General features: G+C 37.8%; 3 pseudogenes; 1 reads left to right on the forward strand and 2 right to left on the reverse strand.

Annotated features, from left to right (window-relative positions):
- Window positions 1-22,889: 22,889 nt before the first annotated feature.
- On the reverse strand, window positions 22,890-25,015 carry LOC149175707 (LEAF RUST 10 DISEASE-RESISTANCE LOCUS RECEPTOR-LIKE PROTEIN KINASE-like 1.4 pseudogene; annotated as a pseudogene).
- Window positions 25,016-27,593: 2,578 nt separating this feature from the next.
- Window positions 27,594-28,319, forward strand: LOC149175708 (secreted RxLR effector protein 161 pseudogene; annotated as a pseudogene).
- Window positions 28,320-58,978: 30,659 nt separating this feature from the next.
- The window catches only part of LOC149175709 (rust resistance kinase Lr10 pseudogene), a 22,696-nt pseudogene continuing 9,585 nt past the window's right edge, over window positions 58,979-72,089 (reverse strand).

Below are 72,089 nucleotides of genomic sequence, written 5' to 3' on the forward strand. Positions count from 1 at the left end.
GGGGTGGTTTCGGAAAAGCCTCGAGCGCCTAGACTCGAAGGGTTATAAAATGTAACGAATATCATGTCGATTCCATCGGGGGTGGGATTCCACAAAACCGACAAGATATCGGAAGGGCTCGAGGTAGTAAGTGGTTTCAACCAAGTCCTACCTGATGCCACACATCGATTGCCACAAGTCTAGTGGAAGAGAGAGAAAACTGCTCACATCAGGCAGGTAACCATCGAGCTACTCAACCGCCCGATATGAGGGACAACCATAGGATTTGGGGGGCCCAAATCAATGGCGGAGATGCGTCTCTATGTGTGACCAGATTTGACAAGGTTATAAAGCAAGATCACATGGGATTTCAAGTCCAACATATTGGCAAAGGATTCGATTTCGCGGTCATTCATGGAGAAAATGGAAATAATGACCATTCAAACATGTCCGAGAGAGCTAACGCACTCATTCGTTACAGAATAGGTGGCCACCTTCCTGTGAAGCGTTATGAAGTGACTGTAAATGCCGAAAGAAGGGATTCAGATGAATAGAGGAAGGGAATCAGGAAGCCAAGAAGCAGAAACAAACAGTCAGAAAGCAGATTGGCTTTGAAGCCATGGACTAACAAAGAAAGTATGGAAAGCTAGTTAGCAGAGTTAGTTAGACTCAAAAAGATGAGAGAAGAGAGAAGAAGCCGAGCTGACCTGCAGAAGCAAAGGCAGCATCGAGCTAGACAGAGACAGAGAGAGTCAGAGAGTCTGTGTGCTCCAGAGAAGGCTTGAGATGTTCAAGTGAACTCCTCTGTATATGCCTGTCATGTGTGAGTCTCAGATTGGGCTCATACTATGGTGACCAATAGAGGTTGAGTTTTAGTAAGGAGATTTTGTGTACTCAAGAGACTTGGGGGATCCAAGTATAGTCCTACTCAATTGTATCTGCTCTGTGAGACTCAAATTGAGCTCACTATTGTAAAAGATCTGCTTTTGAAGACATAATAGAGAGGCCACCACTGAAGGCTAGACCAGGAGACGTAGCCCAGGAGTATTGGGTGAACCCCTTATTAAACTTGTTGTGTTTACATGTCTGCTTGTTATGTTTTCTCTAACTACTTCAGTGGCTGTGTATTTCACAATCTTATCGATTCATTAAATAAAATAACATAGGCACATCCATGCACATGAGTCTGTAATACCTTAATTTTTTGTCTTAGATCAATTACAGATCAAGTGGTATCAGAGCTCTATGTTACTAAGGTTAGACAAGCTTGTGCTAGATTCTTTTGTTGAATGATAACTAGATCAAAGCTTAAATTAGGAGAAGGAGAGTTGTTCGAAGCTAACCCAAAAATTGGAGGAGTCTATCCTAAGAGGAAAATGTCAGAAGAAAGTCCCTTGGAATCAGACTCCCAGTTCATGGATAGTTTCATGACCATGAGAGCCATGGTATAAGAAATGTATAGAGAATTTAAGAAAGGTAGAGTTGAAGAGTCATCAACCTCCAAACAAGATAAAGGAGTAGAAGAACCTCTTCTAGTTGCGCACCGAGAAGGCAAAGGAAAAAAAGAGAAGCCCTCTCCACCATCTCCCCCATCATCACCTTCATCATCCTCTTCTTCACACAAAGAAAGCCCTGATAAGAAAATGAAGAATATTTTTTTTATTAAACTAGATGTGAAGTTCGATTTGCAAGTTTATGACATAGAATTGAATGCAAAAAAGATAGATAACTGGATTAGAGAAATTGATGTATATTGCAGAGTGCAAAAAATTGATTCAGAAAGGAGAAAGACTCAGCTAGCTAGCCTACGCCTTGGAGGCATCGCCTTGGTATGGTGGGAAGGCAAGACACACGCTGATTTGAAGAAACATGGTAAAATTCTTTCTACCTGGAATGAATTTGTTTCTACAATTAAAAAACAATTCTATCCAATAGCTTACATGTAGCAAGCTATGATGTGTTGGCAAACTCTTCGCAAATTGAAAGGGAAAAGTGTACAAAGTTACACCCAAGAATTTAGGAAAAGAACTTTGATTCTAGGCATTTCTTTAGACTCACCTGAAACTTTGCTAAAGTATATAGGTGGTCTACATAGTTATTTGAGAAATACCATTCTCATGTTTAATCCCACTAGCATAGACGAGGTATCTGTTTAGGCTACACATCTAGAGGCTAGAGGCAAGAATGTGAACCCAGAAGTTGGGGGATTATCAAAACCCACTGCAAACAAGAACAAGGAGAAGAGAAAACAGAAATGGAAAGAGAGGAAGGAAAATTTTGTACAAAAGACCAAACCTTCATGAACTCATTGCAAGAAGGATGGGCATGATTACGAACACTATTTGATTCTACATCTGGAGCTGAAACCCAAGAAGTACGACGGCAAAAAGAAGAAGACTACTGCAGCTATTCAAAAGGATTTGGGGTCAGACTCATGGGATGAAACAACAGTTGTAGCCACATGTATGAAAGGTAAAAATTCTGAATCATCTACTAGCAATTCTACACAATCTACTAATAACGAAGAAAATGAGAGGAAAAGACATGAGCTTTTCCATATTAGAGTTATTTCCAAGCATTAAAAGATTGATACTTTGTTTGATAGTGGCTCACAAGTAAACTTAATTTCAGAAGAAATTATAAAGAAACTGGGATTACTAACCAAACCTCACAAAAAGCCATATCCATTAGGTTGGTTATGTGACAAAGCAAAGCTACAAGTGACTAGACAATGTAAACTTAGGTTTTCTTTTGGGTCAGCATTTGTAGATGAGGAGTTACATATTTTTCCCTTGGATATATGTGGAATTGTTTTAGGAAGTCCTTACTTGTATGATAGAAAAGCCATTTTCTATAGATCTGAAAACAAGTATCAACTCATTAAAGATGGAATTGGATATACCGTAAGAGCTCATAAGCTCAAGAATAATTACATTCGCATAAATTCAGGGCAGATGAAAAGAATTGTAAATTCATGCAAGCAATTTTTACTGATGGTTGTAAAGGAAAGGAAACCTGATAAAACCAATGTATTTGAAGGCTGTAATACTAAACAAAACGCTGATTTAGAAAAAGTTGTTTCAGAATATGATATACTAATTCAAGAACGTAAAGGTCTGCCACCCAAAAATGAAATAGTACATGATATTAATTTGTAGCAAGATGCTCCATTGCCTAACATTAGAATGTACAGGTTGTCCACTTTAGAGAATGCAGAAATCAAGAAGTAGGTACAGGAGCTGCTCGAGAAAGGGTTCATAAGACCTAGCACATCACCTTGTGGGTCTCCAATTGTCTTCGTGAGAAAGAAAGATGGCTCATGGAGAATTTGCATCGATTACCGAGCACTGAATAAGATAACAATAAAAAATCATTATCCCCTTCCTCATATAAATGATTTATTAGATCAGTTGAAAGAAATTGTTTACTTTTCCAAGTTGCACTTGCATAGTGGCTACCATTAGGTCAGAGTTGCAGAGCAATATGCATGGAAGATTGCTTTCAAAACAAAGCATGGATTGTATGAGTGGTTGTTATGCCTTTTGGCTTAACTAATTCTCTTGCTACTTTCATGAGAGTAATGAATGATGTACTCACGCCTTTTATTGATGATTTTGTCATCCCATATTTAGATGACATTCTTATATTTAGTAAAACATGGGAAGAACATTTGAAGCATGTAAAGCAGACTCTAGATGTTTTGAAAAGAGAAAATATTTGTGTTAAGCTATCAAAATGTGAATTTGGCAAAGCATATTTGAATTATTTGGGTCATATTGTAGGGGGTGGTGAATTGAAGATAGATCCCTCTAAGGTTGCAGTCACTGTAAACTGGCCTAAACCCAAATTTACTACAGAAGTTAGAAGCTTCTTAGGAGCAACACAGTATTGGAGAAAGTTTATTTCTAACTCTTCCTTGATTGTAGCTCCCTTACATGCTTTAATAGGATTGAACAAGGTGTTTCAGTGGGGAGGCAACCAGTAGAAAGCCTTCGACACCTTAAAAGAAAAGATTAGTATAGCACCGGTACTAGCACTGCCTGATCTTCAAAGACCCTTTGAAATTGAAACAGATGCCAGTGACTATGCCATGGGAGTAGTGTTGATGCAGCATGGTAAACCCATATGTTATCATTCTGAGACATTTAATTATGCAGTAGTTAATTATCCCACATATGATAAAGAATTGTATGCATTAGTACAGAGTGTGAAAAAGTGGAAACATTACCTGATGGGAAAAGAGACAGTTATACATACTAATCATCAACCACTTCAATATTTGTACTCACAAACTAAGTTGCAGCAATCAAGACACTATAGGTGGATGGGTTTTCTACAACAGTTTCATCTTGTCATCGAATATAAAAAGGGAATACACAATAAAGTTGTAGATATGTTGTCCAAACCAATCATAAATGCATCTACTATACTTAAGCATAATTCAGTATTGCATGAAAGCTTCATTGAACAATATGCTCAAGATATAGATTTTAAAGATGTATAGGCAACTTTAAGTCATGGAAAACAAGTAGAAGAATTGGATTATCATGTTAAGGACCAACTCTTGTATCATTTGGGAAATTTATGCATTCCTCAAACATAAATAGTAAAGATAATTCGAGGAGCACACACTTCTCTAATATCAGGTCACTTTGGTGTAAGTAAAATAGTTGCAAAGATTTTTTTATTGACCAAAAATGAATGAGACCGTTTCTAGATATATAAGAGGGTGTACTATGTGTGCTAAAAGCAAACCCAGCAATAGAAAACTAGGCTTGTACGCTCCATTACCAGTTCCTTCTCATCCTTGGGAAAGTATTTCCATGGACTTTGTTGGGGGACTGCCTAAATCTAGAAAAGGTCATGAATATTTATATGTTATTGTGGATAGGTTCAGCGAAATGTGTATTTTAATACCTTGTAAAAAATAGATTACAACTAAACAAATAGCAAAGTTGTTCTTTCAGTACGTATGGGTTCATTTTGGATTACCCACTTCCATTGTATCCGATTGAGATACCTGATTTGCTGGGAAATTTTGGTCGAGCCTGTGGGAATTAATGGACACCAGACTGAAGAAGAGCACAACTTTTCATCCGTAAACAGACGGCCAAATAGAGGCGGTCAATAGAACAGTGATCTAGTTGCTTAGAGGCTATTGCAGCAAGCATCCCAAGCTTTGGGATGAACATCTGCGTTATTGTTATATACCTAGGGGGGATAATATGGGGTACCAAGGGAGGTACCCAAGGTAATAATGTAATAATGGGATGGGCCATAGTAATAAATAAGGTGGTTAACCCATATCATGTAAGGGACCACAAGTAGTTAATAATAATGTAATGGGCCCATGGTATTAGTTGATGGTATGAGGGAACCATGGTAATGACCCATGGTATTGTATGTATGAGGCTTATATAGAGGCTAGAGACTCCATGTCAAGGAATATTTGATGAGCCCCAAAAATGGATAATTATTTGGGCTCATTCAACCTCCTAATTTGACTTAATCCACCATTGTCATTGGTTTATTGCATGTTTTTTATTATTTTTATGTTAATAGAGTGAATTTGGTTAGTCATTATGCCAACAAGTCTAATGGGTGCTTTGTGTAGCCTTTTTGGTCCACTTGGAGACAAAATTGAAGGTCTTAATGAGCACTTGGCAGCCAAATTCGTGGGAGAACAAGCTAGAGGATTTGTAGGAAGGTGTCCCCCTCATTTATGGGCCCTTACCTCGAATTCTCCACCATCAGCTCGGAGTTCAAAGGCCACCAAATCAATGAGCACAAGGGCAGCCAAGCAAGTCAAGTAGGACTGCTGTTAACTACAAGTCTTTGGCAGCTAAGTCCCTAAATTTTAGGAGGACTGTTGGGTCCTCAAATTGTATAAATAAGAAGGCTTAGGGCCTCATTTTGGTTAGCTAGTGGTTAGTCATTTTTGTAGCTAGTAGTTAGTCAATTTGGTTAGCTAGTTAGTCAATTTTGGGTTTTTGCTCTTTGTAAGCCAGTTTTTGGCATGATGTTAGACTCATGATTATTTAATAAAGGCAGGCAGCTTTGGATTCAATTCTGAGTTTTTAAGGGAGCTATAGCTCTCAGGTTAGGGCCCAACCTGAGAGCAATAGACCTCCTCTTCCTTGTATTGTTACTTGTTTCCTTGCAGCACTTTATTTCCTCTGTTTTGACATGCATTTAGAATTTACAGTCTGCTGATTTGATTTCTTTTATGTGATTGAGTAGGATTAGTTTACAGTTCAAGTGCTTTCAGTTGCTTAGATTAGAGTAGGAGGATTTTAATTCATTAGAGCTTCAAAAAAAAGGTTGATAGTGGACTCGTTGCAATCTCTGTTTAGAGATTGGGGGTGTGGGCTGTACCAACCACAAAAAACACAGTCTTATGCTTTCATGCAAGATGCCACACAGTCATTGCAATTGTAGATCCATCCATGCATTTTGCTCTTGAGCACTACTGCTTCGTTCCAACACCATGCACGATTTTTCTCCACACTTTACATTGATGTTCATTGGTTTAATAATACAGTTAGAATAGGTTGATGGAATTTTTGGTTTTGTGCAAGACATAGAGGATTTGTTTCTTTTACACTGCATAGCATCACTTTATCGTGTTCTTCTTCTTCTCAACCATGCCTGAAGCCACTTGCTCGACCTCTGTTCAGCTCATTAGCCTTCCAACCCTTCTACTTCTCACGTAGCTCCATCTTTTCAACTTTTCCTTGCTTCCACCCTTGTATCCACCAGCCAACGTTACCCATTCTTTCTCCATCTGTCCCTGAGCCACCACAAGCTCCCTTTTTATCCTACCTATCCACCCATACTGCTCCTTCACTCCTCCATCACCCAAAACTCCCACTGCAGCACATCCTGTAGAAGTTAGCAGACTTCATGTAGAATTCCTGAGTTTCCTGTAGGATCCCCTGCAGACATCCTGTAGAAGCCTGCAAACTCGGTTGCCGAGCACCTGAACGTTGTGGACTTCTGTGGACTAATGCTAGGGATCCCCTAGGACCTCTCCTAGCCCTCCTGACCTTTCCCAAGCTTTCTCTCCCTTCGCACCACCTCTGCACAGCCAAACCCTAATAAGAAACAAAATCATAATCACTCCAACCACTTAAGCAAAAATAAAAAAACAATGTTCTTTTCAATGGAAGTAGTTTAAGTTCATGCATTTCATATCACTAGCAGTAATGGCATCATTCTTAGACACTTGCACTCCCACCATTGCATCATAGAGATTAAGCTAGTCAGATTAGGGTTTACTAGGGTTTCCATGTTTTGGTTGGCTTTCAATTCATTTTTGCAAAGTAGATTAATTTCCTTTGAGATAGCCTTCGTCCATCATTTAGAAAGCTTCTTCTGAGAACATATAGAAGTTGGCTTGAGCCCTAGCGGACTTGTGCCAGCTGACCAAGTGACAGCTGCGACAAGAGCTAGTACTTGTGCATACAGCACCGTCGCTTCCAAGTTTGTACGAACTACCGGGTTGATAAAATTAGAGATAGGAAGCCCCAGGAGTTGTAGCATAATTGCTACAATACTGGAGCCCACCATCTCTTTTTGGCGCCGTTGCCGGGGAAGCGTCAGAGTATTAGTAATTGTTGCTTTTCTTCTATTTTCTTACTCTTGCCTTCTGCTCAGTAGTTTATTTCATTTCCATTCTGCAAAAGTAGCATAGACATTTCCTGCTTTCATAGATTAGCATTTCCTGCTTTCATAGATTAGCATTTCTTGCTTTCATAGATTAGCATTTCAATTCCGCAATTTCATTTCTGCAAGCGTAGATTAGCATTTCAATTTCGCAAGCGTAGCCTAGCATTTCATTCGTGCAATTTCATTTGAGCAAAATAGATTAGTCCTTTCCTGCTTTCATTTCAATTCCGCATTTTCATTTTAGCAAGATAGTTAGTTGCAGTTCAATCTATTTCAGTTTTGCAAGTAGAAGTAGAAAAAAGCAAAAATCAACCAAAAAGATTTCATTTCATGCCTTGTAGGAGTAGAGATAAGTTAGAAAAATGATTGCACAACACCTCCACTGCTTCACACAACCAACGTTCTCTCTTCTTCGAAGGCTGTGATTAAAGAACCCCTGGGTGGACATCAAGGCATATTTAAAGAACCTCTAGGGGAGAAGAAGAAGAAAACATTCCTCTTGAGCAAATGGCTACAAGTAGAAATGTTGGGAGCAACATCTTGTCCAAAGATGAATTTGAAAATCAGATCAAAGATTTCAAGAGTGATATGAGGCAGTTTCTTGCCATGCAACTGGATACCTTGCGGATCCAACAGAAGTAAGAGGAAGCCAAGAGGGCTTTGGTCATTTTTTGTCCTAGGTGCACTAGAAAGCATCCTAGGAATGAATGTCCATTGTACTCCATAGAAGTGTGTTTTGTCTGTGAAGAATACCATCCTACAGATCAGTGCCCTTCCTTACCCAGATTCAAAGTTGCATATCAGAGAGCCAAAGGAGCCACTGAATCACTCTATTACATGAACCAAAGTTGGCCGCATGGACCTAGATCTTACCAGGAGGAACTGCAAGGGACACCTGAGACCTATTATGACCCCTACCAAGCCACTTTCATGCCTTCTTGGGGTCCCCCTGCTCATCCTTCCTGGTTCACACCTCCTCCTTGTTCCTTCACAGATCCATATTATGCCCAACCAGTTGCTCATTCATTTCACTCTTATGCTCAGCCACAGCCTCAGTGGAATGCACCTTATCAGGAGTGGAGGCCCCAGTACAACTCTCATCCCGCTCATTGTCCTCCACCACCTGCTCATCCACAACCATCGCCTCCTCCTCCACCAAGGCAACCCCAAATGCCTACCCAACCACAATGCCATCCATCTCCATCTCAATTTCACACCTCCACTCAACTACCCATACCATTTCCAAAGCCATACAATGGAGCAGCTCAACCCCATTGCAAATCTGAGGCACAACATATGCAAACAACTCCTCTTGAGCTCAATGATCTTCACCATAGCTCAGGAAAAGCATTGCAAAAAAGAGATCATCTTGAAAGCATTGAAGGATCACATCCAGCAAAAGAAGATTCAAAAGAGGAGATCAAAGAACCATGGGTTTCACTTGATGAAGAGAAGAGATCAGAATCAGAGATCGAGAAAACTTCCTCATGGTTACCATCAAATCTTCCATGTATTCAAGAGAAAGATCGGCAAAAAGAGGAACACGAGAAAGTCATGTTAGAAGGTGACATGAAGAATTATCCAAATCAGAAAAAGGACCAAGGATATCAAAGCTATATTGAGACATGGTTCCAGACAGTCACTAAGTTGCAGCAGTACTCTCTTCCTCAGCTATGTTTTGTACTTTCAAAGTCAGATCATTTTGTCTCTGAAATTTGGATAGTTGTCAAAGCATGCATTCCAAGCCTTCACATCATTTTGTCTCTAATCTTGATGTGCACATGGCTCCATTGGAATTATTCTTATACTTGAGAACGATTTTGTTTTTCAAGTAGGGTAGGGTAGGAAAAAAAAAGAAAAAAAGAGAAAAATGAAAAAGAAAAAAATGAAAAAAGAGAAAAAATAAAGATCTAAGGTGAAAACCTCCTCGGAGGCACCTTAGATTGGCTCATTGATTGAAAACCTCCATGAGGCGGTCAATGGGTTGGAAAAAAAAAAGAGAAAAGAGAATAAGATCTCTGGGTGAAAACCTCCCTTGGAGGCGCCCAGGGCAGGCAATTAGGGTGAAAACCTCCATGAGGCGCCCTAGTTGTTTTTCAAAAAAAAAGAGAAAAAGAAAAAAGAAAAATAAAACTAATTCCATTGGCTAATTGCAGGTTACAAGAAGGACGTTTCATGACAGGAGGAGCACTCAGATCAAGGTTAAAGGAAGTTTTCTTGTGCCTTCTACAGGAAGCTCTGTATTTCTACAGGAAACATCCTGTAGAACCTTTGGACGAGCCAAATCCAATTTCAAAAGTGAATCTAATGGTGGGAATCTGTTGATTAGGCCTGCAAACACTTGTGTGTCCATCCCTTGCCTTTCTCCATCATTTTTTTCCACCTCATTGTGCTTCTCATTGTGCTTCTACAGGAACTTCCTGTAGAAATTGTGGGAAGCTAGACATGGATCTCAAAAAGTGATTTGGCGAACATTGTAGCTTCCTCAAGGGTTCAGAAGCCCTCATGCAATCTTCCAACTCCTCCTCCATCATCTCCATACCTGCATCACAACACAAGCTCAGTTTTCCCTTCCATGCAAACACATGCAAAGTGCCTTGAAGTAAAAACACATAGAACAGAATTTGTTTTTGCCATAACTTGAAAACCATGCATCCATTTGACAAACCGTTTTATGGGGAATTGTACAAGGGTGATGGCAACATGCTTGAGCAATTTCAGCCAATTCCGGTGCACGGTTTCCAAGAAATCAGCCTCCATCACCATCAGCCATTTTTGCATTTTCTCCATAACCGTGCATCCGTTTCAAAACCTGTTTCATGCGGATATGCATATGAGTGATGGTAACCTACCCAAGCAGTTTCAGCCGATTCTGATGCACAGTTTCCGAGAAATCGATCTCTGAAATCTTCGGCCATTTTCCATTTTTCTCGAAATCCGTGCATCCATTGATCACGATTTTGCTATGGGAGATGCATCATGATGATAGAAACATGCTCAGTAAGTTTCAGATCAATCCGCTTTACCCTTTGGGAGAAATGGCGAAAACAAGTTCTGGTTTTGTGACCATGCAGCAGCAGCAGCTTGAAGGTGCAGATTTGAACGTGGAAACAATTGCCTGGAGCTTAGATCTGGCCAGAGGACACCTGCACAAGGAAAAGCAATCAAAATCATCAGCCAAGCCTCATGCAATCAAAGGATCCAAGCATGCAGCAGCAAAAAGCTTCACGGCAGCCATTCAACTTCGAGGTATGTGACTGATCTCATTCTTCTATTGCATAGATTTAATTTGGAAACTGCATGAATTGATGGAATGGTGGAATTAAGCCACGAATTATCAAGGTTAAGCTAATTGTTCAGCCGGCAGTCACGTAGTACACATGGACAGTTCACTCACGTGGAAATTTAAAAAACAGGAAGTGTTGACCGGTTAAACTTCAGTTCAATTCACGGCAGTGATTACAGGGGGAAAACACATAGTTCATGAACAACACTTCCGGTTGCGTGTGGCCACGTACACTTGGCCACTTCACTCTCTCACGCAAATCATGCAGCAATTAAAGGCGGCTCAGCTAAAACTTATGAATTGTTGTTCATCTGCACTTTCCACATTCTCAACTGAAGTGTGCACAATCGGTTAACCTATCGTTCTCCACTAAGTTTTTCTACCTGTTTTCAAAATTATCCCGCATATCATATTGTTTAGAGGCGCAGAGACATCCTACAGGCATTTCTACAGGAAGTCTTCTACATGAAACGCATAAAACAACCATGCAGAAAGAAAATGTGGGATTTTCGGCGAATTTCAAGCTCCAAATGAGGTAGGATCAAGGAAACTTCATTGTGCATGATTTGTTGGTACAAAATGGTGAATGGAACATGGCATCAAATTGAAAAAATGATAGTAACATTCTACCTGTGTATTCAACTAAACATGAAAGATTGCCTGCATGTTTCACTGTATTTTACCAAGTTCTTTCTCTGCACTCTGAAATCTCCTCGTCATCTTTAAAAGAAAAGAAGATATATGCTATAGTAGAGGCCGCCCTCTATGCACGAAAACTTGAATTCACATATGTATCTATGTGTTGAGAAGAGAATTTGTGCCCTTATGCTCAGTTATGCAAAAACAATATTGTACTCTCAATAAACCGACAGTTGAATTCTGGGTGACAGAAACAAGAGACTTATTGCTATCTGGTATTCTGAGGAACACAAGAGAAACTCCTCCCTGGGTTCAGAAAACACCAAATTCAGTTGTCTTCTATTTTAGTGATTGATTATTGTTTTCCTGAGCATTTTCTTTTCTAATTAAAACATAAAAAAGCACTCCCACCATTCCATGAGGATTCATAATGGGAGGACACATTGAAGAAGGTGAACAAAAAAGCCAATGATGAGGGAGCACAAATCATTCAAGCAGAGGGCAAAACAAAGGCAGAACAAAGAAAAAAGGCTACAGTAGAGAAGGCAGAAGCTAAACAGAGCATGAGGAAGCAAGCTAACAGAGGCAGAAAAGATCAAAGAAGAGGGAAAAAGGAGGAAGAGACACACCATGAGATATCAATGACAGTAGACCGAAACATTTTCTACAAGAAGCTAGAAACCAGCCACTACAGGAATTTCTACAGGAAGTCCAGAAAAAAGACAGCAGAAGGAAAAGTCGGCCAGAATCCTAGCTAGGGAGGCAGCAGCTGTGCTGTCCGCCCTAAGTACCTCTCCCAAGCTGAAGGAGAAGTGAAAGAGGGAGCTTCCACTACATTTTAAGGCGAGAAAAGGCATGCAGATAAGAACTGGCAGACCCCAAACCACAGTCAAAGAATCAAACTGTCATTGAGGACACAAAAGCTAAACAAAAGGAGGAGTCTCCTTCAAGGATGTCCATCACCTACGAATGAGAAAGCCAAAAACCTTCACTGGAAGAGAGAGAATTCAGATAATGGACTTAAAAACAGTTCTACAGGAAGACAGAGGACTGTTTCTACAGGAAGCCAGCGAACTGTTTCTACAGGAAGTTTGAAAAGAGGGAAGCCAAGGGAGAAAATAGCCGAGATGTTAGCCAAAGAAGCCACCAGGGCCATCAAAGATGAGGAGAGAGATTGGTTGCTCAGAGGATGAGCAACACTTTCAGTAGGGGGGTGATGATGAGCCCCAAAAATGGACAATTATTTGGGCTCATCCAACCTCCTAAGTTGACTTAATCCACCATTCTCATTGGTTTATTGCATGTTTTTGATTATTTTTATGTTAATAGAGTGAATTTGGTTAGTCATTATGCCAACAAGTCTAATGGGTGCTTTGTGTAGCCTTTTTGGTCAACTTGGAGACAAAATTGAAGGTCTTAATGAGCACTTGGCAGCCAAATTCGTGGGAGAACAAGCTAGAGGATTTGTAGGAAGGTGTCCCCCTCATTTATGGGCCCTTACTTCGAATTCTCCACCATCAGCTTGGAGTTCAAAGGCCACAAAATCAATGAGCACAAGGGCATCCAAGCAAGTCAAGTTGGATTGCTGTTAACTACAAGTCTTGGGCAGCCAAGTCCCTAAATTTTAGAAGGACTGTTGGGTCCTCAAATTGTATAAATAAGAGGGCTTAAGACCTCATTTCAGTTAGTCAATTTGGTTAGCCAGTTAGTCATTTTGTTTTAGCCATTAATTAGCTAGTTGGTAGTTCTATTTTTATGCAATAGATTAGCTTTGCTTTCAGCTCATTCTCAAGCTCTCCTTGTGGACAGTTTTGATGTAACTCTTCATTCTTGTTTAATGAAGATGAATCCAGCTTTGCACCAACTCTAAATCTCTCTTGGGAGGATGTAGCTCTTGGGGTTGGGCCCATCTCAAGCGCCCAGTACCTCCCTTGTTTATCTTTATGTGTTTTACTGCGTTCTTGAAATAAAATCTGCTATCTAGATTTAGATCTTTCTTTGTTATTTAGATTTCTTTTGATGGTTAAAGTAGCTTTTTATGGTTGGAATAGAGTGGTAGGATTTAGTTATGCATTCAGATCTTTTGGATTGTTCTTGCTCACGTGTTGTACATGGTTTCCTTGCAAATAAAGCTGCTGTCCATTCTTGCTACTGTTAGCTAGATCATATTAGGGTAGCATAACTAGATCTTTGTTTTCTTGCATGTCTTTGTTGGTTCAGTTGGAAACACTATGCAGGGCACCTTCATCACCTCCTCGTTCATCTGAGCCTCATCCAGATCAGCTCCTCCATCACCAAGTCTGTTTCCTCATCTCCCATCTGCTCTTTTGCCACGTAACCCTACCTTCTTGCTTTTCCATTGCCTAAACCTTCTTTGATGCAAGCTAGACCTCCACACCCTCTCATCAACTCTATCCATCAGTCCTTGGGTCATTTCAGGCCCCTACCCTACCTCCCTATCCATTCATGCACCTTACCTCACTCACCCATGCTCCGAAATTGCATTTCAGAACATCCTGTAGAAATCTCTGAACATCCTGTAGAACCCCTGCAGACTTCCTGTAGAAGTTCATAAACACGGTTGCATGGCATCCTGACTTTGTGAAACTCTCTGAAAGGATGATAGGGATCCCTTAGACCCTCTCTGTACCTTCCTGACCTCTTCCATGCATTTCATCCCTTGATCCATCCCTGCACAGTGGAAAACTAGTTAGAAGCACATGCATGGTAATTTCAACAACTTAAGCAAAAATACAAAAAGATGTTTTCTTCAGATAGTGATAACTTAGACACATGCATTTTACCTTCCTAGAAGTAATGGCATCTCTTCTCGTAGTTTGCATTCTCATTTTTGCATCAGTAGGACTAGTTGGTAGAATTAGGGTTTGCTAGGGTTTGCTAGGGTTTGTATTTCTTTTTGGCTTTCAGTTTCTTTTTGCAATTAGATTAGCTTCCTTCGAGTTAGCTTTCATCCATCAATTAAAAAGCTTCTTCTAAGAGCTCATAGAAGTTGGCTTGAGCCCCTAGCGGACTTGTGCCAGCTGACCAAGTGACAGCTGCGGCAAGAGCTAGTACTTGTGCATACAGCACCGTCGCTTCCAAGTTTGTTACGAACTACCGGGTTGATAAAATTAAAGAAGGGAGTTCTAGGAGTTGTAGCATTATTGCTACAATACTGGAGCCCACCAATATTGTCGAGGATTATTGTATGAACAAGCATATGGCTTGTGGAGTATTCTCCTTCCTTAAGGAGTGAATGTATGGTGTTGCCCTACCTTAAGGGTTTGATCAATAAAGAATCATTTCATATTATTTCTGGGTTTATTTGCATTTTCTTATATTTTCATATAAGATCTATAATATTTTTGGGTTAGATCTATAACAAGTGGTATTAGAGCACTTTCTTGGGCAAAAGTGGAGAATTTTTTTTTTTTTTTTGCAGAATTTCGGGGGCGGCGAGTTTGCAGATCAGATCTGTACGTTTTGGTGCAAGATCTACAAAATATAATTGCAAATATAGATTCTATGTGAAAAAATACCCAATTTCAAAAAACCAAATCGGCTGAGTCGGAGTTCGGATGAAGGAGATATCACTGATCCAGTGGTCTTGCAGAAAATTTTTTGGGGCAGCGAATATGTGGCGCAGATCTGGATGTCCTGGAACAATATCTACAAAATCTATTTGTAGATCTGGATTCTTTGTGAAAAAATACCCAATTTAAAAAAAAAATTAGTCGAATCGGAGTCCAGATGAGGGAGATATCGCTGATTTAAAATGAGCTCTTTTTGCAGAAATTGTGGTGACGGCGGGAGAGTAGCAGCGCAGATCTGAAATTCCAGTGTCTGGATCAGGATTTCTATCACATGGGCAGATGCAGAATGGTTGTTCCATTTCCGAAAACAGGTCATAATACGAATTCTGAGCAATATTGACGGAATTGTGACCATTTCAAATTCTCGCCAATTTTTTTGTGATGGCAGCCCTAGGTCAGAATTTCAGGGACTTGTATAAATTTGATGGCTCGCATCCAGCCAAATGACTAGCACAAATGGAGAAATATTTTAGATTGAATGACATCATGGATTATGAGACTCAGTTGAGTGTGGGAATAATGTACTTGGACAATGAAAGACGACAATGGTGGCAATGGCATCAACGTTGCTATCGAAGGCCCTTAACTTGGGACACATTCACAAAAGATCTCATGGACCACTTTGACCGTAAAGCTAATCTTGTGGATAAGCTCACACAGACAGACACACAACCTAGAAAAGATTTTATTTTAAAGAAGGAAACCAATGAACCTAAAGGGTTATTTTCTGCTGGTATCTTCTTATTGCAGGTTCATGGATTGCTTCAGAAAGAGAAGATCATTGTTTCTATAAATCCTAGTTGCAAGCATAATTTCATCAATGTTAATTTGGCAAAAAAATTGCACGTTCTAGCAAAACAAATTGAAAATACACAGGTTGATGATGAGGATGTTCAAATTTATAAGGATTTGAAGCTTTCTATGGATAAGTATGTGTTGCATGGTGATTTTATACTTCAGAGATGGATAAGATGGATGGTGTTTTGGGATATCATTGGATGGAATCTGCGGGTACTATCAATATTAATGTGCATAAGAAATCCCTGAAGCTCTGGTATAAAAAGAAGAAAATTACATTACAGGATATTTCCATCAATAAATAGGTAGAGTCCACAAACGTTGAAGAAAAAGATGTTCCAGGGTCTGACATATTAGATGATGAGCCAGTGATGATAGACAATCAAACACAAACAGAGGCTGAAGTAGAAAAGGTTACAGGTACATCAGATGAGGGCTCAGTGGTTGAAATCATATTGGAAAAGAAGACACCACAACAGGCACCATAGCAGGGTGAATTGAAGTAAAGGACACCGTGGGTTAAAACTTCAACATATCATCACCCACATCACCCCGCAAGAAAACAACCAACAAGATGGCAACCAATTAGCCACATGGACAACAACCCCCGCAAGACAAATAGAGAGGATCGGAGATCCACCTACTACACATCAACACAGAAGAACTACCACAGTCAACTTCCATCTCAAGCGAGCGAGGCACCAGCGAGACCGAGGGTTCACCTCTCTCTTAGATGGTTAGATGCACGTGCATGGTACCAGTGGACTACTATTTTGAGTAGATCTTATTATTTTTGTTCTTCCCATGTTTCGAGGACAAAACATGCTAAGGGGGGTGGAATGTTATATACCTAGGGGGGATAATATGGGGTACCAAGGGAGGTACCCAAGGTAATAATGTAATAATGAGATGGGCCATAGTAATAAATAAGGTGGTTAACCCATATCATGTAAGGGACCACAAGTAGTTAATAATAATGTAATGGGCCCATGGTATTAGTTTGATGGTATGACGGAACCATGGTAATGACCCATGGTATTGTATGTATGAGGCCTATATAGAGGCTAGAGACTCCATGTTAAGGAATATAGTGAAGGATTATTGTATGAACAAGCATATGGTTTGTGGAGTGTTCTCCTTCCTTAAGGAGTGAATGTATGGTGTTGCCCTACCTTAAGGGTTGATCAATAAAGAATCATTTCATATTATTTCTGGGTTTATTTGCATTGTCGTATATTTTCATATCATATCTATAATATTTTTGGGTTAGATCTATAATAAGTGGTATCAGAGCACTTTCTTGGGCAAAAGTGGAGAAAAGGGGGGATAATATGGGGTACCAAGGGAGGTACCCCATATTATCCCCCCTAGGTATATAACAGTTATGTGCAACATGCTTACAACCGAGCTAAACATTCTTCTACATAGAGATCTCATTTTGAGACATGTTTTGGTTTCATACCAAGGTCTCCCTTGGATTTTGTCTTTGGTAAAGACATAGCTGTTGATGGACATAGTGATGTGGACAAGGAAACCAAGTTCATTGAACAAATCCAAGAGACTCACCAGGCAATATAGGAACAGCTAGAAAAGAGTCAAGTCAAGTACAAGGCAAGGCATGATAAGCATCGAACTGAGCATAGTTTCCAAGTTGGTGATCAAGTCTGGCTATATATCAGCAAAGACAGAATGCAAAGCGAAGGTAAGAAGTTGAAGCCAATAAGGTATGGATCTTTCAAGATACTTGAGAAAATCAGTGAGAATGCTTTTTTCCTTGATTTTCTAACTTACATGCACATATGTTCAGTAGTTAACGCATAAAGCTTGAGATTGTTTGAACCTTCATTAATCGAAGATCCTGAAGAGCAGAGTTAATTGCCTTCTATTGATGATTTGTTGCCTGAATATCTCAATGAATTGCAGGAAGATACAGTTCTGGATAGAAAGGTGAGAACTAAACACCGAGGGGATGTTGAGTACCTTAGGATTGGGCTTAAAGGCTCAAAACCAAGCAATGCAAGATGGATAGAAATTGGGCAAGCAAGGAATCTATACCCTCACTTGATTGATGCTTAAAAACCAACTTTTGGTGGTCCAAAAGCTTTTTCAGTGGGAAGGCCGTGATCCAAATTGGATCCTAGAACACACTCTAAGTTTTCATGAACTCTTAAAATTATGCCAAGTTTCAAAGTCTTATGAAGGTCAAGCTTATCAAAGATATCCTCGTAACAGTTGCAATTTGTGATCAGCGTGGAGCAACGAGGACCCTCGGTCAAGCACACAGACCGTTGGCCCATGGTAACGCACGCTGTCACGAATTAGCAAAACGGGAGGCCTTTTCAAGAAACGGGGGTGGTTTTTGATATGCGATTAGCGACCACATATCGCCGGGCAAACCCCTCAAAGAAGGAAAAGCCCCGAGTGCCCAGACCCGAAAGGTTATAAAATGTAACGGATATCGTGTTGATTCTATCAGGGGTGGGATTCCACAAAACCAGTAGGATATCGAAAGGGCTCGAGGCAGTAAGTGGTTTCAACCAAGTCCTGCCCAATGACACACATCGATTGCCACGCATCCAGCGAAAGAGAGAGAAAACGACTCACATCAGGTGGGTAACCATCAAGCTACTCAACTTCCTAATATGAGCGACAACCATAGGATTTGGGAGGCCCAAATCAACGGCAGAGACACATCCTGATGGGTGACCAGATTTGACGAGGTTATAGAGCAATATCACATGGGATTTGAAGTCCGACATATCGGCAAAGGATTAGGTTTCGCGGACGTTTTTGGAGCAAATGGAAATAATGACCATTCAAACATGTCCGAGAGAGTTGACATACTCATCCATTATAAAATAGGAGGCCACCTCCCTGTGAAGCATTATGCAGTGATTGTAAATGCCGAAAGCAGGGATTCGGATGGACAGAGGCTCCGGAAGCCGAGAAGCAGAAACAAATAGTCAGAATGAAGATTGGATTTAAAGCCACGGACTGACAAAGAAAGCAAGGGAAGCGAGTTAGCAGAGTTGGTTAGATGCAAAAAGCTGAGAGCAGAGAGAAGAAGCCACGCTGACCTGTAGAAGCAAAGGAAGCATCGAGCCAGATAGAGACAGAGAGAGTCAGAGAGTCTGTGTGCTCCATAGAAGGCTTGAGAGGTTCAAGCGAACTCCTCTATATATTTCTGTCGTGTGTGAGTGTCAGATTGGGCTCATACTATGGTGACCAATAGAGGTCGAGTTTCAGTAAGGAGAGTTTGTGCACTCTCGAGACTTGGGGGATCCAAGTACAACCCTAATGAATTGTATATGCTGTGTGAGACTCAGATTTAGCTCACTATTGTAAAAAATCTGCTTTTGAAAACATAATAGAGAGGCCACCACTAAAGGCTGGACTGGGAGACGTAGCCCCGGAGTATTGGGTGAACTCCTTATTAAACTTGTTTTGTTTACATGTCTGCTTGTTATGTTTTCTCTAACTGCTTCAGTGCCTATGTATTTCGCAATCTTATCAATCCGTTACATAAAATAACATAGGCACATCCATGCACATGAGTCTGTAATGCGTTAACTGTTTGTGTTAGATCAATTACAGATCATAGAATGTGATAACAGTGGTGGGGATAAGGGTTTAGTTATGAGGTGAGTGATCGAGAAAAGCAAAGAACTAGGGTTTTATAGTGAAAGTTAGGGTTTTATATAGAGAATGTAAACTTATGAAAATCTTTACATATGCAAACTAAATTTCAAGGAGAGGAATAATACTTACTTTTCAAGTGTGGAATTGGAGGAGATTCAACATAAATTTGAAGTTTGGGAGTGTTTTTTGGTTGGCTGGCCTAAGCGCAATGCCACTACCCAGGAGCACAACGCCACCCTCTAAGCGCAGCGCTCGTTATATTTTGAACTGATCAAACAACCCCTAATCGCAGCGCTTGGCTCTAAGTGCAGCGCCCTTCTCCCTAAGCGCAGCGCCGAGCTAAAAAATCTAGAAGTGCAACATTGTTCCCTCTAAGCGCAGTGCCCGACTTCCTTGCTCACAAAAGCTTGCTCATTTGATGTTTTTCTCTCCTTTGGCTTTTTCAAACATGGCATAATGATTTTGAAATTAGGATGGGATGGTTTTATATGAACTCCGTTTGATTTTTGTCTTATGAAAAACCCACCTTTCTAATGCCTATTTGTCCTTTTTAATACTCTATTTTTAATGCTTGTTTTCTTTTGCTCTTGCAGGTGGATTGGTGCTCAAAATGTCTTGATTTTTACAGTGGAAGGTGCTGGGAAACATCACAAGATGTTTTTAAGCAGCTGAGAACCAATTTTACGTATGAAAAGATAAAATTACATCATAAATGAAGATAAAAAACAAAATACTCTGTTTTCACCTCAAAACAAGTTTTTAGGTGAGAACCACGTTAGGCTTTCAAAATGATAAATTATGTCTTTACCAATCATTATGGGCCTCCTCGTGTCCTTTCTGATCATTATTAGCATTCAACCATCAAATTTGACTATGATGAAAACCCTAAAACTTAATGAGACCAAACCCTAAGACCTAATGAAGTGAATTTCAAAGTGAACATGAGCCATGACTGAAATATATGAAAGAGGATTAGCAAATACAGATCATGAGGGAAAAATTTGAAGAAAACCTTACCATCAGTGAATCCATGACCTAATGGAATGCAAACTCATCGGTATGGGACTCCTACTATGAAATGCAAAAGAGCATATTTTGATCACTGATGGCAGTGTGAAGGCACTGACACTAACAGGGTGAAATGAATCCCTGTATGAGTTATGTGATGTTGTGTTGCTTATGCTTAAGTTTACATGTAAAAAATAACTCATAAACTGAAGAGACCTTTTGGAAAACCCGTTTTTTGTTAAGACCCATTCTTCCTTGCAAAGCGTCAGAGAACGATCCCTTCTTTTAGGAAGAGGAAATTGACCTCCTCCTCCATTTTCATATCATTAATTAAAGATACCTCAAATCCAAATTGTTTCGTCCCTAACCTTAGGTAAATCCAATTGGCCTTGTCATAAGCCTTTGATAAATCAAGTTTTAACACCATAGCCTTTAAATGCCTTAATTTTATGATGTGAATGTCGCTTTGAGAAACCGAAATAACTTCATGAATGTATGGACTAGCTAGGAAAACAAATTGTCTTGAACAAAAGTTTGTCACCCTATTTTCTAAAACCTTTTCCACTATCTTATACATACTACTACACAAATATATCAGACAAATATCCTCAAATGAGGATGGGTTATTTGATTTTCGAATAAGAGCATTGTGAACATTCATCCACGAACCCTTCTATCTTCTACCGCTAGAAGCAAATTAATTTCAAATAATTCTAGAAAATACATAGAAAAATCCATAGTTAAATTGTCTCAAATTGAAATTTTATCCTTCTAAAAACTATAGAGAGTGGCTTTTAATTCCTCTAGATACCTCTTCAATCAATGACATTAGATCCTTTTTGAAGATGGAAGTAGTGAAATATTGTGTTAGTTTGATAACCTTTGTAATTGAAATCCTCTTCTCACATTAAAAAGATTATGAAAATGTTCCACCCCTATTGTAGCCAATTCTTCAAATTTAATTAAATCCCCCCATCTAACTTCAAAATCTTACATAGTATTAATATTTCTCCTTCCCTTCGCAAATTGATAAAAATAATCAGAGTTCTCATCACACTTTTCCAACTAAGGAATCCTAGCCTTTAGCCTCCAAGTAGCCATTTTGTCTCATAAATCACTCGTTTTTTTTTCCAAATTTGGAATTTCTAATTTAGTTTATTTGAACAAAAATCCCACCCCATGTGATTCATAAATTCTCGCTGGACATTCTTTCACATCTACCAAATTATGCTCATCTCTTTTGTTTTTGCATAATCTCAACTATTAATTTTCTTTTTAATTCTTTTCAAATTATCTTAACACTATAAAGTAGCTAATCTAACTCCAGCACCATCTTGTCATGTGGTCTCCAAAGTCTCTTAACCAAATCAATAAACTCCTCCTCCTTTATTGATATTGCATTAACACTATTCCTTATAGGAACCACCTTCATAGTACGTAGAAAATGATCTAATTCATCTGCAAAACCACCTCATTATGGAAATCTCATAGAGTCTTATGGCATTCCCTCCAATATTAAAAATTGATCTAAACTCTTTTCCACGCTATCCTCGCTCACCCACATATTTTTTCGTGTTAGTTTTAGCTTAATAATCATATTGAAGTGTTTAATCCCACTCATAATCATCAACAAAAAGCGTACATAGAGGCCAATATTTCTTGGAGAGCCAAAATTCATATTTCTCAATTAAGGACTAATTCTCATCAACTCCATTATGCAATAGGGCACTAGAAAAGGGCAAAAGAAGTGTGGGAGGAAGAAGTATGTATTTTTTGTTCTTCTAGAAAAGTGGAAACATAAAAACATTTCATATTAGAATGTGAGGCCTTCAAAGACAACAGGGAAAATTACGCAGATATTCTAGTAGCTAGCTCTCGGGATAATCTATTCAACAAGGGTTTTGTCGAAAAGCTGGGAGCATTTATTGTGAAAAAAATTATTTGAAAAAGTTTACATAAAAGATAAAACATTAAAAAAAAACATCAATTTTAGTTTTATTTGAAAAAATTTACGATAAAACATTTAACAAAAGAATTTTAGTTTCATTTGAAAAAGTTATTCTATTTCATTTTTCATTGTTTTAATGAGAATCTTTGAAAGAAAATCTAGATGTAAAATGTGTTCTTCCTTTTTCAATTTTATATACCAAAAATAAAAAATACATTATGAAATACAAAACCAGTGATAATTAAGTGCGATTATTAAATCTGGGAGTTATATCCGTATGCTTGAATTTTAAGCAAAGAGAATGTTGCAGATTATACTCTATTGAGAAAATTTATGCACCGATGTTGCGAGTGGAGCTTATCTTCAGCCACGTGTCTTGCACAGAGATGGGAAGCAATGGCGTTATGTTTGGCTCTTTCATGTTAGAAAAGGACTCAAACTGATGTTGTGCATTTGTACCACAAGAACGCCTGATTTCCTCAAGCTGACCAACAACTTCCTCCATATCCAACCGGTCATCCCTCTCTGACGCGAGGCATCTGAACGCCAGCTCTGCAATTGCGCTTACCATAATTATCACCTCTTGATTTACTTCAATTTCTAGCTGTGGATCGATTAGTTCATCCAAATCTCCTTCTTGAATCTTCGTTATAGCCAAGTTAGCAAGGTTGATTTCTCCTCTCTTCCGATTTATGTCCATTGCTAGTTTGGCAGAGATAATCTCCAGCAAAACAACCCCGAAGCTGTAGACATCAGATTTCTCCGTCAGTTGATAGCACTGATAGTACTCTGGGTCAACATACCCGGGTGTGCCTTGTGGGATCATAGTGACATGTGAGACATCTACATGCACAACCCTGCAAAGCCCAAAATCGCACAATTTGATATCCGAACTCTCGTCCAGGAGAATATTAGAGGTTTTTACATCTCTGTGTAATATAGGCGGATCAAGGGCATGAAGGAAAGCCAAAGCCTCGACAGTTTGAATAGCAATCTTCAAACGAGTAATCCATTGCAATACTTTGGGATTTTTGCGATTGCCATGAAGATGATTGGCCAGGGTGCCATTTGAGAGAAATTCATATACAAGCAGTGTTGACAATTGGGAGCAATTATTTCCAAGTTGGTTCTCTGTAATTCAAGTTCCTAATTTGTTTCTATCACTGACTGTACAGATAGACGAGAATCACTCCTAAAAATTGGTTGTACAGATAGACTAGAATCACTCCTGAGATTGTATCAGTTTTCCTTATTCTAGTCCTAAACTATAGGATCTAAATTGTATATTTATGCCAAACAAGTATGAGTAAAAAATAATAGAAGCCTTTCATACAAACTCCTTGTTTTTGACTTGGTATCAGAGCAAGGTTCTTCACCTCTGTGCCTTAATTCTCATATACCCCTTGCATCATGACTAAGGATCAACCTGAATCATCTTTTGTACTAGTCATTCATGTTCAATCAGACAACCCCAGTTTCACCACCAATATCATCCTTACCGAAGTTAATTATGATGTCTGGTCCCAAATCATGGAAACGCAGATCACAGGGTGTGAGAAGCTTGAATACCTCACGGGTAAAACAATTATTCCCCAGGTTACTGATGCTGCCTATGCAAAGTGGTATGCTGAAAATCAAAAGGTCAAAGGATGGTTGCTGACTTCTATGTCACTGGAGATTATGAAGCGCTAGCTTAGGCTGTCTACTACACGTAAAATCTGGATTGCTCTTGCTAAAGCTTTCTATGATGGATCAGATGAATCGCAACTCTTTGCACTGAATCAATGGGCATTCTCCACCAAACAGGTTGGTCGTTCTCTTTCCACCTATTATGGTGATCTAGTAGAAATCTTCCAAGAACTAGATCATCGTGATAGGATTGTCATGAAGGATCCCGAAGATGTTGTCGCATATAAAAACTCAGTTGAAAGACTGCGGGTGCATATCTTCTTGAATGGACTAGATGCAGACTTTAAACAAATTTGAGGTGAGATTCTCAAAAAGGATCCTGCACTCGATCTTGAAGCAACTTATCCATATATTCGTCGTGATGCCATTCGCTGAGTTATACTTCAAGGTGAACCTAAACACTTTGAATCTGCTGCTATGGTGGCTCGTTGAGGCAATCCTTATCAATCGCAAACACATTCGAAACTAGATCGCATTTCTGGTTCGCCAAATCACACAACTGACCAAATTCGGTCATCTGGATCACAAAATCGTAGCTATGAAATGGGGGCTGAAAAATCAGAACGTGTATTTACTCACTATGGAGAAATCAGGCATACAAACTCACGTTGCGCACCTCGCAAGCGAAATTCAAAGTCAAATCATCATGCTTCTGTTGTTGTGGCTGAGCCCTCCACCAACACCAATGCTACTAAGGAAGCCTCTTCTTTCATTGCTACTTCTGGGAATGTTGGTAAGTCTCTTCATACCTCTGTCCCTGTTCGTCATAGTGAATGGATAATTGATTCAGGTGCCACAAATCACATGACCTTTGACGGTAAACATATTCAGTCCATGAAATCCTCAGACCACCATATAGTGTCCATAGCCAATGGTACTCCCTCTCCCGTGGTTGGAGAAGTTTCAGTTTCTCTTACCCAAAATTTGAATATGGAGTCTATTCTAGTTGTTCCTTCCCTTAATCATAACTTATTGTCTGTTGCTCAAATAACCCTCACTTTGCACTGTATTGTGATATTTTGGCCTAACCTTTGTGTTTTTAAGGGCATTCAGACTCGAAAGACAATTGGTTATGGTACTAGGAGAGGAAAGCTCTACTATCCTGATCTACTGCCGGCAAGCTCCAATCATTTGGCTCAAGTTTTCTCAGCTAATAAGTTTGACACACATCAGAATTCAGAAGTCTGGTTATGGCACAGGCATTTAGGCCATGTATCTTTTGGATATTTACAGAAGTTGTTTCCAAAGCTCTTTTCTCAATTAAATGTTTCGGATTTTAAGTGTGACATTTGTGAACTCGCTAAAAGTCACCGTGTCCCATTTCCCATTAGTATGCATAAAAGTCCTGCACCTTCTATGGTTATTCACTTTGATGTCTGGGGACCTGCAAAAACTTCTTCTTTGAGTCGAGAACATTGGTTTGTTTCTTTTATTGATGATCATACTCACATGACTTGGGTTTATTTAATAAAATCAAAGAATGAAGTTAGTTCCCTGTTTCAGCGATTTCACAAAATAATAGCCACCCAATATAAATCAAATGTTCAGGTTCTTCGTACTCATAATGGTGGAGAGTTTGTTAATCAAGACTTGAAACAATACCTGAATTTACATGGCATTGTTCATCAAATGACTTGCCCTTACTCCCCTCAACAAAATGGGGTAGCATAACGGAAAAATCGTCACCTTCTTGAAGTTGTTTGTGCTTCGTTGTTTGGGGCTCATATGCCTATAAGTTATTGGGGAGAAGCCATTATGGCCGCAACTTATCTCATTGACTGTGTACCCTCTAGTTCACTACAATTTCAGACCCCCTTTGATGTTCTCCATAATACTATGAGTGCCCCTACCATACCAAATCCGTCCCCTAAATTTTTTGGGTGTGTAGCCTTTGTGCACCTTCACAAACCCTTGAGAAATAAGCTAGAACCCCGTGCCCTTTGCTGCATCTTTGTTGGCTATGCCTTGCATCAAAAAGGTTATCGATGTTATCACCCCCCTTCTCATAAAATTTATGTTACACTTGATGTGGTCTTTCATGAAGATGATATGTATTATTCTGCCTCTGCGTCTCCACTTTAGGGGGAGAATAGAGATGAAATGGAGACTTTGCATCGTTCTTTGGACCTTGATCTTATAAGTGGAGATAATTTGGACACTAGGGGTGAATGTGACCATTTGGAAACTAGTGATGAATGTCCAAGTGATGGTGACGCTGTAACTCACAGAGGTGATTGTCCAGATGGGCAGCAAGTTTTGGAGAATGAGGTTCCGGATCAAATGGAAGTGGAAGTGTCGTCTGTGTCTTCCTCCTCTCACGATGTACCACCAAACCAATTGTCTTCTCCAGCCGATTCCATGCCCGAGTCTCAGGTAAACTCTGAATCTGAACCTCAATTAAAAAAGTTACCAGATCGAGTCACAAGAGGGAAACCCAAAGTTAACTATGAACTTGTTCTCAACTCCAAATCTAAGTATCCCATAAGCAATTATGTATCCTAGCATAGACTGTCAAATGAGAGTAAGGCATTTGTGAATCAATTATCTATTGTAGCTATTCCTAATAGTGTGCAGGAAGCTTTGAAAGATCCTAGATGGAGGGAGGCGATGAATGAAGAAATGAAGTCTCTTCAAAAGAATTCAACGTGGGAAGTTGTTGACTTGCCTGAAGGGAAGATACCTGTTGGATGTAGGTGGGTATTATCCATTAAATAGAACTGTTCAGAGAAAGACTTGTCGCCAAGGGATATACTCAAACATATGGAATTGATTATATGGAGACATTAACACCAGTGGCCAAAATTAATACAGTCTGTATTTTACTATCTCTTGCAATGAATTTTGACTAGCATTTGCATCAATTTGATGTAAAGAATGCATTTCTGCATGGAGATATCCAAGAAGAAGTATATATGGAGTTGCCCCCTGGCTGTAAGCTGCAGACTAAAGGCAATAAACAGGTTTGTAGATTAAAAAAATCTCTATATGGCTTGAAGCAGTCTCCTAGAGCGTGGTTTGGAAGGTTCACTAGCTTTATGAGGTCTATTGGTTACAAGCAAAGTAACTCAGATCACACTCTCTTCTTGAAACATAATGGAGAACGAATCACAGCCCTCATTGTGTACGTTGATGATATGATAGTAGCAGAGATGATCCTGAAGAAAGGAAAGCACTACAAGAGCAGCTTGCCCGTGAGTTTGAAATGAATGATCTTGGGGAATTGAAGTATTTCCTTGGAATTGAAGTGTCAAGATCAAAGAAAGGTATTTTTTTGTCACAACGGAAATATGCCTTAGACTTATTAAAGGAAACTGTCATGACAGGATGTAGTCCAGCTAGTACCACTATGGAAGAAAATCTGAAGCTAGGTGTGCACCCAAACCAAGTTCCTGCTAACAAGGAGTGCTATCAAAGATTGGTTGGAAGATTAATGTATCTTGCACATACTCGACTGGATTTAGCCTATGCACTAAGTGTTGTTAGTGAATTCATGCACTCCCCAAGTCGAAAACATATGAATGCTGTCATCCAGATATTACGCTATTTGAAGTCATCTCCAGGAAAGGGAATTTTATTCACAAAAGGTGATAGCTTGGATGTTAAAGGTTATACAGATGTTGATTGGGCTGGGTCAATTGAGGATAGACGTTCTACATCGGGCTACTTCACTTTTGTAGGAGGAAATCTGGTTACTTGGCGAAGTAAAAAACAAGAGGTAGTTAATAGTGCTGAGGCCACATACAGAGGAATAGCTAAGGCAATATGTGAATTGTTGTGGATCAGAAATCTGTTGCAGGATTTACATATGAAGCAAGTCGGTCCTATGAAGTTATACTGTGATAACAAGGCAACATGTGATATTGCTCATAATTCAATTCAACATGATCGAACTAAGCATGTTGAGGTTAATAGGCATTTTATCAAAGAGAAACTAGAAGCAAAGTTGATTGAAGTTCCACATGTTCGATCTCAAGACCAACTTGCTGATGTGCTGACCAAAGCAGTGTCAAACCAATCATTTAATGGCTGTCTCAACAAACTTGGCATGAGTGACATCTACTTACCAACTTGAGGGGGAGTGTTGACAATTGGGAGCAATTATCTCGAAGTTGGTTTCTAATTTGTCTCTGCCATTTGCTGTACAGATAAACGAGAATCACTCCTGAAAACTGGCTTTACAGATAGACCAGAATCACTTCTGAGATTGGATCAGTTTTCCTTATTCTCGTCCTAAACTATATGATCTAAATTGTATACAGCAGCTATTTATGCCAAACAAGTATGAGTAAAAAATAATAGAAGCCTTTCATACAAACTCCTTGTTTTTCACATACAAGCGGCAGTTCTGGACTGTCTAGAGGAGTGCAGCCATAAAGACGAACGACATGTGGATGGTTCAACGTCGAAAATATTTCATCTCGTGGATGAACTGCTCCAGTCTCCTAAAGTTATCCTGATAAAGTCTCTTTACGGCCACAAGTCCTCCGCCCCTAAGTTACCCATATAGACTGCCCCGAACCCTCCAACGCCAAGTTCGTTCTCCTTGCGGAAGCAATTTGTAGTCTGACGAAGTTCTTCGTAAGAGAATATTGGTAAATTGTCCATTTCGAGCTCACTCTAATCACTAGGAAGAACGCCGTCAGGAGGAGGTTTTCTGTTCAGATAATACGCCAAGAACAGTCCCGCTGCTGTAAGAGCAGCTCCTCCAATGAAGCAACCTGCGGTCGAATGAAGAGATTTATCTGTCAATGCAATTATCGGCGAACCCCTAGGGGAATAACAGAAACCAATTCACGGTAGCGATAAAAAGGAGAAACATAGGAGGAAGAAATAATAAATTTACCTAGTATTACAATGGTTCTCTTTCGAGGACCTGCAACGCAACCGTAACGTTTATCAGGAATAAAGGGAAGTATTCATATCTACATCTAATAAGATTGCTTTCACTTCAGAATATACACCTATTGATATTAATGTTAAAATATTTAAAATGACGTGAATGAAGATGAGGCATATAGTGTTACCTAACAACCCGATTTCTTCGGTCGCAAACATTAAATTCATAACACCTTAATTAAACTAGCGGTTCCAAGAGGTTTTGCAGGAATTTAAGATAAAGTATACCATGGCGGGGGCATTTGTCAGTACGGGGTCCATCGTTGCAATAGCAAAGGAACGGAGGAGTCTCAGTTGAAACCGAAGTGCTGTAACCGCATATTTCATGACTTACTTCACATGAGCTACGCCTCTTATCATCTTTGGGAACTGAAGCTGCTTGTATTAATGCCCCATAAACTGGTGGTTGTTCCACAGAACACCTCGAAGTCAAATTGCCCTTCTCGTACGAGTAATAGACGGTAGCATTACATTTCGGGAGCTGTAGTTGATCCTGTTCCTTACATTTGTAGACGTATAGAGTCAGGTTCTCTGGAGCCTTTAATGTGAAGACTGTGTCCGCAAATTCTGACGACTGTATAGGATTATTAATGCTATGATTCTTCAAAAATTGACAATCCTGACCTCTGGTAATAAGTAATGTAGCGGGAGGGATCAGCGCTAGTATCAAAATTATTATAAGGATACAATATTCTTGGTATAGACATGAAAATAATGTGATGGCTTATTTGTTGAGTCATGTGGGTATATGTTAAGGGAACAAGACCCGGATCACCTCAATTAAGTGAAGTACTTAGTAGTGGATTAGGGAGTGAGTTATGGGTTTGAACTCTAAAAGTATTAGAAGTGTGATTATTCAACTAATCATACTTGATTTGATGCATCTTAGTTGAGAGTCTAGGTGGTTGAGAGTTTGGGACTTTGGTTTATGGCTATGGTAACCATGGAGTTCTATCATGAACTTATTTTGATGAGATTCAATGAGTCATCAGTTAGGACTCTATAACTGACTAATTAGTCGGTGAACCCTGTGACTGGAATATATAACTGACTGAGGCCAAGTCATTCAATTACCTGTGCTAAATTGGACGCTTCCTATTTATATAAGCTCCTAAGCAGTTTTGGGAGCATGGTGGCTCCAGTTTAGGGCTCAAATAGGTGGAGTCATCATTCCATTGACTCTTGAAAGATAAGTAGATATTTTGTTGCATACTCTATTCTTGCATACTAAAGATATATGATTATGTGTTAAAATATGTAATAATACAATATTATGGATAGATCACTGATTTAATGGGTAGAAAAATCATTTTTGGCTAGTAAGTAAATATACCAGCAAATGTGCCAATTAATCTCCATGGTAAATTGGTCATAGGCTGTAGCAAGACTACAATACATTTTGTAATAGGTGTTACAACCATTTATACAAGATTATAACAAGTGTTATTGCAATATGGTAATGGGTATGTCATAGGTTAAGACAAACCTTTGACATGTCATGACAGATTTTCTGTGCAAGTCGTTACAAGACCATGCAGGTGCATGAAACAATTATTGATAGGTTGAGGAAAGCTTATACCATAGGTCATAATAGGTTAAGTACAACTTCGGACACAAATTTGATTAAAGGTTTACTAGAAGTTCAAGCTATGATTAATCAATGCCATAAAGAAAATAGTCAACTTAGTATAGGTTAAGAGAGGAAAATGCTTGAACTTGAATAGAAATGCAAAGAATTAGAGCAAGGAAAAGCTCGAAATTCTTTTAACAGACTACAAATGTTTTGGAAATCAAAAGATAGGAAAACCTCTACAACAATTATGTCAATTGAGCAGACATTAGAGAAATTTTGGAGTCTAAAATGGGTCTCCTAGGAATATTTTAAAATTTTAGTGGAACTAATAAAATAAGATTATATTATATCATTAAATTTTAGAGGGAAAAAAGAAGAAGAAAAAAACTACTTTTTTCAACTTGTATTTTCAACTAATCTCACTACGATTTTACACAAATTTTGAGTGCGAGCACTCGTTGGATGTAGAATTTAGTTGCTCATCGAAGGATTACTCATGCTGCATATTTTTAATGGACCTTGCTATACGAAAAATGAGAAATACATGCAAAAAAGTGATTGCAATCATGTTTTTCATTTATTTCTGATTTTTCATGTAGTAGTGTCCATCAAAAGCATGGAACATAGGCACCCTTTAGATGAGGAATTAAATTATGCATTAAACGAGTGCTCACAAAAATGAAAAATACATGAAAAGACGTTATTGAAGTCACTTTTCTCATGTATTTCTCATTTTTTACATAGTAGGGTCCAAGAGTATGGAATATGGTTACTCTTTGGATGAGGAATTAAATTATGCATCTCCTGCTTGAAATGTGGGTAAAACTATAGGGATATAAGTTGAAAAAAATAGTTTCCTTTTTTAATATTTTTACTTTTTTACTCCAAAAAATGCCAATAATCCCCCATGGTTGGCATCATCGTCTTGAACCCTATTGGTTGTTATAAAGTTTTTTTTTTTTTATTGTACATTTTTTTTCAGGCCTATTTTTTCTTCAAAAATTCTCTAATTTTAACTGTTAATTGCAAGTAGGAATCGTATACAAGAAAAGTAGTAAGTAAGATTGTAGGGAAATTATTTGCAAGAGTACAACTAGAAATTGTATATTGGGATGGTATACAATGTTGTACCGTAAGAGCAATGCTTTTTAGTTGAGGCACAATAATGCCAAAATGGTGTAATTTTTAATACCATTGCCACATTATAGGAATATTGTAGAATTATGTTCAATATTTAGCAGAATGTTTGCACACATATGACTAATGTCCTTCTTTTTGAAATCCCATATGAGATATGACCATGTTAACGTTTAAACCCCATTTATTTTTCTAAGTTGAACACTAGCTCCAAATATTAAGTTTCTTATAAATTTCAATTAATGAAAAAATATTATTATAAATATTTTATTGCTAATTTTTTTCTTCTATATTTTAAAATTAAAATAATTATTATTAAAATTATAAAATATTTCTAATTTATATAATAAAATAATTATTTTATTAATCCAAAATCAGTATGCTTATTTCAAATTTATAATATAAAATAAGCAATTTATAATATAAAATAAAGAATGAGTAACCAAGGAAATCTCTAATAAAATACAAAAACTTTATTAAATTATTTATAAATATTTCGACACATCACAACTAATTGTAAATTTATAACATAAACTAAACAATTAATAACTTTTGTTTTTTTTGTTAGTAAAAAAAGTTCTATTAATTCTGTAAAATATTACATTTGATACTTAGAAAAACCTTTGCTCTCCAAGTCTCAATCCAACCAGATTTGTTGGCAAGGATAAGAATGCAAAATTTAACGAAAATCTGCCATGCTTTAGATAAAGACCATAAACTAACCAGCTAGATAGCCGAGAAAACACATGAAATGAAGAGACAACCAACCAACTTCACAAAACTGGAGGTACATTTGGTGCATTACTAACACTAGGACCAGGATGATCAAAATCTTGATGGGCATGAAACTCAACATGGGTGAGACGTGCATCCAAATCATCTAAATTGTCATTGGTTCACCTCTGGCCTCCTAGTAGGGAAGTTAGACCATCAAGAATGTCCCACTGATTTTGTTGCATATCATTAAGAAATTCAATCACTTCATTCCTGTTGTCATGGTGTTTTCCATGCATATCCTCAAGCGTGGTCAAGGTAAGATGAATTTGCATGTCAAGGAGTCAAAAGAAAATGGATAAACAACACGGCCTGGGGATTGGACTGAGACATCAAATATTCACCTAGCTCTACTCAAGTGATCCCCATGGCTTCATCCACCCTTGCCTGATCGTCTCTTCCCCTTGGTGGGCCATGAGGCTCCATCACCCTCCAAGCCTCACCTCTCTACCGTGGCATAACAACCTGAACACTAGGGCTACCACACTGATTATACTTGATGAATTTTTACCTAGGCTCTACCTCTTGAAGCCCCAGTTGAAGGATGGCACCGTCAGTCACACCAAAATACACCATCGCCACCTTAAGCTAGGTAAAATTCCCCCGCTAAACAAGTGCTCCAGGGTCACACCCAAGCGGAGACAACCTATTCTAGAGTGGACCCTTGTACTTCTGCGAACCCCAAAGAAAATCTAGCCACCAGAAACCCAGAGCCAAAATTGTCTTGGCTTGTTACGCACATGCCAAACAGAATTCACTAGAAAACAAATATATAAATCACAATTAAAACATATCACCATAGAAAGGGCCAAAAGGAACCAAGTACAAGTAGGGGAACCAATAAGAAACCTTACCAGTAACCTTAAAAGCATTTCCATAACTGTCAAATTTCCGCTCACCATAGGCCAAAAGAGTGCTTCAACTCCACTCAATTTTGAGAGCCAACCACCAAGAGAGGCTTCGGGTGCCTTATCACCAAGGTCCCAAATGAATCGACAAATTCCCCTATTAGAGGAACATTGAGAACCCTAGCACCAATAACAACTACCCATTGTAAGTTTTTTGAGAGAGTGATCATGCACAAGTTGGTAACCTGTGCATACTCCATGATGTTTGCCACACTTGCGAGTTGTCCATATCACCTCCCTTGTACTCACTCTCTATCATTCACACAAGTATATTCCACACCAGCCTACGCTTTGTGATTCAAGGTCCTCCACCCCATCGGGGTAATGAATAACTTATTCTAGTATATAAAGGAAATTTCTAATAAAATACATGATTTTTTAAATCTATTTATAAAATTTCTTAAAAAATCATGCAATATAATTACAACTTATTTTATTTCATACATTTTTCAAATAAAAAATATTGTTATTATAATAATTATTATTCTAATCATCTAATCATTATATATATATATATATATATATATATATATATATATATATATATATATATATATATCTACATATATATATATATATATATATATATATATATATATATATATATATATATATATATAGATATATATAATTTAATTATTATATTATTGATATTATTTTAATTATATATTTATAATTTTTGTGGTAGATTATTTTTTTATAAATTTTAATTTCATAAAATAAAACAACTAATATATTGTTGGAGTAATTAACTCATATTTGTTTTTTTTAGAAATTTGTTAAATTTATTAGAATTTTTTGGATTCTATTTAAATGTGTGTTTGAGATATTTTCTCAACAAAATAATTGAGTGATTGAGTTATTCAATCTATCTAAAGTCAAGCTTAATGTATAAATATGTGGAATAATGTTATGCGTGAACAATGTACTCTTTCCTATTTTCTAAAAGATACTCCATAAAAAAACAGGTACATTTGAAAGTCACCAAAGTTTTGTTTCTTTAATGATAGACGAGCTCCAAATTAATATACAATGGAAATATGACCTTCAGTTTTGAGCTTAAACAAGTCATACAATACAGTTTGGCTCAACCCCAACCCTATGACGGATTTATTCCTCCCCCCATTGGCGGAATATAGACGTAAATTCCTTTGCTACACATCTGTGCAACTAACAGTTTATGTGGCCATGACATAGGAAGTTAGTTCATATATTGTTGAAAATTATGTTTCTGATCATTGCCCAATTACTCTGTTTTGAAAAAATTCTGATGCAAGGTTTGGTTTTCCTTTTAAGTTTAACAGAATTTGGCTTGAAGACCCAAGTTTCGATTCATTAATCCAAACATTCTGGAAGGACAATAGTCTCACATTGGAAGGAACCTTCAGCACTGAAAACTTCATAAATAGACTCAGGGTGCTCAAATCAGAAGTTAAACAGTGGGAAAGGAAGAAAAAGAAGGATTTGAGAAAGGAGTTGAATATCATAGAAGAAGAGTTGAAGGTCCTTCATAACCAAATGAATGTAAACTCTCCTCCTTCTACTGTAAGGGAGAAAATCCATGTCTCAGAACTTGGGAAAAGGAGAATCCTACAGATAAGAGGAACAACCTATAGATTGAAAAGCAGAGCCCTGTGGATTAAGGAAGGAGATAGGAATACCATATTTTTCCATCGATTTGCAAATCATAGAAGAAAACTAAATACAATTTGGCAAATAAAGGATGTTGGGGGAAACAGATTTAATAAATATTGGGATATCTCATCTCTAGTGGTTTCATATTTTAAGAAAGCATATAATAGAGTAGAAGTGGGGGATGTGGATGCTCAATTATGGGCAGTTGAAGAGTATCCCATAATGTTTAATGATGGGGATAATTTTGAATTGTATAAGGAGGTTAAAGAGGATGAATTATCTTGGGCCATTAAATCAATGAAAGGTGACAAAACCCCGGGCCCAGATGGCTGGATTGCTGAATTCTTTGTTCATTTTTTAGACATCTTCCAGGAACACCTACTCCAGATGGTAGAGGAATGTAGGTCTAAAGGATTAATAAAATCCATGTTAAACTCCACTTATATCGCTCTGTTGTGGCCAGCAACAACCCCCCCTTTTGTCATTTAAGTGTTGTCCGAAATACTAAATGAATGGGGACCCTTAGTTAAAACTTTAGGAAAAGCTAGAGTTTCCTTTCTTCGAAATAAGGTTACCATCATAAGCTTAGGAAGATCTTTTGAATACTTTAAAACCTAAGTTTATGATAAGAAAAATCTTTAAAAAGTCGCATCATAAAATGACAGAAAAACTCCTCCATTTGGGTATAATCCTGGTATGTGCAAGATTCTCGTACTAAGCGATATATCGCATCGCAATAAAGTAATGCCAATGGGAAAGCCTTCAAGATTTTCCGATTTGCGATAACCCCGATCGCAAGATCGCATATCGCAGGAATGGGCTAACAAAAATATGGCAAGCATAAAACTTCTGCGATCTGCGATGTGTGCGATATTGCGATAATGCGAGAGCGCGATGGTGCGATAATGCGATGTCGCGATCTGCGACGATTGCGAACCAAATCGCAAAATCACCCCATCACGAAACTTTCGGGCATGTTATTCAAGAAAAGCCACTTACCATAATTTGACTTAAGATCATGCGCTTTTAATCATAATAAAGGAATTAGTTGTCATCTATTAAATGTAGACGGGTGCTTTTGCAAAGAATTACTTCACGTGAGGTGGCATATTTGATATATATGCTGCATTTAAGACTCTCCCATCACCTTTCTTGATCAATCATTTCCATTTGTGAGCTGCAGGAACGAAGAACGAAAGGTGATACAAAGCCATACGCAGGAAGAAATGGGAAAGAAAAGTAAGGCTCAGGGCTCTGAGGTGAAGGAGATGGCACCTTTATATACAGACACAGCTTGTAATAGAGACGCGGGGATATCGACGTGGGAAAGCATGTACAGACTGCTTGAAGAAGAAAACCCCAAAATAATGAAGGTTACCGCTGTCGCAGATTCACAGGGCTCTTCTGAACCATCCTTAGAAGAACTAGCGTGCTCATTCCTTCATCGGATAGCAGCAAGGCCTAAAATTCTCCCATATACTGATATGATCAAGTGGATACTTGACAATGCAGAAATGAACGACAGACAGTTCAAGATTCAAGGACAGGGGCTCATCGGGTCATTCGCTGCCCAAGACTTAAAGCTCATGTATCATCTTCCTGAACCGCAGGCGACTTATAATGCACAATTCATTAAAAAATTTGTGGCAGAGAACCCAAACCTATCAGAGACCACTAAAGATTGGTCCAGAAAAGATGAACTGCTCAAAAAGGATAAAAATGGTATGTACAGCACTGGTTCCCTCACCTCTTCGTATTGTTTTACTGTGGCCATGCTTTGTAGATTATTTTGGATGCCAAATATCAATAAGTTTTTGTCTGAATGGTTACCATTGATTGATGCTGCCACAAATGCCGTTATTATAGATTGGGCCAAGATCTTTTCTGATGACCTGTTCACAGCTATTATCAAATACTGGTCTAAGAGATCCATGTCTCAAAGGATCTATCCTCCTTTTTACCTATCCACATATGTTATGGATTCTATTTGTTATGTGTCTAAATTTCCCTCTATGGGTTGGAAATGGACAAATCACGACCCATTACCCATCCATGTTTATCATAAGATATTATGGGATTCTCAGTTCATTCCGCATTTCTACCAAATTTGTCATGGGCTTATCTTACCCATGTATAGAATGATGTATGATAAAGAACCCCCGAGGTGCTCACCTGAGGCACAAATAGATATCATCCCCATCGCAAGATGGTTCGGGGAAGAATGGTTCACCTATATTAGAGTATTTGGAAGCACCGGCCCTCCTCATGTCCTACCTTTATATATTCCTGACAAACTGCTGGCTCGAGAAATTGCATATCAAACCTGTTCAGAAGGCGGCCTAACCAAAGACCTAAAAGACAAAAAGAAGGCCATATCGCCCTAGTTTCCTGTAGCTTGTGGGGCCTTTTCATTGTTCGATGTGGGACACACGTTCACCGAAGTGGAGAATATGACGTGTCTACAATTATTTAAATTCCCGACAAGGCCATTTGACCCAAATAAAGTTACCCAAGATTTCACAACGAATGTTAAGATAAAAATATTCGTTGGAAAGAAGGGTTTATTTGACGATTTATTTCAGAATAAAAGCTCACTCCAGGAAATTTTGCGGGAAGCTCAATTGCAATTGTCTCCAGATGACCTCCAAAAATTCATGGTATACAGGGAAAGAAGGCTAGCCACTGTTCCTCTAGAAAAGCTGCAACTACCTGCCAGAGAACCTACTCCAAGCATTAGCCTTAGTGAGAATTCAAGCGCTGCTGGATCTAAATCTAAGAGTGGACAAGAGATGCCTGAGCATTCTAAGAAATCCATAAACGACCAAGATAAAGGTGAAGAGTCAGTTAAGGACACCGCTCAGTCAATGGAATTTCCACAGCAGCAAGTTATCGCCTCCCCGTCAAGAGATGTTCCCCCTCTCATCGTTGAAGCACCACCCGTCACAACAGAATTAGACAAAGAATGGGAAACCTTCAACGAACTGATCAATCTTGAAGGACAGGCCCCAAAAACACCTGTGAGCAATACACAGGTAACACAAGAAGTGTGCTCAACCATAGTCAGCAATGTCACAGAAACAGAGCATATTCCTATCGCTCCATCTTCTGAGCTTCTACTGAATGTAGAAGAAATTCCCCCACTGGACATATTTTACAGTCCCCAACATAAAGCAGTTGTAAGAAGGCAAAGAAAAAAGAGAAAGTTAGAAAACACACTTTCTCAGGATGCTGAGCACTTAGACGTCCTGTGGAAAGATCCTGTCAATAATCCAACTAAAAATCTCACCAAACTGTCTCAGATCGCAGGGGCGTATGCCTCTACGACAATTGACAAAGCGTCAGAAGTACAGCAATTGCTGAAAGAGCAAGAAAATCAGATACAGGTACTGCAACTACAATTGCAACAAGCCAATGCCAATAATGAGGTACGCAAACAGCTTGAAAAGTTGCAGGAAGACTTCCAGCAAATGAAAATAAGTTATCAAAGAAGTTTGGATGAAAAGGGAAAACAATTGCAGGATGTATAGGAGATGCACAGAGACGACCCCAAAATTACAGAGTTCATTTCAGAGTCTATTGCCTTGAACCAACAACTACTGCAGCAACAGGAGGAGTTGGGACAGAAGATATCACAGTGGAGTTACTATTGCGCACTGAGTGATAAAATCACCAATCAAGTGGTAGACTTGCGAAGTGACTATGATCAGATTGACAAACGAGTGACAGAGTACTTGGCTTGGCAGGAAGAAGACGAGGGAAAAAGAGCAGGCGCACCCAAGATAAATGAAAATCATAAAGACTTACTCTTCAACAAATGGGACGATCAAATCAGGGAAGCTGAACAAGCAGCAGAAACAGCGGCTACGACAGCGAGCATTTTTGTCGACTGTATAAATGAAAATTTTCACAGAGAAAACTTGATCGAAGAGACCACCCCAGGGTATTTGCCAAATAAACTGCGACTAGAAGCAGAATGGAAGCAAAAGGCACAGGAAAAGGAAAAGGCGGTCCAAGAACTAGACAGGTTAAATTGGGAGTGTTACTGGGCATACTTAGTGAAGCCGCATAGTCAGCAGATGACTGTGAAATGTATCATAAATGTGGCCGAGAAAGTAGTGCTAACTTTCATAGATTTTGTTTTCTCAGCCCAGCTCAAAGCAGAAGTCAGCCAGCCGACTCTCCTCAAACCCATGATGAATGTGCAGCTTTAAGGATTAGATTCGGAAGTAATTTTATTTAGAATGTTGTTTTTTCTTTAAAATTAGATTAGAAAAAGTACGGTCATTTGAAAACCGCATCCTAAATTTTGTAAATTAACTATTATTAGAATTAGGAAGTAGTATTTTAACCCTTCTCATGCATTTGGAGAAGGGTCCAGAAATTTGTCAAAAACTTGTCCTCAGAACATGCACTTCTGCACCCTCAGAGGAGGTTTTGATGAATGGATGGATCGAGGTTTATTAATGTTTGCATTTGATGTCTGCTACTGATGTTGCACTTTTGTACTCTTAGTAGATGTTAGAACAAGTAGAGATAAATCATTTTTGCTTGAAGCTTATGAGTAGGACTAGTCATAAATGGTACTTTTATCTCTTGGCCATTTCTGCTTATATTCTTAAAGTGATATACAGTTTTTAGTTGTTTATATGTTATTGCATGAATGTGTGAGTTACCATTTGGCACTTTTGTACGGTGGAGTCATTTATTTATGTTTGATATATGAATAACTTATTATGCGATATGCTGTTCACAACTGTTTTGCCTAACTTTTTATGCAAAGTGGTTCATCTTAATTGATTTCCATTCTTATGATAGCTGAATGATCTTTATTACCAGTTATTGTTTGAAATCCCTTTAGATCGCATAATAGAAGAAATACACCCCGGGTTAGCATAGATTAGATGTGCTGTTTTCATTAGATTACAATAGCATAGAATTAGATTAAAGTAGCTTAGATCAGAACTCTTAGATCAGCATAATCCAACTCTGCACACACACACCCTTAGATTGGGAAACTGGTCCCATTATCCCCAGTCGGACCCGCTATACCAAATGGATAAGGAGCTGCCAACCAAGGTCTGGACCGGGTGGGTATCCCCCTTGTTATCAACCCGATTTTTTGGGCTTCAACATATTTGGCGCTAGTAGGAGGGCCTGAACATAGTGTCTATTGGAATGGTTTGAAATCGTAATCATTTGAATTAGGATGGCTGCTCACAAACTTCCCATTTGGAGTTGCATCCATGTTCATGCCTATTCCAACACTCCACCTGAAGTGGTAAGACTCTTGTCTCAGGTAAAATTCAATGGTAAGAATAATTCTTCTGCTTTTAATCATGCTCTTCAATTTATTCAAAGAGTTTCAAGTTCGAACGTTCAAAGAATTGATGAAGGCATTTTATGCAGAATTTTTACTCTTACATTCACGGCGGAAGCTAGAAAATGGTGTAGAACCCTCCCAGTTGCCTCAATTCACAGCTGGGACCAATTTGTCAAAGCTTTCATCTGTAAATTTGATTGCTATGATTATGATCAGGTATATGATGAGATTGAATATCTACGAAAAGAAGATGAATCTGTTAGGGATTTTAATATGCGATTTCATCTTGATTGTCTGAAATATGATCTTGAAAATGAACTCATGAATGAAGAATCTTCGGATTATTCTGAACATTCCCTACCTCCTATGTCTGATCCATCAGAAATTAGTTCGAGTCTTGTTTTATTTTCTTCTAATAGGAATGAAAATTCCAATTTAAATGTGCGAATCACTCATGATGAAGAAAATTCCCAAAGCTTAGGAAACCTGCCTACTCTAACGCAACAAGATAAAAGCGAAGATGTTGAAAGAAAGCCTGCCTTGGAACCAGAAGACAACTTGGGGACAAGGTTCGATAATATCATCGCAAGTCAAACGCCCAGGTTAGAACAGCAAATTAATTCTCTTTCGGAAAATACAAACACGCAAAGGTATGATCTAAAGCCCGATGTCTACGGTGAATGTGATGAACAAGAATTTTTTCACGATGATATTTTCAAATGCATTGTTTCGGAATCGCATTTTTCTCTTTACCCTGATGTATTTAGTGATGATAATTTTTCCCCCTCAGTATTAATGATATCTCAAAAAGTACAGAGGATTATTCAAATAAATCACCATTAGGTTTTCAAAATAAAGAGGCAGCTATAGAACATCCTTTGGTCATTAATAAACAAGAACGACTTGACCTTCCTTTTCTGAAAATATTGGATGAAAAAGAAAAATCTAGAGAGACCAGTAAAATCATTTATGATAGCTACTATGATGATGATGCTGATGTTGATTTATCTCAAGTAACTCAACAGAGCTCAGATAATGAGAGATATTCTAATTCAAGAATCATATCAGTCGATCCTCATTCCAGAGCGACAGATCATTTGCATGATTTTACTATTCAAAACAATGTCCCGATCTATGATTCGTATCATGAGCAAACCCCTATGCCTGTTCCCAATCATAACTTGTTTTCTGATTCACAAGACATAATTCAAAGTTACTCAGATCCCATAATTCTGGCCAGTTCTTGTGAAGAAGAAGATATTTCATGTCAGTCCCAGTTGTGCTGTAACATTAGTTGTACAGATAATCATTGCATTCTTTTTCGCTTGCACTCATTTTGTACAAAATCGGATTGTGTTTTAAATTTTCAGACTTTCGATAGATTACTATGGTATATTGAGCACCTTATCAAAGAACATTCGAAAGATGTATTACCATTTTGGAAAACTAAATTGTGTCAAGGAAATACAGAACTTTTTCAATTCCACGATCAATCAATATCAGCCTTTCATAAGAAACTTCTGTGTCATCCAAAACATCATCAACAAAAAAAATATTTTTGAAAACTTGCCAGCAATTCGCGTTAATTGATAAATCTCTTTCCAAAAATTTCCATCTATTCTTCATTAATTTATTTAGTGATTTATATGTGGAAACTTTCCTTTTACAAGAAATTGCTAAAAGCTTGACTTTTACGCATAGTAGATTACAGGCCATCAAAACTAAAAAATCATATTCGCAATCTGGCTTGTCATCTTTCCTATTACATGATCACCAATCCATAATAGAAATTCATCTAGATTTTTATGATCCAATAGGTATCCAATTGGACAAAAGATTTCATAAGAAAGAAATTTCAGGCGGAATTCCAACTGAAGTTACACTTTCTAATCCTACATCCAATATTCACAGTCCAAGAAAAGTTTTATTCTTAACACTAATGTTTAAAAGGTACATACGTGTAGGAATAAAAATGAAAAGATGGTTCCACTGGAAATATCATTTTACCTAGTTAATTTTTCTGTTTATAGTTAGAATAGGAGTAGGGGTAGTTTAGCTAGGTTGTTAAGTGGATAATTTAGTTTTTAAATATTGATAGGCAAAATAAGAGAAGAACTTATCCCTATCATGTACATAATCCAAGGGAATAGTTACCTCTCATTTCTTTAAATTTTCCCCTCCCTAATAAAATTTCCATGTGGTTAACAACATTTGACATTTACTAAAGACACCATTTCTCTATCAGATTTTGAACTTCTGCTGGTATAAATAGAAAATCTTTTGGAAACTTAATCTTTATTATTAATAGATACAGTTAAAAACTTTAAACCAGATATGATACTAGTTTCAACTTCCAAAAATTTGATGAAAGCAATCTTAGTGAAGAAATTGTTTTATATCAGTACAATGAAAGGTATCAATAACGAAATAAGGATTCCCTGTAGATCAGCCATGTCCAAAAAACTCTATTATTGTCGTCCAGGGCTTTCTTAAGGAAAAAAATGACTTCCTCCCTGCTAAAGGAAATTGCAGCATCTAGAGAAACGACCCAAGGATACACTATATCTTGAAGAATAAGAGGTCTCATCACGAGCCGGCTTATCATGATCACAGATATTATAACTTTGCTGACTTTGCCAAACACTGTCCATCAAAATAGGGCAATGACTCAAGATTGTTGAAATCAAAAGACAAGGGGTCTCATCACGAGCCAGCTTGTTCAGCGAAAGTGTAAATCAAGTGAATGACTGTGTCATAATTTGGCTACCAAACCAAGACATTGTTCTTTAAGAATAAAAAAGGAAAAAGTGTCAATATGGGTTTTTCTTTGAAAAGTTGTAGATCACCTTAAGCAGGATAAAGGATCATTACTGGGTAATAGGTAACCCTGTCGAGGCTATGAACGCCTGCTGGCAGCAGAGGCTCTACCTGCGACAAATGAGCATATTAAAAAAAAAAAAAAAAAACTGGTACACAGGGAAGACCTTATTTTTATTTTTACAAGACCAAGTAATGGCTGATGTAAATGCAAGGACCAGCTGAGGAAGCAAATAATTAAAGTAGAAAGAGGTTGGAACGAAATGTCGTTGACAGTTTAGGGTATAATGCACTTTATCTTTTTATAATAAAGTTTAATTTTCCAAAAAAAATTTTTTTTTTTGGAAATTTGAAAAGTTCAATAGAAAATCAGAGATAACTGGTTCTCCCAAGTGAATCGCCAATTGTTGTGGCCAGCAACAAACCCCCCCCCCCCCCCCTTTTTCATTTAAGTGTTGTCCAAAATACTAAATGAATGGGGACCCTTAGTTAAAACTTTAGGAAAAGCTAGAGTTTCCTTTCTTCGAAATAAGGTTACCATCGTAAGCTTAGGAAGATATTTTGAATACTTTAAAACCTAAGTTTATGATAAGAAAAATCTTTAAAAAGTCGCATCATAAAATGACAGAAAAACTCCTCCATTTGGGTATAATCCTGGTATGTGCAAGATTCTCGTACTAAGCGATATATCGCATCGCAATAAAGTAATGCCAATGGGAAAGCCTTCAAGATTTTCCGATTTGCGATAACCCCGATCGCAAGATCGCATATTGCAGGAATGGGCTAACAAAAATATGGCAAGCATAAAACTTCTATGATCTGCGATGTGTGCGATATTGCGATAACGCGATGGTGCGATAATGCGAGAGCGCGATGGTGCGATAATGCAATGTCGCGATAATGCGATGTCGCGATCTGCGACGATTGCGAACCAAATCGCAAAATCACCCCATCATGAAACTTTCGGGTGCGTTATTCAAGAAAAGCCACTTACCATAATCTGACTTAAGATCATGCGCTTTTAATGATAATAAAGGAATTAGTTGTCATCTATTAAATGTAGACGCGTGCTTTTGCAAAGAATTACTTCACGTAAGGTGGCATATTTGATATATCTGCTACATTTAAGACTCTCCCATCACCTTTCTTGATCAATCATTTCCATTTGTGAGTTGAAGGAACGAAGAACGAAAGCCAATACAAAGCCATACGCAGGAAGAAATGGGAAAGAAAAGTAAGGCTCAGGGCTCTGAGGTGAAGGAGATGGCACCTTTATATACAGACACAGCTTGTAACAGAGACGCGGGGATATCGACGTGGGAAAGCATGTACAGACTGCTTGAAGAAGAAAACCCCAGAATAATGAAGGTTACTGCTGTCGCAGATTCACAGGGCTCTTCCGAAACATCCGTAGAAGAACTGGCGTGCTCATTCCTTCATCGAATAGCAGCAAGGCCCAAAATTCTCCCATATACGGATATGATCAAGTGGATACTTGACAATGCAGAAATGAATGACAGACAATTCAAGATTCAAGGACATGGGCTCATCGGGTCATTCGCTGCACAAGACTTAAATCTCATGTATCATCTTCTTGAACCGCACGCGACTTACAATGCACAATTCATTAAAAAATTTGTGGCAGAGAACCCGAACCTATCAGAGACCACTAAAGATTGGTCCAGAAAAGATGAACCGCTCAAAAAGGATAAAAATGGTATGTACAGCACTGGTTCCCTCACCTCTCCGTATTGTTTTGCTGCAGCCATGCTTTGTAGATTATTTTGGATGCCAGATATCAATAAGTTTTTGTCTGAATGGTTACCATTGATTGATGCTGCCACAAATGCCGTTATTATAGATTGGGCCAAGATCTTTTCTGATAACCTGTTCACAACTATTATCAAATACCGGTCTAAGAGATCCATGTCTCAAAGGATCTATCCTCCTTTTTACCTATCCACATATGTTATGGATTCTATTTTTTATGTGTCTAAATTTCCCTCTATGGGTTGGAAATGGAAAACTCACGACCCATTACCCATCCATGTTTATCATAAGATATTATGGGATTCTCAGTTCATTCCGCATTTCTACCAAATTTGTCATGGGCTTATCTTACCCATGTATAGAATGATGTATGATAAAGAACCCCCGAGGTGCTCACCTAAGGCACAGATAGATATCATCCCCATCGCAAGATGGTTCAAGGAAGAATGGTTCACCTATATTAGAGTATTTGGAAGCACCGTCCCTCCTCATGTCCTACCTTTATATATTCCTGACAAACTGCTGGCTCGAGAAATTGCATATCAAACCTGTTCAGAAGGCGGCCTAACCAAAGACCTAAAAGACAAAAAGAAGGCCATATGGCCCCAGTTTCCTGTAGCTTGTGGGGCCTTTTCATTGTTCGATGTGGGTCACGCGTTCACCGAAGTGGAGAATATGACGTGTCTACAATTATTTAAATTCCCGGCAAGGCCATTTGACCCAAATAAAGTTGCCCAAGATTTCACAACGAACGTCAAGATAAAAATATTCGTTGGAAAGAAGGATTTATTTGACGATTTATTTCAGAATAAAATCTCACTCCAGGAAATTTTGCGGGAAGCTCAATCGCAATTGTCTCCAGATGACCTCCAAAAATTCATGGTATACAGGGAAAGAAGACTAGCCACTATTCCTCTAGAAAAGCTGCAACTACCTGCCAGAGAACCTACTCCAAGCATTAGCCTTAGTGAGAATTCAACAGCTACTGGATCTAAATCTAAGAGTGGACAACAGATGCCTGAGCATTCTAAGAAATTAGTAAACGACCAAGATAAAGGCGAAGAGTCAGTTGAGGACATGGCTCAGTCAATGGAATTTCCACAGCAGCAAGTTATCACCTCCCCGCCAAGAGATGTTCCCCCTCTCATCGTTGAAGCACCACTCGTCACAACAGAATTAGACAAAGAATGGGAAAACTTCAACGAACTGATCAATCTTGAAGGACAGGCCCCAAAAACACCTGTGAGAAATACACAGGTAACACAAGAAGTGTGCTCAACCATAGTCAACAATGTCACAGAAACGAAGCATATTCCTATCACTCCATCTTCTGAGCTTCTACTGAATGTAGAAGAAATTCCCCCACTGGACATATTTTACAGTCCCCAACATAAAGCAGTTGTAAGAAGGCAAAGAAGAGAAAGTTAGAAAACACACTTTCTCAGGATGCTGAGTACTTAGACATCCTGTGGAAAGATCCTGTTAATAATCCAACTAAAAATCTCACCAAACTGTCTCAGATCGCAGGGGCGTATACCTCTGCGACAATTGACAAAGCGTCAAGTGTACAACAATTGCTGAAAGAGCAAGAAAATCAGATACAGGTACTGCAACTACAATTGCAACAAGCCAATGCCAATAATGAGGTACGCAAACAGCTTGAAAAGTTGCAGGAAGACTTCCAGCAAATGCAAATAAGTTATCAAAGAAGTTTGGATGAAAAGGGAAAACAATTGCAGGATGTACAGGAGATGCACAGAGACGACCCCAAAATTACAAAGTTCATTTCAGAGTCTATTGCCTTGAACCAACAACTACTGCAGCAACAGGAGGAGTTGGGACAGAAGATATCACAGTGGAGTTATTATTGCGAACTGAGTGATAAAATCACCAATCAAGTGGTAGACTTGCGAAGTGACTATGATCAGATTGACAAACGAGTGACGGAGTACTTGGCTTGGCAGGAAGAAGACGAGGGAAAAAGAGCAGGCGCACCCAAGATAAATGAAAATCATAAAGACTTGCTCTTCAACAAATGGGACGATCAAATCAGGGAAGCGGAACAAGCAGCAGAAACAGCGGCTACGACAACGAGCATTCGTGTCGAATGTGTAAATGAAAATTTGCACAAAGCAAACTTGATCGAAGAGACCACCCTAGGGTATATGCCAAATAAACTGCGACTAGAAGCAGAATGGAAGCAGAAGGCACAGGAAAAGGAAAAGGCGGTCCAAGCACTAGACAGGTTAAATTGGGAGTGTTACTGGGAATACTTAGTGAAGCCGCATAGTCGGCAGATGACTGTGAAATGTATCATAAATGCGGCCGAGAAAGTAGTGCCAGCTCTCATAGATTCTGTTTTCTCAGCCCAGCTCAAAGCAAAAGTCAGCCAGCCGACTCTCCTCAAACCCATGATGAATGCATGTAGCTTTAAGGATCAGATTCAGAAGTAATTTTATTTAGAATGTTGTTTTTTCTTTAAAATTAGATTAGAAAAAGGACAGTCATTTGAAAACCGCATCCTAATTTTTGTAACTTAACTATTATTAGAATTAGGAAGTAGTATTTTAACCCTTCTCATGCATTTGGAGAAGAGTCCAGAAATTTGTCAAAAACTTGTCCTCAGAACCTGCACTTCTGCACCCTCAGAGGAAGTTTTGATGAATGGATGGATCGAGGTTTATTAATGTTTGCATTTGATGTCTGCTACTGATGTTGCACTTTTGTACTCTTAGTAGATGTTAGAACAAGTAGAGATAAATAATTTTTGCTTGAAGCTTATGAGTAGGACTAGTCATAAATGGTACTTTTATCTCTTGGCCATTTCTTCTTATATTCTTAAAGTGATATACAGTTTTTAGTTGTTTATATGTTATTGCATGAATGTGTGAGTTACCATTTGGCACTTTTGTACGATGGAGTTATTTATTTATGTTTGATATATGAATAACTTATTATGCGATATGCTATTCACAACTGCTTTGCCTAACTTTTTATGGAAAGTGGTTCATCTTAATTGATTTCCATTCTTATGATAGCTGAATGATCTTTATTACCAGTTATTGTTTGAAATCCCTTTAGATCACATAATAGAATAAATACACCCCAGGTTAGCATAGATTAGATGTGTTGTTTTCATTAGATTACAATAGCATAGAATTAGATTAAAGTAGCTTAGATCAGAACTCTTAGATCAGCATAATCCAACTCTGCACACACACACCCTTAGATTGGGAAACTGGTCCCATTATCCCCAGTCGGACCCGCTATACCAAATGGATAAGGAGCTGCCAACCAAGATCACTAGACCCAAAATCTTGGGTGGTTGGGGTATTCTTAAGTTAAAGTTTTTTGGATGGGCTCTAATTTTGAAATCACTATGGAGGGGTATTAATAGTCGAAATATCTGGGGAGAGTTGTTTCATTCCAAATATTTAAAGAATAAGGATTTTTCTTTTTGGGCCAGATAAGGAGAAATCGGGAAAAAAGGCGGATCACAAATCTAGAACAGCTTATGAAAGGTCAAGAATATTCTCTTACAAAATTTAAAGTGGGTTTTTGGAACTGGTAACAATATTATTATAGGAGAAGATTGTATTGTTGGAGCAGGTGAGGAGTCCCCATGGACAATGGATCTGATTAAGCACCTGAATAGAAGAGGGTTTTTTGTTTTAAATCAACTAATCTGGGAATGGAAAGGGAATGTTCCAATATGGTGTGAATTTTCCCAGTTGAACTTGGTTGAACAGTACAAACATGATTGGTTACAGCTGATAAAAACATTAAAGGAGGTAGGCATAAGTTATGACAGAAAGGGAGATATTTTGACATGGGTGGGAAAGAAGAAGATTTCAGGAGAAGTTGAGCTGGTAGACTATTACCTCAAAATTTGCATGAAGGAATTTTCTAATGGTGAATATTGTTGGTTTTTCAGATTTTGGAAAGTAAATATACCAATAAAAATAGTTACCCTTCTCTGGCTAGTTGGGCAAAACAAAAACCTTACATGGGCAAACCTACTAAAGAAGAACCACCATGGCCCCGAGATATGTTATCTATGCAGGAATAATTATGAAGACAATGAGCACCTTTTTTTACATTTTCATAGATCTGTCAACATTTGGAAACATTTCACAAACAAGAGGCAAGTTCCATTCACCCAATTTAGTACAATAGAGGAGTGTTTAAAATGGTGGAGTTCTTAGAATAAAAGCAGGAGGATGCTTGCTTTGGTTACTTTTTGGGAAATCTAGAAAGATCAGAACCATATGATTTTTGGTAAAAACAGAGGGAGGGGAAACTCAATCGATGAATCCATAGAACAGTGGGTAGTTTTAGATCAAAATGAGAATTCCAGTAAAAGTAAAAAGAAGAAGACAGAGAAGGGGAGAGTTCTAAATACAAACTACCCTGTGGGGTTCTTTGATGGAGCAGCTCAAGGAGGTAGATGTGGGAGTGGATTTTATTTAAAATTGATTGAAGAGCAGGAATTCTTGAGTCACTGGTATCGGGGGGAAGGAACAAATATGAAAGAAGAAGTTGTTGCTTTATGGGGTCTATTATTGTTTATCACTTTCTTAGATATCCCTCGACTACAACTTTTTGGGGATTCCAAATGCATAATAGACCATTTTAATGGAAGGAACAACATTCAACAAACTTCACTAAAAGGGTGGCTGAGTTGTATAAAATGTATATGGAGTTGCTTTCAGAATTCATCCATTGGGCACATCAACAGGGCACATAACAAAACAACAGATGAATTATCGAAAAAGGGACTACAGGACACAAAAGAAGGCATGCACATCATGATAAAAATAGGAGCAGAGGAAACTGAAGTGGAAACTCTAAAAGTGTCAGGATAGACCACTGAAGCGGGATAAAAAATGAAGAACCTTATAGTATATATGTTTATATTATATGTTTGTCTCTTTTTCCTTAAATTTTTGTATAATTTTGTAACTATTTATGTATAGAAGTCATACAAAAAGCAGTCCATAAGGTATGATATTTTCATAAATGAGTAGGAGCTGATCCACTTTTCAGATTCTCTGTAAAAGGCAAAATTGGATGAAGTACCATAATGTTGTATCCTTTAGATTACTGCACAAATGAATGAGAGTATAACTGTCAAGCTGTGTATATTCCAGGTTTATGAGGACAATCTGTCCTACATAAGAATGTATTGTTTTATTCCATAATAATAAAACAGATGGTTTCATAATAATAAAACTGATGGTTTTTTCTTGCTGAAAAAAAAAAAAATAAATAAATAAAAAAATAAAAAAATAAAAATTAGCTCCTATTTGTTTTGTGATGGAATGACAAAGATCTATAAGAATTTTTAGATTCTATTTAAATGTGTGGTTGAGATATTATTTCAGTAGAATAATTGAGTAGTTAAGATATTCAATATATCTTAAGTAAAGCTTAACGTACAAATATGTAAAATAAGTCAAGCTTAATGTATAAATATGTAGAATAACGTTATGTGTGAACAATGTACTCTTTCATATTTTCTAAAAGATACTCCATAAATAAATCAGGTATTCATTCTATCTTAAGTAAAGCTTAATGCATAAACATGTAGAATAAGTGAAGCTTAATGTATAAATACCTAGAATAACGTTATGTGTGAACAATGTACTCTTTCCTATTTTCTAAAAGATACTCAATAAAAAAAATTAGGTACATTTGAAAGCCACCAAAGTTTTGTAAAGGCTCCAAATTAATATATAATGGAAATATGACCTTTGGTTTTGAGCTTAAACAACTCGTACAATACAATTTGGCTGAACCCCAACCTTACAACAGATTTATTCCTGCCCCCATTAGGAGAATATACACGTAAATTCCTTTGCTACACATCTGTGCAACTAACAGTTTATGTGGCCATGACATTCAAATTCCAGCCATATAGGTTTTCAATGAAGAACAAAGAAACAAATTATAAAAACGATTATTCTATTCAGGCAATTGTAAACAAAAAATTATGAAAACGATTATTGTATTAAGGCGATTGTAGACAATATTACATTATGCACGTTCTGATGTGTATATACTCACTGCATCTTTTTAGGAAGCGACCATACTCACTGCATGTTTTCAGGATGCGAGCATACTCACCGCATGTTCTCAGGAAACAAATCAAACCTCGGGGGCTATCACTGCACTTAGTCAGGGTATTCAACTTTCCCTATAGTTGTCACCGAATCATTCTCACAAACTATGGCATGGAGTGAGAGGATCGATTTCGCAACAATGCGAAGACTTTGAAATAGGTTGCTCTACAGGCTTTCAGGAAGCAAACATACTCACTGCATGTTCTTAGGAAACAAATCATGGCTTGGGCACTGTCACTGCACATTGTTGGAGGTCATTAGCTTTCTTCATGGTTCTCCGGGCATTGATTTCGCAACAGTGCGAAGACTGGTGTTGAAATGCTAATTCCAACTGCAGCGCTTGCCAGAATCCACCATCAAACAGCGACTGCGATCAGTTTATTTCTTTTCTCGCGATGCGATCTAATCAAAAATTTCAAATCGCATCCTTGCCTACTGTTTCTGTCAAGTTCTCTTGATTTCTTCTGATTGCGATGTTACGATGCAATCTAATCGCAAATCGCACCCATATGTTAACGCTCCGCCCTGTGTTTTATGCCAATTGAAATTCCGCGATGCGATCTGATCGCTATCGCAGATCGCACCTTCTTCAAACTGATGTCAGTTGTCCAATTGAAACCAAAGTTGATGTACAAGCTTGTAGGAAATTACGTGACGTGAAGTGAAAGTTTTGTTTGACCGCTAGTTTGCCAGTGATGTAATTAATGGAATTTACAGTAGTTTGTAGAATGTAGGTAAATGTTTTAATTTTAATGTTTTTATTTTTATTTTACGAGAGTATGGCAACAAGAAAAAGTAATGTCATTTTCGTTTTAGTTATGTTGTTCATTGAATATGTAATGAATGAGAAGAAAGCACTGTGCATATGAAATATTACACAGCAGTGTAAATGTGATTTTTTTTCTTCTTAGTAATGCACAACAGTGCAGAGAAGGTTTTTGTTGTTGAAATGAAATATGCAACAGCGTGAATGAAACGAGAAGATTTTTTTTTATAGCAGTAAATGTATTGAAAATTTTATACACAGCAGTGTAATTTTGTGCAAGCTGAGAGAGAGAAATTTTCTAGAGAGAGAGAGTAATTTTTTTTTGTGGAACTAAAGCGTTCCTGGTGTAATCCCTCTGTTAGAGGAAGAATCTTTTATAACAGCAGTATTTTAATGAATACAAAGTTTTTTTTGTGTATGGAAAACTCTATTCTTCTGCAAGCAGTTTTAGTTTCTGTTGTGATAAAACAGAGCATTGTTCTGTTCTGTTAAAGTTATTTTGTTTTGGAATTAAACAGAAAATTCCGAACATGGTATTAGAGCTTGTTCAGGCTCTTTGAAGGTGTCAAAGAAGCTGAAGGAAGGATTTCTTGCTGCAGAAGCTTCTCCAGCAGAGTGAAGACTCAGTCAAAAATCCAAGGTATTTCTCAAGCTAGTTTTCTGTGTCGCTGTTGAAGACAGTGAGTTATTTTAATACACAGTCAAGTATTTTGAAGCATAAGTTAAGAGTGCAAGAATGGTTGGAGCTAGCACTGGCATGGGTATCTTTAATACTCAGCTCCCACAATTTAATGGGAGAAACTATGACTATTGGGCAATAACCATGAAAGGTTTGCTTGCCTCCCAAGACTTATGGGAATTTTTTGAGGATGGTTTTGAAGAACCAACAGATGAAAATGCGTTTAATAGGTTAACTCAAGCAGAGAAAGATCTGTTGAAGAGCAATAAGAAGAAGGATTCTAAAGCCCTCTACTTTTTATATCAAGTAGTGCATGAGAGTGTGTTTCCAAGGATAGAAGCAGCTAAGAGATCCAAAGAAGCGTGGAAAACTCTCAAGACAGCCTATCAAGGCATGGAGAAAGTGAAGACATCAAAACTACATTTGCTGAGGAGAGATTTTGAGAATCTTTTCATGAAGGAGTCATATAATATTGACTCATTCTTCACACATGTGATTGGTCTGGTCACACAGATAAGGTCTCATGGAGAGATTCTTGAAGAAAGGAGGATTGTGGAGAAACTATTGAGGATCTTACCCTCAAGGTTTGATGTGATTGTCACCACCATAGAAGAGACAAAGGATCTCACAAACTTTTCAGTTGATGAACTACATGCATCACTGATAACACATGAGCAGAGATTGAGTGGGAATGAAAACTCATCTCTAGAGCATGCCTTCAAGACCCAGATGCTCTTTGGAAGAGGAAGAGGTCAAAGCAAAGGCAACAAGAGAGGAAGAGGCAGAAGCCAAAACAGAGGTGGAAGAAACAATCCAGCAAATGCTCAAGGAAGAGGCAGAAATCCAAATCAGAACCAAGGCTAAGGCAACAGCCAACAAAGTGGACAACATCATGCTCAAGGACAAAGGTATGATAAATCCAATGTCCAATGTCATTATTGTAAAAAATATAGGCATTATGCAAATGAATGTAGGAAGAAGCAGCATGATATTAACAATAGAACTAGTGCAAATCTCACTAGAGAAAATATTATCCAAAATAATTTGTTTTTAGCTTGTAATATGGCTGAAGAAAAGAGTGAAGATGTATGGTTTCTAGACTCCGGTTGCAGTAACCATATGACAGGAAACATAGCCCTGTTTTTCTATGTTAGATCAGAATGTGAAGTCACAAGTCACACTAGGGACTGATAATAAAGTTTCTGTTATGGGAAAAGGAGAGGTAAATGTATTAACAAAGAAAGGTGAGAATAAAACCATAGCATATGTTTATTATGTTCCTGGAATGAAATGTAACGTCTTAAGTATTGGACAACTTGTTCAAAAGGGGTACAATGTTTTCTTTGTGGATGATGCATGCACCATCATGGATAAAAAACCCAGCAAACAATGCATTGTTGAAGTGAAGATGACAAGAAACAGGATGTTCCCTCTCAGGATGAAGGCAGATTTAAAAAATAAAGAAGAAATTGCAGCAGTGACTCAAGAGGCTTTCCAAAGAGAACCAAAAGATGAAAATTGGTTGTGGCACTTGAGATTTGGACATCTCAACTTTGGAGGTCTTAACTTGTTGAATAGAAAATTAATGGTAAGAGGATTACCATTGATAGAGAAACCAGACATCCTTTGTGAAGGTTGTATCTTGGGGAAACAACACAGAGAAAGTTTTCCATCAAGGAAAAGCATAAGGGCAAAAGCACCCTTAGAGATTGTCCACTCAGATTTATGTGGACCGATGCAAACTCCATCACTTGCAGGAAACCACTATATACTAACATTCATTGATGATTTTACTAGAAAAACTTGGGTTTATTTCCTTAAGAACAAAAGCGAAGTGTTTGAAAGATTTATCAATTTCAAGGCACTTGTAGAAAACCAAAGCAGGCTGCATATCAAAGTTCTAAGAACTGATAGAGGAGGTGAGTATATCTCCAAATAATTTCTACGTTTTTGTAGAGGAAATGGAATTCACAAGCAATTTACCACTAGGTACAGTCCGTAGCAAAATGGAGTTGCCGAAAGGAATAATAGGACAATCATGGATATGGCGAGGAGTATGTTAAAGGCAAAGCATTTGCCAAATTATTATTGGGCTGAAGCTGTACACTATGCAACGTAAATTTTGAATAGATGCCCTACAAAAGCAGTCATGAACAGAGTGCTGGAAGAAGCATGGAGTGGGACAAAGAAAGGAGTCACCCACATGAAAGTTTTTGGATGTGTGGCCTATGCACAAATTCCAGATCAGCTAAGGAAGAAGTTGGACAACAAAGGGGATAAATTTATTTTCATTGGATACAGTGAGGAATCCAAAGCTTATAGGTTTTATAACCCATCCACCAAGAAGCTTATTGTGAGTAGGGATGTTCAGTTCATTGAGGAGGAAGCTTGGGATGGAAGCATAGAGAAAACAGTGAATGTTAAAAACTCTATGTCACATGATGAAGATGATGAGGAAATCGCTAAAATACATTCCCAAACAGTTGTACCAACACAAGGACAGCAACGGACACCCTTGAGGAGAAATTAAAGTGCTTCTACAAGCACACCATAAGGAGGAAATTCAAGTGCTTCTTCAAGCACTTGCACACCAAATGAAAGTGGTAAGAAGTTCAGAAATTTAAGTGATATTTATGAGAAAGAGGCAGCAAATGAAGGTATGAATTCTTTGTTTGCATTATATTGTCATGTTGATGACGATGTTCATTTCGAAGAAGCAATTAAGGATAAGAAATGGATAGAAGCTATGGATGAGGAGATCAATACCATAGAAAGAAATAAGACATGGGATTTAGTTGAACTACCAAAAGGAAAGGAAGTCATTGGAGTTAAATGCATCTACAAGACCAAGAGTAATACTGAAGGCAAAATAGAAAGTCACAAGGCAAGACTGGTTGTCAAAGGATACAAGCAGCAGTATGGGAGAGACTATGAGGAAACTTTTGCACCGGTTGCTAGAATGGAAACCATGAGAGCAGTGCTGTCCATAGCAGCACAAAACAAGTGGAAAGTCTACCAAATGGACATGAAGTCAACATTCCTAAATGGAGTGTTAATGGAAGAGGTTTACATTGAACAACCTCCAGGCTATGAAAAGAAAGGCCAAGAGCACAAAGTATGCAGATTGAAGAAAGCTCTTTATGGGCTGAAGCAAGCACCAAGAGCGTGGTACAGTAGGATAGATTCCTATCTACTGGAAAATGGGTTTGCAAAGTGCGAGGGAGAACCCACCCTCTACATCAAAGGAAATGATGGTAAAATGCTAATCATTGTGTTATATGTTGACGATGTTATTTTCACAAGTAATGATGATTACCTTATTGAAAATTTCAAAACAGTCATGAAAGAAGAATTTGAAATGACTGACATGGGTTTGCTGAGATACTTCTTAGGAATAGAAGTAGAAAAAAATAAAAATGGGATTTTTATCTCACAGGCGAAATATGTTAATAAATTGTTGGAAAGATTTAATATGCAGGAGAGCAAAGTAGCAATCACTCCCACAGTGATGGGATTAAAACTCAGCAAAGAGGATAGCAGCAAGGATTTTGATCCTAGTTTGTACAAGAGCATAGTTGGCAGCCTAATGTATTTGACTGCAACTAGGTCGAACATAATGTATGTTGTTAGTTTAATTTCTAGATTCATGGAGAGGCCAAAAGAAGCACATTGGCAGGCAGCAAAAAGGATTCTGAGGTATGTCAAATGTACTAAAAGGTTTGGCGTTTTATATACTGTCTCAGAATGTTCATATTTAATTGGATACATTGATAGTGATTGGGCTGAAAGTGTAGATGATGGGAAAATCACATCCGGTTATGTTTTTCACATGGGTTTAGGAGCCATTTCACGGGCTTCTAAAAAATAGCTTATTGTAGCATTGTTTACAGTGGAAGCAAAATATGTGGCAGCTACAGTAGCAGCATTTCAAGCAATTTGGATGAGAAGAATGTTAAGGAGTTTATGCGAAGAGCAAACAAAAGGAACTGTGATTTTTTGTGACAATAGCTCAACTATTGCATTATCCAAGAATTTTGTGTTTCATAAGAGAACGAAACACATTGACACAAAGTTTCACTACATCAGGGAATTGGCGAACAATGGAGAAATCGTTTTAAAACACTGTAGAACTCAGGAGCAAGTTGCAGACATTCTGACCAAACCATTTGGCCAGAAAAGTTTTGAGTTTTTGAGGAAATGTCTGGGTATGACTGATAACCCAGCAGTTGAAATTAAAGGGGAGTGTTGAAATGCTAGTTCCAACTAGAGCGCTTGCAGGAATCCACCATCAAACAGCGACTGCGATCAGTTTATTTATTTTCACACGATGCGATCTAATCGCAAATCGCAAATCGCATCCCTGCCTATTGTTTCTATCAGGTTCTCTTGATTTCTTCCAATTGCGATGTTGCGATGCGATCTAATCGCAAATTGCAAATCGCACCCATATGTTAACGCTCTGCCCTGTGTTTTATGCCGATTGAAATTCCGCGTTGCGATCTGATCGCTATCACAGATCGCACCATCTTCAAACTGATGTCAGCCGTCCGATTGAAACCAAATTTGATGTACAGGCTTGCAGGAAATTACGTGACGTGAAGTAAAAGTTTTGTTTGACTGCCAGTTTGCCAGTGAAGTAATTAATGGAATTTACAACAGTTGGTAGAATGTAGGTAAATGTTTTAGTTTTAATGTTTTTTATTTTACGAGAGTATGGCAACAAGAAAAAGTAATGTCATTTTGGTTTTAGTTATGTTGTTCATTGAATATGTAATGAATGAGAAGAAAGCAGTGTGCATATGAAATATTACACAACAGTGTAAATGTAATTTTTTTCTTCTTAGTAATGCACAACAGTGCAGAGAAGGTTTTTGTTGTTGAAATGAAATATGCAGCAGTGTGAATGAAACAAGAAGATTTTTTATCACAGCAGTAAATGTATTGAAAATTTTACACGCAACAATGTAATTTGTGCAAGCTGAGACAGAGAAATTTTCTAGAGAGAGAGAGTAATTTTTTTTGTGGAATTGAAGCGTTCCTGGTGTAATCCCTCTGTTAGAGGAAGAATATTTTGTAACAACAGTATTTTAATGAATACAAAGTCTTTTTTATGTGTGGAAAACTCTGTTCTTCAGCAAACAGTTTTAGTTTCCTCTGTGATAAAATAGAGCATTGTTCTGTTCTGTTAAAGTTATTTTGTTTTGGAATTAAACAGAAAATTCCCAACAATTGATTTGCAAAAGACGATCAAATATGGAAAGCTACGATATAAATTCAACTGAAGAAGAATTTACACTGGAATAGAGCATAGGATTTTTAGGCGTAGCCAAGGAATTGAAGGGTAACGGACGATTGAGAACGTCCTTTCCATTTCCTTCTAACATTTGGACAACCCTCGTCATACAAGGACGATCTCTGGAGTTGTACTGAATGCACCAAAATCCAACTTTTGCAAGTCTTCTTGCCTTCTCCTCATCTGCAACTTCTATTTCCCCACCTCTCAATCCCATCCCCAACTCGCCGCTCTCAATCAGCTTGAAGGCCCACTCGGGGAAGTATAATTGACTGGACCGGTTTACCTGGACATCGATATTCTTTCTGCCGCCAACAATCTCTAGCAACAACATTCCGAAACTATAGACATCTGATTTATCAGTAACAAGACCCATATCTCTCGACCACACCTCTGGCGCAACATATTGGGGCATCCCTCTCGGCACCGTGATCGAAATATGATCTTCTCCCTTCCCACACAGTTTTAGGGGTGAAGTCGACATCGAGCAATACATTTTGAGGTTTGATTTCAAAGTGTATGATGCGTTTTTTACAATCGTGATGTAAATAAGCAATTCCATGAGCCACACCCAAAGCAATTGAATACAATTGCTCCCACCTTAAAATTTCCCCATTCTCTCTTTTGGAAAATATAAACTTCTCTAGAGATCCATTGACCATGTATTCATAGACCAGCGCACTTGTACGGCTTTCGAAGCAGTATCCAACAGCCGAACCAAATTGATGTGATGGACCCATCCAATTGTGGTGACTTCATTCATGAATTCTATTTGGTTGTGCCTATTACTATCAAGAAGCTTGACCGCCATTAAAGCGTCATTCCAAAGCTTTCCCTTGTACACCACCCAATAACCTCCTTCTCCCAACTTTTATGCAAAATTGTTCATGATCTTCTTAAGGTCTAAGAGTGAATATCTGGTTGGAATTGGCGCTTCATAAGCATAATCCTGTAGGAATTTCTCTACCTTTGTAGAAGAGCTATCAGGAGGTTGTCTTCTCTTCTTGGCATAAGACGTTAAGAACAACGATAATATTGCTGTCAGCCCAACTCCTCCGAAGATTCAACCTGCAGTGGAATGTAGAGATTGGTATGAATGTGACGTTTTTCCATTAACCCCAATGAGTGTTGAAATATAATTTCAACTGCTGTGCGACTGTTGTACAGCGACGGCAAAACCACCATGGATTTCCCTGCACCACCATTTATCGCTGAGTGGTATTTTCCGAGGGGGCTCCGATCACATTTGCTGATCGACACATGGCCGCAACACTATTTCAAAACCACCCATTCCCAGGGCGGTAAATTTCGATTAAAAGGGCCTCCCGGGGAATTAATGACAGCCGTTCAATCAATGAGGAGCAGATCAATGGTTGAATCTCAGTGTGCACTTTATTGCGTGACGTGAAGTTTTCTTGTTGACCGCCAGTTTTTGCCAGCAAAGAAATAAATGAAATTTAATGTGAATGGTATTCGATTGGTAAAGTTTTTAATTTTAATAGTTTTTTATTCACGGATACGTTGACTATGTAATGTTTTTTTAAGTTGTTCTGGAGTATTGTATGTAGTTGCATATGTAATGAAAAGCTCGCGACAGCGAATGAAAAAAAGGGGATTTTTTTTACAGCAGGTTGAGCACATGGAAAACGCAATAGCGTAAAGGGAATGTAAGTTAATTTTTGTTGGTTGAATGTAATGCAATGAAAAGAGAATACTAAGCAACGTGAGAATGAATGAAGAAAATCTTTTTACACATAGTAGTGTGTTGATTTATAGCAGAGACAGAGTATTTCTTTTAGTAATGCATAGCAGTGCAAAGTAAGGGAACAGAGCAGTGTATTCTCCAGTGATTGTTGTAATCCCTCTGTTGGAGGAAGAAATTTGTATCAGATAGTTTATTAATGAATACAAGCTTTTATGTGTGTTGCTGAAACCTCTGTCCTCTAGAAACAATTTTATTTTGGCTTCCCTGTGTTAAGATTCTGGTGAAAACAGAGCATTTTCTTCGTTCAGTCTTTCGTTTGAAATTACCAGAAATTTTCAACATGGTATCAGAGCTTTTCTAGGCTCTTTGAAGGTGTCAAAGAAGCTGAAGGAAAGTTCCTTTTGTTGCAGCAGCTTCTCCAACAGAGTGAAGACTCAGTCAAAATTCAAGGTATTTCTCAAGCTTGTTTTTGTGTTATTGTTGAAAACAGTTAGTTATTTTTAAATACATAGTAAAGTATTTTGAAGAAGTGCAAGAATGGATGGCTCCAGCACCAGCACTAGCATGGGTATTTTTAATACTCAGCTCCCATAATTTAATGGGAAAAGCTATGACTATTGGGCAATAACTTTGAGAGCCCTGTTTGCTTCTCAAGATTTATGGGAATTAGTTGAAGATGGTTTTGAAGAACCAACAGATGAAAATGAGTTTAATAGGTTAACCCAGGCAGGGAAAGATCTATTGAAGAGCAATAAGAAGAAGGATTCCAAGGCCATCATATTTTTGTATCAAGCAGTGCATGAGAGTGTGTTTCCAAGGATAGCAGTAGCCAAGACATCCAAAGAAGCATGGAAAACTCTCAAGGCAGCCTATCAAGGCATGGAGAAAGTGAAGACATCAAAACTACAGTTGCTGAGAAGAGATTTTGAGAACCTGTGCATGAAGGAGTCAGATAATATTGAATCATTCTTCACACATGTGATTGGTCTGGTTACACAGATAAGGTCTCATGGAGAAACTCTTGAAGAAAGGAGGATTATGGAGAAACTATTGAGAGTCCTACCCTCAAAGTTTGATGTGATTTTCACCACCATAGAAGAGACAAAGGATCTCACAAATTTCTGAGTTGATGAACTACATGCATCACCGATAACACATGAGTAGAAATTGAGTAGGAATGAAAACTCATCTCTAGAGCATGCCTTCAAGACCCAGATGTCCTTTGGAAGAGGAAGAAGTCAAGGCAAAGGAAACAAGAGAGGAAGAGGCAGAAGCCAAAACAGAGGTGGAAGAAACAGTCTAGCAAATGCTCAAGGAAGAGGCAGCAATCCAAATCAGAATCAAGGCCAAGGCAGCAGCCAACAAAGTGGGCAATATCATGCTCAAGGAAAAAGGTATGAAAAATCCAATGTCCAATGTTATTATTGTAAAAAATATGGGCATTATGCAAATGAATGTAGGAAGAAGCAGCATGATATGAGTAGTAGATCTAGTGAAAAATTCACTAGAGAAAATATCAGCCAAAACAAATTGTTTTTAGCCTGTAATATTGCTGAAGGAAAGACTGAAGATGTATGGCTTCTAGACTCCGGTTGCAGCAACCATATGATAGGAAAAATAGCCCTGTTTTCTATGTTAGATCAGAATGTGAAGTCACAAGTCACACTAGGGACTGATAATAAAGTTTCTGTTATGGGAAAAGGAGAGGTAAAAGTTTTAACAAAGAAAGGAGAAAGGAAAACCATAGCAGATGTTTATTATGTTCCTGGAATGAAATGTAACCTCTTAAGTATTGGACAACTTTTTCAAAAGGGTTACAATGTTTTCTTTGTGAATGATGTATGCACCATCATGGATAGAGCACCCAGCAAACAATGTATTGCTGAACTGAAGATGACGAGGAATAGGATGTTCTCTCTCAGAATGAAGGCAGATTTAAAAAATAAAGAAGTAATTGCAGCAGTGACTCAAGAGGCTTTGCAAAGCGAACCAATAGATGAAAATTGGTTGTGGCACTTGAGATTTGGACATTTCAACTTTGGAGGTCTTAATTTGTTGAGTAGAAAAGGAATGGTAAGAGGATTACCATTGATAGAGAAACCAGACAGCCTTTGTGAAGGTTGCATCTTGGGGAAACAACACAGAGAAAGTTTTCCATCACAGAAAGACATAAGGGCAAAAACACCCTTAGAGATTGTCCACTCAGATTTATGTGGACCGATGCAAACTCCATCACTTGCAGGCAGCCACTACATATTAACATTCATTGATGATTTTACAAGAAAAACTTGGGTTTATTTCCTGAAGAACAAAAGTGAAGTGTTTGAAAGATTTTGCAATTTCAAAGCACTTGTAGAAAAACAAATCGGGCTGCATATCAAAGTTTTGAGGACTCATAGAGGAGGTGAATATATCGCCAAGGAATTTCTACGTTTTTGTAAAGAAAATGGAATTCATAAGACATTTACCGCTAGGTACACCCCGCAGCAAAATGGAGTTGTTGAAAGGAAGAATAGGACAATCATGGATATGGCGAGGGGTATGTTAAAGGCAAAGCATTTACCAAATTATTATTGGGCTGAAGCTGTACATTGTGCAGCGTACATTTTGAATAGATGCCCTACAAAAGCAGTCATGAACAAAGTTCTGGAAGAAGCATGGAGTGGGAGAAAGCAAGGAGTCACCCACATGAAAGTTTTTGGATGTGTGGACTATGCACACATTCCAGATCAGCTAGGGAAGAAGTTGGACAACAAAGGGGAGAAATGAATTTTCATTGGATACAGTGAGGAATCCAAAGCTTACAGGTTGTCTAACCCATCCACCAAGAATTTTTTTGTGAGCAAAGATGTTCAGTTCATTGAGGAGGAAGCTTGGGATGGAAGCATAGAGAAAACATTCAATGTTAAAAATTGTTTGTCTCATGATGAAAATGATGAGGAGATGGCTGAAATACATCCCCAAACAGTAGCACCAACACAAGGACAGCAAGGGACACCCTTGAGGAGAAATGAAAGTGCTTCTCCAAGCACACCACAAGGAGGAAATTCAAGTGCTTCTTCAAGCACTTGTACGCCAAATGAAAGAGGTAAAAAGTTCAGAAATTTAAGTGATATTTATGAGCAAGAGGCAGCAAATGAAGGTATGAATTCTTTGTTTGCTTTATATTGTCATGTTGATGACCCTGTTGATTTCGAAGAAGCAATTAAGGATAGGAAATGGATAGAAGCTATGGATGAGGAGATCAATTCCATAGAAAGAAACAAGACATGGGATTTAGTTGAACTACCAAAAGGAAAAGAAGTCATTGGAGTTAAATGGGTTTACAAGACCAAGAATAATGTTGAAGGCAAAATAGAAAGACACAAAGCAAGACTGGTTGTCAAAGGATACAAGCAGCAATATGGGAGAGACTATGAGGAAACTTTCGCACCGGTTGCCAGAATGGAAACTGTGAGAGTAGTGCTATCCATATCGGTACAAAACAAGTGGAAAGTTTATCAAATGGATGTGAAGTCAGCATTCCTAAATGGAGTGTTAAAGGAAGATGTCTACATTGAACAACCTCCAGGCTATAAAAATAAAGGCCAAGAACACAAAGTGTGCAGATTGAAGAAAGCTCTTTATGGGCTGAAGCAAGCACCATGAGAATGGTACAGTAGGATAGGTTCTTATCTACTGGAAAATGGATTTGAGAAGTGTGAAGGATAACCCACCCTCTACATCGAAGAAAAGGATGGTAAATTACTAATTGTTGTGTTGTATGTTGATGATGTTATTTTCACAGGCAATGATGTTCATCTTATTGAAAATTTCAAAACAGTCATGAAAGAAGAATTTGAAATGACTGACATGGGTTTGCTGAGATACTTCCTAGGAATAGAAGTAGAACAAAATGAAAATGGGATTTTTATCTCACAGGCGAAATATGTTAAGTATGTGGTGGAAAGATTTAACATGCAGGACAGCAAGGCAGCAATTACTCCCACAGTGATGGGATTAAAACTCAACAAAGAGGACAACAACAAGGATTTTGATCCTAGTTCGTACAAAAGCATAGTTGGCAGCCTCATGTATTTGACTGAAACTAGGCCGGATATAATCCATGCTGTTAGTTTAATTTCCAGATTCATGGAATGGCCAAAAGAAGCACATTGACATGCAACAAAAAGGATTTTGAGGTATGTTAAAGATACTAAAAGGTTTGGCATTTTATATACTACTTCAGAATGTTCAGATTTAATTGGATACACTGATAGTGATTGGGCTGGAAGTGTAGATGATCAGAAAAGTACATATGGTTATGTTTTTCACATGGGTTCAGCAGCCATTTCATGGGCTTCTAAAAAAACAGCCTATTGTAGCGTTGTCTACAACAGAAGCAGAATATGTGGCAGCTACAGCAGCAACATGTCAAGCAGTTTGGACAAGAAGGATGTTGAGGAACTTATGCCAAGAGCAAGTAAAAGCAACGGTGATTTTTTGTGACAATAGCTCAGCTATTACATTATCCAAGAATGCAGTGTTTCATAAGAGAACGAAACACATTTACACAAAGTTTCATTACATCAGGGAATTGGTAAACAATGGAGAAATTGTTTTAGAGCATTGCAGGACTCAGGACTAGGTTGCAGACATTCTGACCAAGCCACTGGGACATAAAAGTTTTGAATTTTTAAGGAAATGTCTGAGTATGACTGATAACCCTGCAGTTGAAATTAAAGGGGAGTGTTGAAATATAATTTCAACTGTCATGGGACTGTTGTACAGCGACGGCAAAACCACAATGGATTTCCCCGCACCACCATTTCACGCTGAGTGGTATTTTTTGAGGGGGCTCCGATCACATTTGCTGATTGACACATGACCGCAACAATATTTCAAAACCACCCATTCCCCGGCGGGTAAGGTTCGATTAAAAGGGCCTCCCGGGGAATTAATGACAATCGTTTGATCAATGAGGAGCAGATCAACGGTTGAAGCTCAGCCTGCACTTTATTGCATGACATGAAGTTTTCTTGTTGACCGCCAGTTTTTGTCAGCAATGAAATAAATGAAAGTTAATGCGAATGGTATTCGATTGGTAAAGTTTTTAATTTTAATAGTTTTTTATTCACGGATATGTTGACTATGTAATGTTTTTTTTAAGTTGTTCTGGAGTATTGTATGTAGTTGCATATGTAATGAAAAGCTCGCGGTAGCGAATGAAAAAAAGGGGATTTTTTTTACAGCAGGTTGAGCACATGGAAAACGCAGCAGCGTAAAGGGAATGTAAGTTAATTTTTGTTGGTTGAATGTAATGCAATGAAAAGAGAATACTTAGCAGTGTGAGAGCGAATGAAGAAAATCTTTTTACACACAGTAGTGTGTTGATTTTTATAGCAAAGACAGAGTATTTCTTTTAGTAATGCACAACAGTGCAAAGTAAGGGAACAGAGCAGTGTATTCTCTAGTGATTGTTGTAATCCCTCTGTTGGAGGAGGAAATTTGTATAAGGTAGTTTATTAATGAATACAAGTTTTTATGTGTGTTGCTGAAACCTCTCTCCTCTGGAAACAATTTTATTTTGGCTTCCCTGTGTTAAGATTCTTATGAAAACAGAACATTTTCTCCGTTCAGTTTTTCGTTTGAAATTACTAGAAATTTCCAACAATGAGAATAGTGGAAACAAGGTACAAGTTCACAGTGGTTTTCAATCGAAAGAAATAATAGTTACCTATTACAATGGCCGGTTTGGTTTTCCTACCTGCAATGCGGCCATGACAAATACTATGAGCAAAAGCAATGATCCATAGTTTTTGCAAAATGAATGAATATTTTACAATATTGTGAAACACATCGACATATATCCGTGTTCCAAAGCGATGAATGGATTGAGCATTTAACACAGCATTGAAAAGCTCTGGTTGCGAGTTGCCATGGGGACAAGGGAAAAGAAATATTGAACTTGGTTCTAAATTGTTAGAACCACAACTCTCGTGACTATCCAAACCGCAGTTATCAATTTTGAATTCGATTTGTTATGGAAAAAAGATCGACATTTAAATTGATATGTTGTTCTTGTATCTAATGTTGTATAATTCTTTTCAAACAAAATCATGAATACACAAAATTATATCCTTTTTTAAAAAGCTGAGAAACCTGAACCTCAAATGAAATTTACCTGTTATTCCATGCCAAACCACTAATTCTCCCCATCTTAACAAAGGAAGGGGGAAATAATTTTTTAATAAAGTATTTAATTTGTTACAAATGAGAAGATGTTTCAATAGTGATGAAATGAAGAGGGCAAGATTTTTTTATTAAAATATTTACATTGATACAGATCAGAAAGTGTAATTTCAATAGTGATGAAATGAAGAGGGAAAGAATTTTTTATTAAAATATTTACATTGTTACAGATCAAAAGATGTAATTTCAATAGTCATGAAATAGTGTGTATTAATAGGTGGGATTAAAGCAGCCTGGTTAGCGGGTGCACTACAGACTTTGTGAACCCAAACACAGCTTTATCCACATCCCTAATCATCCCAATTTATCAAAACCAAGACATTTTTAATAACAACGGGAAAATAATTCCCGTGAATTATAGTTGAAAATAAATCTTTAGTGGAAGGTAAATTATTCAAGCAAGGCATATGGAATTGGGAAACCTTGTTAACAAAAAGATATAATACGAAAACATGGAAGGAAAGGCAAAAAGGATCAGTGGTTTATGCGAACGAGTTCATAGATCACGTGCTTCCATTAGCTGTGCGGCATCGGCTATCATTCTGACACTGACAAATGAGCGAAGTGCAAATAAAGTTGGATGGCTGCTACACTGATTTACCCGTACCGAATCGAATTTAGACTTATTTAGCCCTATTCTTTAATTTTGTAATTCCGTAGTTTAGATTCTTTCGTTCAATTTTTAATTTTTAAATTCTTTAGTTAAAATTGACCAAATCTATAGAGGACCAGAACTTCTATAGCTCTTCGCATCCTCATATCATGAAATGGACAAGGACAGACGACGGAGAGAGAAGTGTATAAATATTAGGCGTTGGCAGGACACCAACAGACTACGAATTAAGGGCTAGCGGAACCCTCCCTGAAAAAGCCATCCGCAGATTGTTTCCAGTTCAGTTTGGAGAGGAAGAAAGATGGGCTATATACTGTAGTTAAATTTAATAGGTATTTTGTTTTTTTTTACCATTCCACTTAAACGCAGGGTTATTCATCATTTTGATTTAAAAGAAAACCACTCAACCTGAAATAACTAACTAGGATTCTATAAAAAGAAGACTTTCACTCCAGCCAAATTATTAGTTTTAAAAACTATTATTAATTTAAAAAAACTTGACATTTACTTTATTTTTAAATTAATAAATAATAAAAATTTTACACATTATGTAATTACCGTTAACCTAAATAAAACATTTTTTATATAAAGATTTTTAATTCTGATAACAGTATTGTGTGCCTCTTGGTAAAAAGTTAACAATTTAAATTTAATTTTGATTTCATCATGTGATGCTAATTTTCTGGAATTTTTTTATATACTTTCATCTTTTGAAATATAAAAAGAAATTGAAACCCTTCATTTTAATATTTTTTAAATTCTATATAGCAACATTAAGTTTTATGAAGTTTACTAATACCTTTGATATTATATAATAATAAGAAAGAGAAATCATGTGGAGTAATTTAAAAAAAATCTGCAAACAAAATTTATTCGGCGGATACGAATACATGTTAAATCTTTAACATATTGTTACCCATCATAACCTCATAACATCTTAGATATACTCGCAGTTCCCTGTAGTTTGCCGAAATTTAAAATAAAACATACCATGGCCGTGGCATTTGTCAGTTCGGGGTCCATCCTTGCAATAGCAAAGGAACGAAGGAGTCTCTGTTGCAACCAAAGTGTTGTAACCGCATATTCCATCACTTGCTTCGCATGACCTACAACTCTTGTCATCTTTGGGAATTGAAGCTGCTTGTATTAGTGCGCCCATAAACTACTTCTTGTTCCACAGAACACCTTGAAGTCAAATTTCCCTCCTCGTACAAAGAGTAATAGATTGTAGCATTACATTTCGGGAGATGTAGTTGATCCTGTTCCTTACATTTGTAGATATATAGAGTCAGGTTCTCAACAACCTTTAATTTGAAGTCTGTGTCTGCAAATTCTGAAGACTGTATAATATTATTAATGCTATGATTCTTCAAAAATTGACAACCCTAACCTCTGGTAATAACTAATGTATTGCGAGTGATGTGTGCTTATAATTGTTGGGAATTTCTGATAATTCCAAACAAAAATATGAACAGAGAGTAATATTCTGTTTTTGTCACAGGATCAAAAATTTGTTTCCAGAGCCAAGAGTTTTAACAACACACAAAAAAACTTTGTATTTATTAATAGACTGCCTGCTACAAAAAAAAAGGTCTTCCTCTTCCAGAGGGATTACAACAGGAACGCTTCAGTTCCACACAAAAAAAAATTACTCTGTCTTCTTGCAAACTTTCCTCTGTCTCAGCTGAAAATTTTTACATTGTTGTGTGTAAAAATTTCTTACATTTACTGCTGTAAAGAAAAATTCCTTACATATGCCCTACTACGTTCTTCACATTACATTTCAACCAACAAAATAACATTCCAATCTCGCTACTACGCATTCCCTTTCAACAAAAAAAAACTTGATATATTTACGCTGCTGCGTATTGCATATTCCCCTTCGTTTTTCAACGAACAACCATTTACATTTACACTGTTGTGTATATTTCACATGCACACTACTGCGTGCTTCTGTTGCATTTCATTGCAACAACAACCAAAAACAACATATGATATTACATATTACTCGAGCCATACTCCCGTAAAATAAAATAAAATAAAAATTAAAATTAAAGGTTTTACCTACGTTTACCAAACCACGGTAAATGTTCATTTATTACTTCACTGAAACGCTGACCATCAATGAAAAAAAACTTTCACTTCACGTTAAGCAATTTATGGTTTTATGGTGCACGACAGTGCATTGACCATTGATTTCATCAGACGGTCGACAAACCATATCGCATAGCCTTTTCTGCTGAAGTTTATGCTCCAGGAAAAAAGTTGTTTTCCAAAACTGTTGATTCACGTGTCAAATGGTGTACATTATCGTTGCCCCTCTGAGAAATACCACCGTCTCATGAAAAGCAGTGCGATGGAAGACTGACGGTTTTCTGGAAACAATACGCTGCAGTTGGAAATTAATATTTCAACACTCCCCTTTAATTTCAACTGTTGGGTTATGAGTGATACCCAAACATTTTCTCAAAAACTCAAAATTTTTCTACCCCAATGGTTTGGTCAGAATCTCTGCAACCTGCGCCTGAGTTCTGCAGTGTTGTAAAACAATTTCTCCATTATTTACCAATTCCTTGATGTAATGAAACTTTGTGTCAATGTGTTTCGTTCTCTTATGAAACACAGAATTCTTGGATAATGCAATAGCTGAGCTATTGTCACAAAAAATCACAGTTCCTTTTGTTTGCTCTTGGCATAAGCTCTTTAACGTCATTCTCATCCGAATTGCTTGACATGCTGCTGATGTAGCTGCCACATATTCTTCCTCTGCTGTAGACAATGCTACTATAGGTTGTTTTTTAGAAGCCCATGAAATGGCCCCTGAAACATGATCTTCATCATAGAATGACTGTTAATATAGTTCAACAAGGATTTCATAAGGACCCGTTCACTAATAGCTTCAGTGATAATGATAAAAAAATTACAGGCTCCCCCTAATTGTATGCATTGTCTCCTTTTGGCAGAGTTTTCAAAAAAAAGCTTAGATTGGCTGGAGAGCTCAAGGGACTTTCGAACTATATTTCCTTCCTTCTCCATACTTGTGTAACTTTTTTCTTTTGCATGGTTCTAGCTTGTGTAAGAGCCCATGTTAAGTTACAATCACGTGCCATATGACCAATGTTATGACACTTGAAGCATTCTACATTGTTCATGAATAAGATTTCATGATTTCTTCCTGTAAAATTGTTTCTTGGAGGTTGTTGGAGACTATAACATATATCTATATGAGATGCTTTACAGTCTTTTGCCATATGACCAAAGTTTGAACAAGAATAACAATAACCAAAAAATGAACTTTGGTACCTAGGAGATGGAGGTTTCCTTGATGTACTTTTGAAGCCTTTCTGCCTTGAGATACTTTGATGATAACCATTGCCTCTTGCCTCTTTGACATTATGTACATTTCTTTTTAGCGTTGGTTTTCTACTTGGAGCAAGATTTCTTCTTGAAATAAGATTTTTTCTATTGTAGCCTTGATTTTTATCCTTCCCTTTGCTGGAACTAGGAGCATCACAATTTCTTTCTGGCTTCTTCACATCTCTTTTGCTTAAAGCATTTTCATTATTGTTTGAGGGTTCACCTGCATACCCGAGTCCTGATTTATCAGATGGACATCTGTGATAGCTGAGCATGTCATCCAAGGCTTAAGAGCTCTTCATGATTTTGTTCATCCCTTCAACCTTTTTTCTTAGGAGGGCAATCTCTTCTTCCAATCTTTCACACTCATTATTCTTCTTTGCAAGTTGTTCCTCAATTTCTTCCTTGCTACGAGTAGCTTCAGTTGCTACTATTTTAAGGGAGATGATATCTGACTTCATTTTGAAAATCTCTTCATTCTTTGCTTGACTGCTCTCCATTCTCTTCTCAGCGCCTTGTCCCTATTTCCTGGCTTCTTGTAATTCAGACTTAAGGGAGGAGACCTCTACCTTGTACTGACCAATCTCTTCTTCAAATTTGTTCACGCACTTGTGCCTTTGTTCAAGTTGACTTGATAAGGTATTTTCCTGCTTCTTTTCTTTATTCAATTGATTTGTCATGGATATGACTTCTTCATGATGCTTCCTTTTTCTTTGATGAAATTCCTTCTTAAGCTTGGCAAGCTCTTCATCCCTTTCTTGTACTTGAAGCTTGATGAGGTCAAATTTCTTCCTTGTTTGATCTTGGTTACCAACTGGAGCTATCTTCTTAAGTGCCTCATTTTCCTTTTTCAAATTGTTAATCTCTTCCATGGCAGTCATAAGTTGAGCGAGGAGTTCTTCTACAAAGTCCTTTTCATTCTTTTCATCTTCTAGGTCTGCTTTAGCGTTGATGTCATCATTCTCATTTTCAGCTTCTATGATGGGTTCAGGATCTCCTTTTTGATTGATGGTCATGGTCAGTGCTCCTTTTGAGTGAAGATCATGAAGTTTGTCCCATATATCCTTTGCTGATGAATGTTTTCCTAGATTTTCAAGATGGTCTTTGCTACTTTTGCATTGTACTTCTTGGATTCTCTATCCATCCTACTATCATCAATCACTGATTCCCAAATTTCAATCCCTTGAGACTGTAAGAAAGTCCTCATTCTTACTTCCCATATATTAAAGTTCCTATTGAACCTTGGAGCCTCATCAAATTGATTGTCTTCTATTTTAGTAGTAGAGAGAGACACATCCTTAGGATGATTGGAGACTTTCTTCCTTGACCTCGCCATTTGTATTATAAATGTCGACCTTCAAGCTGTTAATCTTTGAATGAAGGAACCGGGCTCCAACCATTCTTGCACTCTTAACTGTGCTTCAAAATACTTGACTATGTATTTAAAATAGCTCACTGTCTTCAACAGTGACACAAAAACTAGCTTGAGAAATACCTTGGATTTTTTGACTGAGTCTTCACTCTGCTGGAGAAGCTGCTGCAACAAAAATCTTTCCTTCAGCTTCTTTGACACCTTCAAAGAGCCTAGACAAGCTCTGATACCATGTTGGGAATATCTAATAATTCGAAACAAAAACATGAACAGAGAGTAATACTCTGTTTTTACCACAGGATCAAAAATTTGTTTCCAGAGCATAGAGTTTTAACAACACACACAAAAAAACTTTGTATTCATTAATAGACTACATGTTACAAAAAAATGGTCTTCCTCTTCCAGAGGGATTACAAAAGGAACGCTTCAGTTCCACACAAAAAAAATATTATTCTGTCTCCTTGCAAACTTTACTTTGTCTCAGCTGAAAATTTTACGCTGCTCTGTGTAAAAATTTCTTACATTTACTGCTGTAAATAAAAATTCCTTACATATGCCTTGCTGCGTTCTTCACATTACATTTCAACCAACAAAATAACATTCCAATCTCGTTACTGTGCATTCCCTTTCAACAAAAATAAAAAGCTTGATATATTTACGTTGTTGCGTATTGCATATTCCCCTTCGTTTTTCAACGAACAACCATTTACATTTACATTGCTGTGTATATTTCACATGCGCACTACTACGTGCTTCCCTCGCATTTCATTGCAACAACAACAAAAAACAACATATGATATTACATATTACTCGAGCCATACTCCCGTAAAATAAAAAAAATTAAAAAAAAAAACATTAAAATTAAAGGTTTTAC

This window comes from Pinus tabuliformis, chromosome 4_1, assembly GCF_031772625.1.
Source record: "Pinus tabuliformis cultivar Carrire ecotype Pingquan chromosome 4_1, CPIR1, whole genome shotgun sequence".
Lineage (NCBI taxonomy): Eukaryota > Viridiplantae > Streptophyta > Pinopsida > Pinales > Pinaceae > Pinus > Pinus tabuliformis.